Below are 63,937 nucleotides of genomic sequence, written 5' to 3'. Positions count from 1 at the left end.
CGGTGCAAAAAAGTGTAAAAAAATTGATAATAGTCCGTGGTTGGGAGCCAGAACCTCCAGCGCTGCCGGAAGCAGATACAGGTGGGTGCTGCATGCTATATTGCGGGGGTCCCCAGCAGCGGGACTCCCGCGATCAGACATCTTATCCCCTATGCTTTGGATAGGGGATAAGATGTTAGAACGGGTATAATGTGAGTTGAAGGTTTTAAATTTATATTGTTTTATATGTCACTTTTAAATGTCATTTCCGGTGAGGTAGGTTCGTTTGGAGTAGAAATAGGAGGATGGTCTTTTATTGTGTCATTCCCTGAGGAAGGAGGCAACTCCGCAACGCGACAGATGTATTGTATTATATTTATGTAATAAATGTACTTACCTTTTATAAGCATCAAGTCCCTGCTGATCCATGCTAAAAAGGCAGCCGAACGTCCAGGAAGATCCACAGCTGAAAAAAACTGGATCATTAAGAAATCGGAGGAACAAAAGTAGGAGACACAAGTTTGCTGGCACGAGGGGAACAGGACTGACTTCGGCTCCCCTTGGTGACCTTTGTCGGGGACCTTTGGAAGGAGGTTCTGGAGATGATGACAGCTATTTTACCGTGCCATGTCCCTCGCACACCTGCATTTTGTTTACTCAGTCATAGACCCACTAGAACGCCATTCCGTATATTTAAATTGGCCCAATATATTCTGTTAGCTACACGTATTTATATAGCTTCTCAATGGAAGCAAAACACCCTGTCCTTGTCTCCAGTCCTTCAAAGGATCAATGTTATAATGTTAGATGAGAAACTGTCGGCTATCAGAGAGGACGCTGTAGAGAGGTTTGAGATAGTATGGGAACCGTGGACTTCTTCTTACTGCCCATAAGGAGTGTCACCTTATTAGGCTTTACATTGATGCGATGAGTTATTGTACTAGACATTGTTTTTGCACCATCTTTTCTACGCTTGTACTTAATATGTGTCGCTTAGATACCACCTATATTGTTTCGTGATTATGGCGCAGACATGTGTGCTCAATTCTTGTTTTATTGTTGCCCATTTGGGCGCTACAATAATACTACTTAAGATTGTGTAAACATTGTACTGCAATTATTTTGCTTTCCTACAATAAAGCTTCTTTGCTTGACTTAAAAATATACATATAATGGTATTGTCTACATTATATAAAAAGTTTTCGTTGAGCGCAGGTTCACTTTAAAGAATCTTCTTTGATATTGCGTGCTGCTGTTGCAGAATTACATGTCCCATAAAGCTGCGTTCACTTTGAAAAAAAAAAAGGACAATAATGGATGCAAACGGATGTTATCCATTTGTATCGGGGAATTTAAAAATGCGGGGGGTCACATATATATACTGCGGGGGTATATATTTTTACGCTGGCGGGGGTTATATCTTTATAAATGCGCTAGGGGGCTAGATATATAGCGCTATATATCTTGCCCCCCACAGCGCTTTTAATATACATTGCCCATTTTAAAAACCCCGCAGGGAGCCCTGAATGGCTCCTCAGCACCGGCCATTCAGAGCTCCCCGCGGGGAATTTAAAGGGTAGCTCCCACCATCCATTTTTTTTTCTTTCTGTCCCTGCCTATTGCCCATCTCTCCCTAACCCCCTCCCTGCCTTTACATTTTTTTTTACTATATTAAAATCCCTTTTTGTCTGCCTGGTAGTGTGCTCACAACCAGGCAGACTTCCCCAGCAGGCACCACGTCACCGATGCCTGCTGGGGCCGGCACTTCCGCCCTTAGCTCACTATACAGGGTGCCTCCAGCTGTTTCACCACTACAACTCCCAGCTTGCCCTGACATCTACTGACTTTCAGGGCCTTCTGGGAGTTGTAGTGGTGAAACAGCTGGAGGCACCCTGTGGTGAAAACAATAACTTTGTTTAACCAGCGCAGCAGTGCTACTTCGGGAGCGGCGGCGGCGATCTCCCGAACCCCGCTCCCCACCCCCATACCTCTAGTGCTGAGCGGCGGCGCTCCCCCGAACCCCGCTTCCCCCACCCCATTCCTCCAGTGGTGAAGACTTACCGGAGGATCAATGAGCTGCCTCCGGACAGGGTAACGGCCTCCGGACAGGGTAACGGGGGCTGGCGGGCCCGCGCGCGAGGCCAGTGGAGCTGGCCAATGCGTGCAGCCCCAGCTATCAGCGTGCTCGCTCTCGCCTGTTTGATTGACAGGCGGGAGCGAGCACCGCAGTGACTGGATTTCGACTCATTGCCAGGCTGAAATGAGTCGAAATTCAGTAGTGACGTCACTGCAGAATGCATTCGGCCACTAGGAGGGCGACCCCTAGTTGCCGAATTTAAAAGTGATTTTAAACTTGTTTAAAATCACTTTTTTTAATTAAAGTATATTAGAGATATGTTGTAGTACTTAAGTACTACAACATATCAATTTTTAGATTTCATGACAGTGCCCATTTAAAAATGAAAGTAAAATACATCGGTGATCGCAGGGTTGCGGACCATGCCGCCCGCTCCCCTGCTTAATAACTTTTGATCGGATCTCAGAAGTGAGACCCGGTGTGATCAATCCCTCAGCCCCTGTACTACTACCCCCATCATGTAAGGGCTTGTTCACACGGCCGTCTTTACCTGTTTTTTTATCCCCATTTCAGTTCCGTTTTTGCAGACTGCAAACGGATTAAAAACGGTTTTTAAAAAATCCCATTCATGTCAATGTGCACCCGTCTGCACTCATTTCCGTTTTTTTCATGGAAGAAAAAAACGGCACATGCAGTATTTTTTCTTCCCTGAAAAAAATTGAAGAAAACACGGACATCATAATTTTAACATTGAAGTCTATGGCAAACGGATGAACTTTTAATGTCATCCTATGCATCCCGGTTTAAAGTATCCGTAATTACATCTGAGCATGCTCAGAAGAGGTGAAATCAGCAGACTCCTACAGTGTTGTGGGACTACTACTACTCTCATCATGGAAACAAGTCTGTTCCATGATGGGAGTAGTAATTCCCCGGCTGCGGGAGTCTGCCGGTGGCTGGGGGGGACTACATTAGTGTTTGTACTACTATCCCCATCATGGATCAGACTCTGTTACAACTCCCCTCAATCAGCATTACTGGCTGGTCCGGTTTTATTTATTTATTTATTTTTTTTCCCGCTTTGGTTCCGTTCTTGCAGGCTGTAAACGTATTAAAAACGGTTTAAAAAAAATCCCATTCATGTCAATGGGATTTTTTTTTTTTTTTTACAATCCGTTATTTTGCAACAGCTGGAGATCTGCAGGTTGGGAAGCACTGCCATAGAGAGTCATTGCAGAGGATTTTACCGCAATTGGCGGGTGAAGTCCTGTCAGAGCAGTAGGAATGAACATCTCCCCCATAAAAGTGTACGCCACATTACTAAAATCTTAAGCCGCTGTCAATAAAGTTTCTTGAAGGAAAAAAAAAACGTGGGAGAGTTGTAGAGGCTGCAGACTGACTGACGGGAAGCGCTGCACTGAGCGCAACAGGCGGCTGGGAGCGGCGGTGGCGGAAGCGACAAGTGGATGCCCGCCCGGTGGGTGCTGCCAGTTCCCTGCGCCGTAACAACACGGCCGGCTCGTGTATGGAGTTTCCGCTGCTTCGTGTCACCTATGTAGACGGTAAGTGACAGATGCCAGAAGTGCAGGTAAAGTTCCCTGGTTAGTTGGTAAGAGGAGAGCGTCCTCTAGAGGTGGAGTTTGTGACATGTGAATGTGGCAGCTGAGGGAACAGCAGGCTAGATAGTTGTTTACTATAGGAGACAGAACATTCCCTCTTGTGCAGTTGTCAGGTAGGCTGGAGGTTGTATTTACAGCGGGCTCGAGCTCCAGACCCCAATCGGGGGAAAGTTACACCTCCAGTCTATCATTGGATGATTACAGGTTGGAGAACACTGTGCAGTGTTTCCCAATCAGGGTGCCTTCAGCTGTTGCCAAACTACAACTCCCAGCATGCCTGGACAGCCTTTGGCTGTCCAGGCATGCTGGGAGTTGTAGTTTGGCAACAGCTGGAGGCACCCTGATTGGGAAACACTGTGCTAAGGTGTAAGGGTAAATACACACTAAGCAGATTTGCTTTGGATTTTCCACAAAGCAGATGCGTAGCATGAAAGTGTACCTCTTAAAAATAAAACAACTTTTTATATGACACTTGGCAAATATATACAGTAATATGTCAAACCTTTTGATCGGTCAGGGTCTCAGTTCTGAGATACCCACAGACCAGTAGAGCAAGCAGGAAAAAGCGAGTGGTACAATTGCTCTTGCTACTCCACTATAGGTCTATGGGGCAGCAATCGTGTGCTTATCCCTTTCTCGTTCTCCTGACCGGTGGGGGACTTTAGACATGTCCCAGCTGCAGCAGAGAAACTGGCAGTCAGCTTTCACTTGCAATGCTTTTAAAGGGGTTATCCAGGAATAGAAAAACGGAGCTAATTTCTTTTATTAAAAAAAAAAAAAAAGTCCATGTCTGTCTTCAGGTTGTAAGTGGTATTGCAACTTGGCTCCGTTCACTTAAAGGGGTTCTCCGGTGCTTACACATTTTATCCCCTATCCAAAGGATAGGGGATAAGATGCCTGATCGCGGGAGTCCCGCAGCTGGGGACGCCCGCGATCATGCACGCGGCACCCCGTTTGTAATCAGTCCCCCGGGCTTGTTCGCTCCGGGTCTGATTACGGGCAACTACAGGGCCGGCGGTGTGTGACATCACGCCTCCGCCCCCGTGTGACGTCACGCTCCGCCCCTCAATGCAAGCCTACGGGAGGGGGCGTGATAGCTATAGCTCCCGTCGGCTTGCATTGAGGGGCGAAGCGTGATGTCACACACCGCCGGCCCTGTAGTCGCCCGTAATCAGACCCGGAGTGAACACGCCCGGGGGACTGATTACAAACGGGTGCCGCGTGCATGATCGCGGGCGTCCCCAGCGGCGGGACCCCCGCGATCAGGCATCTTATCCCCTATCCTTTGGATAGGGGATAAAATGTGTAGGCACCGGAGAACCCCTTTAAGTGGAACTGAGCTGCAGAGCCACACCCAACCTGGAGGCAGACAGGGAGCAACTTTTGAAAGAAATTAGCTTTGTTTACTATACCTGGATAACCCCTTTAACACAGATTTATGTTAAAACCCTGCTACAAATGCTACATTTAAATAAACCCAGAAATAATAAGTAACTTGGCCTGAAACGCATATTCCATGTTTACTCTCAACACTTAAATGCAGATTGATATAATACCTGGCTACAAAGGCTATATGTTTGATTAAACCCTTATAATACAGGTAACTTGGCCTGAAATGCCTATTCTGAGTTTACTCTAAACACTTCTGGTGCAGATTTATGTTAAGACAGGTCAGCTGACTGCACAATGCTTTACTTATCTTGCCTTCATTTATAATGTGACAGCTTTCCATGGGCTCGTTCTGCAGTGACACTGCTGGGATTTGTAGTTCAGCAACTGGACACAATAATTCAGCCCGCTGCAGAATGCTTTGCAGTGTATTTGGGAAGGTTTTCTGGGCTTAGTAGTTCCACAGTGATTTTTATCACTCTCCTAAACCCGCCCTTGCGCTTTCTCCTAAATGGCCTCAGAGCTGTATGTAACATAATGCAACCAATGATTGACTGACCTGCGTTCATGTGATCTTGCTGCAAGGTATGCTGGGCTACCCTGATGTCATCTCCTTGTAATTTACTTTTCCTATCATTCATTCAGGTTCCAAAACGCTATGTATCCCTTATCCCTTCTTCTATAAGAGTACGTTCACACGAGCGGATCACCAGCACATATTACGCTGCAGATCCGTGGCTGAAGGACCGATGTATGCTGCCTTTACAGGTGCCTGCTCGGAGCGGCAATTCGCCGCTACGAGCAGACACACTGCCATATGCGAGTCGCTACGTGCATGCGCAGTATACTCGCACGTCGCGGCTGCTCTCGTCCTAGCTCAGGGAGCAGGGGGAGCGAGCCCGATATGTGCGAGTACAACGCGCATGCGCGGCAACTCGCACATCGCAGCAGTGTGTCTGCTCGTAGCGGCGTATTGTTGCTAGGCCTGCCTGGCAAAGTTTCAGTGCTTGGCGAGCTCCCTTTACCCCAAAGTTCTGATGAGACCGGGTTTGCAAGACTCCTAGCTCAACTCTAATCGACACTCTGGGACAGTCTCAAGTGGGGAGTTTGACTGGGGCAGTACACCTGTCAAACCGTAACGAAGGTGTCCTAAGGCGAGCTCAGGAAGGACAGAAACCTCCCGTGGAGCAGAAAGGCAAAACCCTGAGCTGCCTGTCTACATGAGCCACTATTTTACAATCTTAAAGGGGTATCCACCATGAGGTGATTTTACGTACCTGCCAGTAATGGAAATGCTTAGGAGGGATCCATGCTTGTCCTGGGGCTGAATGCGAGATTAAAGGAGCACTCTGGTGCAGAGTATTCCTGTTCCGTCCTGCCCGGGCTGCAAAATAAATGAAAATAAACAATCTCTCACCTTCCTGGGTTCCCGCGGAGCGCCACTACAGCTGATCGGTCCTCCGGTCCATCTCCTTCATACTTCCATGTGTAACGAAGCGTCACATGGCGCTCAGCCTATTATGGGCCGAGGCAGAACATCGCAGCAGCCGGCGATAGGCTGAGCGCCATGTGACGCTTCGTTCACACGGAAGTATGAAGAAGATGGACCGGAGGACCGATCAGCTGTAGTGGTGCTCCGCGGTAACCCAGGAAGGTGAGAGATGGTTTATTTTCATTTATTTTGTAGCCCGGGCAGGATGGAGCAGGAATACTCTGCTTGTCTCCCTCCCACAGACTAGCCACCCAACCCATTTGAACACACCTGTGCCCCCTTCAATGAAAAAGACCAGTGTTTTCTGACCAGGGTGCCTCCAGCTGTTGCAAAACTACAATTCTTGCAGAATGATCTCCCTCCCACCCAGCGGTTGCTCCACCCATTGAGTCAGACAGGCTACCTCTGAACACCTGACTAGTGATGTAATGTCTCGGGCCGCATTGCAACCTGGGAAAACATGAGACGACACAAATTTTGTATGCTGTTAAAAATTAACATTGGGGCCAAAGTAACAGAAGAATTGCAAGACCACCATCACACACAGGTACAGACACTATATTATGAATTACACTAACTGTACAGCCCCTGTAGCATAGTCAATTGAGGTCAGCTGCACATGCCTACTATTATTTTTTGTTTGGTTTGTCAGCATTAGTCACCTGTGATTCTAGGAGTTCAGGAGTTCCAATGTTAAAGTATCTGTGATAAATATGATGGATCTATTTTGTAGCAGATCCTATTGATCATGGGGGAAATTTATGAATGATCGACACCAGAAAAATGGTGTGGTAAAGTTGCAAAAGTAGCAACACGCAAATTTTTTTTTTTACGCAAAACATAAGAAAAGCTGCAAATTTTTGAACACTATTTGAACCTATCTGCTGAAAGATTTATAACATAAACCTCATTGATGATTCCACCATTTTTTTTGTTACTACTGGCCTAATAATGCATCTTTTAATACATTTCTCAATATAGTTTGTGCAAGTAATGTGTTAATGCCATCCCCTCATGTTCCTTGCAGAAGAATATGAACACAGTAAAGGCTCTTACTGCAGCCTCTGGGCATTCTGGATATGGTGCAGTGGAGCTCTGTAAAAAGACAACTCCAACCACTGGTACACTTTATTATGAAAATTCTAGTACAGTACAGTTTTTAGGCTATAACTTGCATGATATATATGGTTGGAACTCCATGTAATTATGTTTCTCATATTTTTTAGGTATTCTTATCTTGTTGTGTTTAGAAAATGAATGAACTGAAATATAAGTTTGAGAGTATAACACCAACCGCATTGCATATCCATGCAGAGATTACAACAGCAAGCTTTTATGCATGTACTGCAGAAGACTTAGATGCCAGGATGGCCAACCTGGTTGAAGTATTTTTGCTGGAGGTCTATAGGTGCAAACTATGCCAGTTTACCAGCAGCTTGAAAAATAAAATCTGCCATCATGTGTCGGATGTTCATCAGCTCGATCAAACACCTCTGATTCCAGGAAGCACTGAACACGAGGAAAGTGATTCTTATGGCATTGGGGAGGATATGGCCCAGGACAATAAAGAGAATGAGGAAAACTTAGAAAAAATCCCCTTCTTGTACAGAATGTTAAACACTCTGAGTCCAGGGTCGTGTGATATGAGTCTTGGGGACCAAAGTGGTAATAATAATATGGTCGGTGCCAGTGAAGTGAATTCATTATTTGAAGGAGAACAGTCAGAATTTCCCTTAGATGAATCTATGCCAAGTGACTCCATGCCACCTTCAAGCTCTGTGAATTCTCCCAAAAGTAAAGATGAAGATGACGCTCAATGTGAGCACCTCTTGTCTCTGGGTCTTTACCGCATTTCAAACCTGAGACCCCTTTCTTTACCAACTGAAGCAAAGGTTCCTAAAAGTAATTTGGTAGAAGAATCCGCAAGGAGCAGATGTAGAAAACTGGCAAATCCGCCCTCCTTGTCAGCTGACCACATCAAAAACAATGCTGACAAGAAACAAAGCTATAAGTGTTCTTCTTGTCAACTTGAATTTGAGACAAAGGACACGTACAAAGTACACGTGCAGTGCCACAAACATGGTGGTGGGTTCACCTGCTTGTATTGTGACTGCTTCATGAGTGAATGGGACCCAATGGAAAAACACATAAAAAGCCATCGTCTGGTAAGAAAGAGCTACCAATGTCAGGTATGTGAGAAACGGTTCATGACTCAGAGTGCATGGAAAAGCCACATGAGAGGCCATGACCAGAAGAGTGACGTGTTCTTGTGCACAAAATGCCCATTATCATTTGACAGTGAAAGTGTTAGAAACCTGCATGTGACCTGTCATAGCGAAGATGTCTTCAAGTGTTGTCAATGTGGACTTGTGGGTATGTCCTTCATTTTTTTTTTCTAAGGTAGCTTACATATTAGTTGCTCATTAACAATCCCATATTGGCCTGCATTTTTACTTGTATTCATGCTGTGCTTCCTCCTAAGCCCTCTACCAAATTTCACCAACTAATATACTTAAAGTGTAACTGTCATCTCTGTACGAGGTATGGAGCTAAAGACATCAGAACTTGGAGCATTAGGAGATAAGACTGATGAACTTACTGTGGCTGCAGTGTGTTAAATTATATTACGACTGTTTTCTAATCCAGCTGAACAGTCCGAGAGGCTTGCAAAGTCACAGCAACACACCTCCTTCTCCACATGGAGCCCCGCATGTTAATTGCAGGAAGAGGTTTGCCACTGCGACTCGGCCTGCCTAACTGACTGTTCAGATGGGTTATAAAACAACCTCAATGTAACTTTACAAACTGCACTGTAAGTAAAGGTACGGTCTTTCCAATCTCCCCATGCCCTAACTGCTGGTGTCTGCACCTCCATACCTCATACACTTTAACTTTGTCTCTTTTTCTTCTCTTGGGATCCAGAAAGAGAAGAGAAACGCATACATTATGGAGTATAAAATAGAGAAACTTTTATTATACTGATGGTTTTTGACTCTCTAAACAGGAGAAGGATGTTGATCCTAATCTTCTTGCTATCTAAGCAGCCCATGGACTGGAGCAACCTCCTTTGTGTTATTCCATAGCATCAATTGGGCTCCAGCTAGTATTCTCAGTTTTGTTCCCATGGCAGAAACAGTGTAAAAACTTTCATCCCTGTAAAGCAGGGTGCATCACAAAAAAAACAAAAAAAAAAAAAGATTTTCATTGTACAAACAGTTGGGTTGGCCTTAGGCTCTGCCTATACCTTTTTATTGTGATTTATTGTGATCCTGGGTTATGAGATAGCAAGAATACAGCAGCTGTAAACACAGGCGGAAGTGTGGATGTAAACAGACTCTTGAAATGATAGGCGATTGCCGTTTAGACTTATGTTGTCACTCAAACAACAATGAAAAAGGTTTGGCACAAAGCACCTACCAACAATCCTCGATGAAATTTTGGAGCAGAAATCCTCTGTGTTCCATGCTAAAATGAAGCAGGATTGGCACTTATTTGGCACTGTGTTTTCATTTACTCCCCCACTTTATGCCTTACTGCTTAGGCCAGGAGCATGGCATGTTGTAGCTTAAAGGGGTACTCCGCTGCTCAGCGTTTGAAACAAACTGTTCCAAATGCTGGAGCCGGCTCAGGGAGCTCGTGATGTCAAAGCCCCGCTCCCTCAATGCAAGTCTATGGGTGGGGGGGGCGTGACACTGCCACGCCCCCTCCCATAGACTTTCATTGAGGGAGTAGGATGTGACGTCATGGGGGGGGGAGACTATGAATCACGTCACGAGCTCCCGATTCCAGCTTTCAGAACAGTTTGTTACACTGAGCAGCGGAGTACCCCTTTTACTCTGGGGGGTGCTCCTTAAAGCCTTCCAGAGATAAACACAGATGCTGAATGCATCACTCCAAACTTTCCATGGGCCAGAGACACTCTAGTCCCAATACATTACATAATATACACTTCTTTGGTGGTATAAGGACAGTAACAACCTGTACAATAAATGAATAATCTTATTTAGGCTCCTTTGCAGATCAGTTCAGAGCCTTCATCACATATTCCATTTGATTTAAAGGAAATAGTACAACATGCAGAACTGTTCCTACAGGGAAGACAGTGGCCACTACAGCAGAGCCCATTATAAGTTACTGGAGTACCGCATGTCATGGATCGTTCACAACTTGGATTTCATTTTTTTGCTACTAAGAATAAACAGAAAATGGAATTCACTACACAGATATGAACAGAGCCTTTTTTGTGATCAGTGTATGTTTTTATGTAAAAAAAAAAAAAAATTATAATAAAAAAATTGTATTAAAACATGTCAGCTACATACAGCACAATTTCTGCAAAACCACAAAGTCTTATACTGCTTCACTGAAGAAAAAATGAATAGTAATGACTACAAAGACAAAGAATCAAAAATCTGTTCATGTCCAGCCCAGTCCTCAGAGATTAGGTATTGTGCTTACCACCTACATTGAACAAAATAGCTGCATAGGAACAAAAGTAGTTCAATGGCTGATACTCCACTAAGTACAGAACTGAATAACACAGAGGACTCTGGGTATAAGTTGAATTTTAGGTGAAACATTCTATTTTTTTCTACTATCTTCTATGATAAGATTGCGGTAGAACACATGATCCCCTTGGTCCTTCTTGAAGTTTACTGCTGCTTACAATTTCACACAGCAATCCTTCATAATTCTGAATAAAGATACCTATTATTATTTGTGCTGAAAGAGATGCGGTCACTGTATGGCCTGTTATCTTATTTAATTTCTATATAAAGTGTTAAAATGCACATCTAGAATAATTCCACAAGGGCTCTGTTTTTTACATTGCTGGATGACCAAGGAATGTGTCCTGAGTTGTCACCACAGCAGTAGTTTATTATCAATGTTCCTTTGTGTTCCCTGTTGCCATTGAACCAGACTGCATTAGTGGACTAAACAAAAAATGCACAGAACATCCGAGTGATTCCCCTCTTTATCCCCCTTTTTTCCTTTGACCCTGTTCTGTCTCCAATTTCAATTAAAACTCTGAAATCTTCTCTCTCATATGATCAGTCATATCTCCCCTCATCCTCTTTACTGTACTTTAGAGTTTATAGTGTACCTAATAGTTTACATAACTTCTTACCTGTTATAGAGACATCAAAAGTTGAGATTGTTGGGGGTCCGGACTCCAACTGATTGCTCGAACGAAGGGACATAATGCCTACCTCAGCAGCCAGACCTCACCATTCCCAACTTCTGACTTCTCTATGACTGTCAGAAGCTATGTGAACGTTTAGATACACTTTGCGATGACTGGCTAGGAAAGGAGCCTCCTTCCTCTACTTTGTGATCAGTAGGACATAAATATTGCTAAGCCCCTTAAAGAGGACCTGTAGTAAATTCCCCCCCCCCCCCCCAAATTTTTTATATATATATATATATATATATATATTTTTTTTTATATCACTTTGTAGATTTGGGTACCCTTATTCTAACAGTGTGTTTACTTTCTTGCTATGTGAACCACCCACCCTATTCTCACAATATAGGGGTATTACTATTTGGAAGACAATCTGTTGCAAAATGAAATAAAGTTTCCACCCATAGGACTATTCAATTAACCCCTTAACGACGCAGGACTTAAATGTACGTCCTGGTGAGCTGGTACTTAACGCACCAGGATGTACACTTACGTCCTATGCATAACCGCAATCATCGGAGCGATGCTTGCATAATGCGCGGCAGGTCCCGGCTGCTGATAGCAGCCAGGAACCCGCCTGTAATGGCGGACATCCGCGATGGCGTGGATGTTCGGCATTAACCCCTCAGATGCCGTGATCAATACAGATCACAGCATCTGCAGCATCGCGGTACTTTAAATGGATGATCGGATCGCCCGCAGCGCTGCCGCGGTGATCCGATCATCCAGCATGTCGGGCGGAGGTCCCCTCACCTTGCTCCGGCCGTCTCCCGGGGTTTTTCTGCTCTGGTCTGCGATCGAGCAGACCAAAGCAGAAGATGACCGATAATACTGATCAGTGCTATGTCCTATACATAGCACTGCACAGTATTAGCAATTGAATGATTGCTATAAATATTCCCCTATGGGAACTATTAATGTGTAAAAATAAAAGTAAAAAAAAATGAAAAACCCCCTCCCCCCAATAAAAACGTAAATTGTCCCATTTTCCTTATTTCACCCCCCAAAAAGTGTAAAAAATAAATAATTTTTATATACATATTTGGTATCGCCGCGTGCGTAAATATCCCAGCTATTAAAATAAAATGTTAATGATGCCGTACGGTGAACGTAAAAAAAAAAGTCAAAAATAGCTGTTTTTTTATAACATTTTATTCCCAAAAAATGTTATAAAAAAAGTATTAAGTTTTATATAAGCAAATATGATATCAATAAAAATTACAGATCATGGCGCAAAAAATTAGCCCTCATACCGCCACTTATACGGAAAAATGAAAAGTTATAGGTCTTCAAAACGTACTAATTTGGTTAAACAGTTTGCGATTTTTTTTTTAAGCGTAACAGTAATAGAAAAGTATATTATCATGGATATCATTTTAATCGTATTGACCCAAAGAATAAAGAACACATGTCATTTTTACCATAAATTGTACGGTGTGAAAACGAAACCTTCCAAAATTTGCTAAATTGGGGTTTTCTCTTTAATTTCCCCACACAAAAAGTATTTTTTTAGTTGTGCCATACATTTTATGGTAAAGTGGGTGATGCCATTACAACGGACAATTGGTCGCGCAAAAAACAAGCCTTCATATGGGTCTGTGGATGAAAATATAAAGGAGTTATGATTTTTTAGATGGCGAGGAGGAAAAAACGAAAACGTAAAAATAAAATTGTCTGAGTCCTTAAGGCCAAGATGGGCTGAATCCTTAAGTGGTTAAAAGTACACACAGTCCTTTAAATAGTTAAGTCCCTATACTTCAGAAACAGGGTGGAGCAAGAAAGTTAAAATGTAGTTGGAATTATGCTCTCGTGGCTACAAAGTAATGTAAAAACACTGAATATTTTTGTATTGACCACAGATCATTTATAACTAAGGGTCCTTCACAGAAGCCAATGAGAGGCAAGCAATAAGTGCCTATCTTACTGATCAGCACTTGTTTGCTGAGCCTTCACAAGGCCCAATCTATAATGCGGCCCAATAACTTCATTGCTATCGGCTGCACATCCCCTGTTTACGATGGAAAGATAAAGATGGAATCAGCAAGTGCTTGCTTGTAGGGCTGGGCGGTATACCGGTTCATACCGAATACCGATTATTTTTTCCCCTCACTATATAAATTTTGCCCATACCGCAATACCGGTTGGGCCCCTCCCCCCCTCGAATAAGTGAATTATCCGCCGCAGCGCACTGTCCCCACATCGGGGAACTAATCATATTTGACCCGCGAGCGCTATTCTGCTTACCCGCCCCCCCCCCCTGAATTGTCAGCGCAGATAATCTGTTCCCACATCATGTCACCCGCGTGCGCTCCTCTGCTCATCCTCATACGATTTGCGGGCCGCTAGCGCTAGAAATCTGTACTACAAATAACGCTGCAAAAATAAACAAAACAAACTTTAACTTACCTTCCGACGTGGTCCCTCCGCTGCGGTCCTGAGGATGGGAAAGTCACAGAGCCGTTAGCCTATCACCGGCCACAGCGATATCCCACCTCGGCCGCTGATAGGCTGAGCCCACTGTCATGTAAGGAGCATACATGACAGCGTGCTCAGCCTATCACCGGCCGCAGCGATGTCCCGCCCCGGCCGATGATAGGCTGGCTCTGTGACTTTCCCGTCCCAAGGTAACTGCAAGAGGACCACAGCGCAGGACAGTAAAGAGGGTAGCAGAGCAACGGGGGAATGTAGGCAGGTTAGTTAAAGTTTATTTATTTTGCAGCCCGGGAAACGTTATTTGTAGTCCAGATTTCTAGCGCTGGCGGCCCGCAACTCATAGCAGGATGAGCAGAGGAGCGCACACGGGTGACAAGATGTGGGGACAGCGCAGCTGATAATTGTGAGGGGGGGGAGGGTGTTGGGAGAGAAGCGGGGGGGGGGGGAATACCGTTAAATACCGTGAAACCGCCATTACTTAAAAAAATACCGTGACACATGTTTTTGCTCATACCGCCCAGCCCTACTTGCTTGTTTGTCAGCTGGTTGCTGGTCCTTGTACACAGGGCCATTATCAGGAATGCCTTCTATATTCCTCGGCTAATAGGGAACAAATCAGCTGGGAGATTAAATCCAAGATTGTTTGTTTCAGTGACACTGAAAATCCGGCAGATTGACAAACAATGTAGACAAGTTTATTTCCTGTAAATTTTGTATAATTTTATTCTAGGCTCAGTGTTCTGTGAAAAGCAACAGAAACCTTTTCCAGTATCTTCTGCCCTGGATTATTTTGTGGGGTAGCTTTCACATTGTAGTCTCTTTTAAGAGGATCTGTTCACTGAATAAAGTTTAAAATAAATGTAAAATATAATATTATGTTTTTTTTAATATGCAGAGCAAGAATGGAACAAAATATATGAGCATTTATGCACACATGACAGCAGTTTAAAGCCCTTCACGTGTAGCACATGCAGCAAAAGATTTTTCACAAAGTAAGTTGTTCATTGGCTTCCCAGATAATCGGGTATTTTGTTTTATTGCCGACAGAACATTTTCTGATATATACATTAGGTGGAAAGCAGCAGGTTATGTCAATTGTAAAAATTATACCATGAAGTGTAGGATTATAGGGGGGTTACTGTATTTACATTTATAGTAAAGTGCAGGACATTACCAAGCCTGAATGAAGCATGTGGCCCATTACATTTTTCACTGACGGCTGCATATCCCCTATTTATACAGGGCGATGTGCATCCAATAGTGATAAATTAAATGGGCGCATAAAAGATCTATTGAGCAACGAACATTTATAAGGGCAAGGGAGTGTACTTTACATTTTACTATCCTATACTGTAAACAGAAAGGTATACTGATGCATACTGGCAGGGGTGAGAGTTTGTGTGATGGATGCCTGTGGTGTAGCATGCTACTAAATAGTTTTGCTTCTAATAATCAAAAATACCAATTGCTAAGTCAGGTTAAGACACAAAAGATGGTTTTATTATGTAAAACTACAGCTCCCAGTGTGACTTAGACACTAATAAGAGTACCGTGGTAGTTTTAGGCTGCTTTCACACTGTAAAATTAATCCGTTAAAAGATCCATTATAAACGTCCGTTAGAAAAGCTTTAAAAAAGGATGTTAAACGTCCGTTAAAAAATCCTATAGACTTTAATGGGATTTTGTGATTATCCGTTATGACCCATTATGGCCTGTCATGAATAACGGACGTTAGTTGTGATGGAAGAATTAATGGAACATGCACTAATTTTTCTTCCGTCACAAGAAACAGATAAATTATTTATCGGATGAGCCTTTATGTCATCTGTTTGCAGCTGGTTTATAACATCCGTTATTACTTCTGAGCATGCTCAGAAGAGGTGACATCAGCAGACTCCTGCAGTGCTGAGGGACTACTACTACTCTCATCATGGAACAGACTTGTTTCCATGATGGGAGTAGTAATTCCCTGTCTCTGGGAATCTGCAGATAGCTGGGGAGGCTTCATTAGTGTTTGTACTACCACCCCCATCATGGAACAGTCCATTCCATGATGGGGGTTGTAGAACAGGGGCTGATGGATTGATCGCATTGGCTTTCACTTCTGAAACCCGATGCGATCCAAAGTTATTAAGCAGGGGAGCGGGCGTCAAGCTCCTCAACCCTGTGATGTATGGTGTGTTTTAAATTTCATTTTTGAATCCCCCGCGGGGAGCCCTGAATGGCCTGTACCTAGGAGCCATTCAGGGCTCTCAGCGGGGTTTTTAAAATGAACATTGTGAGTGGCAGCGGGGGCCATATGTATATTAAAAGTGCTGTGGGAGGCAAGATATATAGTGCTGCGGAGGGGGGGGCAGACATATAGCCTATATATCTAGCCCCCCAGCGCATTTATAATATGCCCCCTGCATCGCATTAATAAAGATATGACCCCCTGGCGGCGCATTAATAAATATATAGCCCCTGCCGGCGCATTAATAAATATATAGCCCCTGCCGGCGCATTAATAAATATATAGCCCCTGACGGCGCATTTATAAATATATAGCTCCTGCCGGCACATTAAAAAATATATACTCCCCCGCAACGCATGTATAATGTGCCCCCCGCAGCGCATGTGTAATGTACCCTCTGCAGCGCATGTATAATATACCATCCACAGCGCATCTATATACATATGCCACCGCACCACTATATGTGAAAAGCATTCTAGCGACCGCATCGGCCGGCTCGATGCTGCTGATAGAAATACTTTTCATACATAGTGATGCAGTGGCATATGTGGCGGCTATATGTCTGTCCCCCCCCCCCCCCCCCCCCCGCCCCCAGTGCATCTATATACATATACTCCTGCAGCGCTATGAATGAAAAGTATATGTATATAGATGCGCTGGGGGGGGGGCAGACATATAGTGTTATCTGCCCCCCACAGCGCATCTATATACATATGCTGCCGCAGCGCTATGTGTGAAAAGCATTTTAGCAGCAGCATCGACCGGCCCGATGCTGCTGATAGAAATACTTTTCACATCAGCAGCATCGGGCCGGTCGATGCTGCTGCTAAAATGCTTTTCACACATAGCGCTGCGGCAGCATACGTATATAGATGCGCTGTGGGGGGCAGATAACACTATATGTCTGCCCCCCCCCAGCGCATCTATATACATATACCCCTGCAGCGCTTTGAATGAATAGTATTTCTAATAGCAGTGCATAGTGCCACCAGCCGGCTGTGCACTGCTAATAGATATACCTCTGCAGCGCTATGAATGAATAGTATTTCTATTAGCAGTGCATAGTGCCACCAGCCGGCTGGTGGCTCTATGCACTGCTAATAGAAATACTATTCATTCATAGCGCTGCAGGGGTATATATATATATAGATGCGCTGGGGGGGGCAGACATATAGCGTTATCTGCCCCCCACAGCGCATCTATATACATATGCTGCCGCAGCGCTATATGTGAAAAGCATTTTAGCAGCAGCATCAACCGGCCCGATACCTTTCATACATAGCGCTGCGGCGGCATATGTATATAGATGCGCTGTGGTGGGCAGATAACGCTATATGTCTGCCCCCCAGCGCATCTATATACATATACCCCTGCAGCGCTATGAATGAAAAGTATACGTATATAGATGCTCTGGGGGGGGGGGGGGGGGGCAGACATATAGCGTTATCTGCCCGCCGCAGCGCTATGTATGAAAAGTATTTCTATCAGCAGCATCAGGCCGGCCGATGCTGCTTCTAGAATGCTTTTCACATATAGCGCTGTGGTGGCATATGTATATAGATGCGCTGCGTAGGGTATATTATACATGCGCTGCGGAAGATACATTATACATGCGCTGCGGGGGTATATATTTATTAATGCGCTATAGGCTAAATATCTTGCTCCCCACAGCACTTTTAATATACATATTCATTTTAAAAACCCCGCAGAGAGCCCTGAATGGCTCCTCAGTACCGGCCATTCAGAGCTCCCCGCGGGGGATTCAAAGATGAAAGTTAAAATACACCATACATCACAGGGTTGTGGAGATTGCCGCCCGCTCCCCTGCTTAATAACTTCTGATTGCATCAGGTCTAAGAAATGAGACCCGGTGTGATCAATCCCTCAGTCCCTGTACTACAACCCCAACCATGGAACAGACTCTGTTCCATGATGGGAGTAGTAGTACAAACACTAATGTAGCCTCCCCAGCTGTATGCAGACTCCCGCAGCCAGGGAATTACAACTCCCATCATGGAAACAAGTCTGTTCCATGATGGGTGTAGTAGTAGTCCTGGCTGTGGGAGTCTGTAGGCAGAGGTGTTACGGCCATACATGAGGGATGTTATAATGGGTCTTAACAGATGCATGTTTATTTAGCCGTTAGCACCCGTTATTTCATCCGTTATTATACATCCGTTTTCACACAGAAAACGGACGTTTAATAATGGATGAATGCTCATAGTGTGAAAGGAGCCTTACCCTTTATCAGTGCATACCATATAAGTGAACACAGTACTGATGGCACACAGTCAGGCAGATTACACAAAAACGTTCAATGACTTACAGATAAAGACTTCTGTAGTTCATTTTATTCTTTGTCTGGTGCAGATCACCATGACTTTTTTATTTTCATTTCTGCAGAGTTTGTCACCCAAAAATCTTTGGCTACTTACTTTTACAATAGATCCTCATTGTCTATACTAAGAAAAAAACTTCCTAACGTGCCACACGCTACACCCTCTTAATAGAACCCTGCCACATACTGAGCCCTGTATATTATGCTGTCACACACTGTGTCCCTGTATATACATTAATACTCACTGAAACATATGGGTAGGGTGAAATTTTGCACCTGAGTCTCCACAGATCCTCAGTAACAACTTAATGTAAAAAAATTGCACTCTTAAAACAAAGTTCATGTTCATAATATGAATACTTTACTTCATCTGTATGTTCTCATACAAAAACTTCAAAATACGGGAGCAGTGTAGTAGAACACGTTATATTCACCTAAGTGCTCATCTCTGATCAGGGTTGAGGCATTAAATCAAAGTCACTTGCTCCTGCCGGAGCTTCTCATGCCGAAGCTTCCAGGCTTGCCATTCACCCAATTTTCCTTGCAGACAGACAGAGCGAAAAGAGCTCAAACTTTTGTGAGCGCTACTCTACTCTACACAAAGGTGTGAGTTCTTTTCGCTCAGTCTGTCTGCAAGGAAAGTTGGGTGAATGGCAAGCCTGGAAGCTTCGGCATGAGAAGCTCCGGCAGGAGCAAGAAACTTTGATTTAATGCCGCAACCCTTATCAGAGACTAGCACTTAGGTGAATATAACGTGTTCTACTACACTGCTCCCGTATTTTAAAGTTTTTGTATGAGAACATACAGATGAAGTAAAGTATTCATATTATTAACATGAACTTTGCTGTACGTGTGCAATTTTTGTTGGATTATATACGTTAATACTGCCACACACTTTTTCCTTTTTATAGAATATAGCCACACACACTTTCCTCTATTTATTACTGCCATGTATGTGTGCCCTGTATATAATGCTACCACACACTGTGCCCCCAAAAATAATAGCTCCACACAGTGCAGCCTGGAATATACCACTGCTACACGCTATAGCTGTGCACCCATAATATACCACTGCCACATACAGTCATGGCCGTAAATGTTGGCACCCCTGAAATTTTTCAAGAAAATGAAGTATTTCTCACAGAAAAGGATTGCAGGAACACGTTTTGCTATACACATGTTTATTCCCTTTGTGTGTATTGGAACTAAACCAAAAAAGAAAGGAAAAAAAGCAAATTGGACATAATTAGAGATGAGCGAACTTACAGTAATTTGATTCGTCACGAACTTCTCAGCTCGGTGGTTGCTGACTTTAGCCTGCATAAATTAGTTCAGCTTTAAGGTGGGCTGGAAAAGGTGGATACAGTCCTAGGAGACTCTCTTTTATGCAGGCTAAAGTCAGCAACTGCCGAGCTGAGAAGTTTGTGACAAATCGAATTACTGTAAGTTCGCTCATCTCTAGACATAATGTCACACCAATCTCCAGAAATGGGCTGGACAAAATTATTGGCACCCTTTCAAAATTGTGGAAAAATAAGATTGTTTCAAGCATGTGATGCTCCTGGGGCAAGTAAAAGGTGTGGGCAATATAAAAATCACACTGGAAGGCAGATAAAAAGGAGAGAAGTTCACTTAGTCTTTGCATTGTGTGTCTGTGTGTGCCACACTAAGCATGGACAACAGAAAGAGGAGAACTGTCTGAGGACTTGAGAACCAAAATTGTGGAAAAATATCAACAATTTCAGGGTTACAAGTTCATCTCCAGAGATCTAGATTTGCCTTTGTCCACAGTGCACAACATTATCAAGAAGTTTGCAACCCATGGCACTTTAACTAATCTCCTTGGGCGTGGACGGAAGAGAAAAATTGATGAAAGGTGTCAACACAGGATAGTCCGGATGGTGGATAAGCAGCCCCAAACAAGTTCCAAAGATATTTAGGCTGTCCTGCAGGCTCAGGGAGCATCAGTGTCAGTGCGAATTATCCGTTGACATTTAAAATAAATAACGCTATGGCAGGAGACCCAGGAGAACCCACTGCTGACACAGAGACATAAAAAAGCAAGAATACATTTTGACAAAATGAACTTGAGTAAGCCAAAATCCTTCTAGGAAAACGTCTTGTGGACAGATGGAGCAAGATAGAGCTTTTTGGTGAAGCACATCATTATACTGTTTACCGAAAATGGAATGAGGCCTACAAAGAAAAGAACACAGTACCTACAGTGAAATATGGTGGAGGTTCAATTATGTTTTGGGGTTGTTTTGGTGCCTTGAATGTGTGCAATGCATCATGAAATCTGAAGATTACCAATGGATTTTGGGTCGCACTGTACAGCCCAGTGTCAGAAAGTTTGCGTCCGAGATCTTGGGTCTTCCAGCAGTACAATGACCCCAAACATACATCAAAAAGCACCCAGAAATGGATGGCAACAAACAGGCCCGTCGCTACAGGACAGGAAAACCAAGCAATTACTTGGGGCCCTGAGCTGGCTGGGGTGGCCCCTAGCAGAGACAGTGCTTGCCCGTCCTGTAGCGACGGGGCAATTCCCCCCATCACCCTGTGTCTCGAAAAATCTTTCCGGGACACAAGCATGCCCCAGTTACCTGTGTGTGGCCGCCGGCCCCGCGTTAACTTTAAAAACGCAGGGGCCGACGGGAAGTAGCGCACGCAGGGACGTCACTGACGTCCCGTGCGCCCTTGGCAGCAGAGCGGAGCGGTGAGGAGGACGCGCGCGCATGGTAGGTAAATGACCAGCGGGCTGCGGCACGTCATCTTCAGTATTCCGACCACCGCTCCGGGGTCACGATCATAGGCTATGGGCCAAAGCAGTAGATCGTGACCCCAGAGCGGTGGTCGGAATACTGAAGTGGGGCAGTAAACAGGCATACAGCCTCCAGCCATACACTGTATGGGGGGGAACTCTGCTGCACCCAATGTGGGGGGGGGGGAACTCTGCTGCACCCAATGTGGGGGGGGGGAACTCTGCTGCACCCAATGGGGGGGGGGAACTCTGCTGCACCCAATGTGGGGGGGGGGGAACTCTGCTGCACCCAATGTGGGGGGGGGGGGGAACTCTGCTGCACCCAATGTGGGGGGGGGGGAACTCTGCTGCACCCAATGTGGGGGGGGGGGGGAACTCTGCTGCACCCAATGTGGGGGGGGGGGGGAACTCTGCTGCACCCAATGTGGGGGGGGGGAACTCTGCTGCACCCAATGTGGGGGGGGGGGGAACTCTGCTGCACCCAATGTGGGGGGGGGGGAACTCTGCTGCACCTAATGTGGGGGGGGGGGAACTCTGCTGCACCTAATGTGGGGGGGGGGGGAACTCTGCTGCACCCGATGTGGGGGGGGGGAACTCTTCTGCACCCGATGTGGGGGGGGGAACTCTGCTGCACCCGATGTGGGGGGGGGGGAACTCTGCTGCACCCAATGTGGGGGGGGGGGGAACTCTGCTGCACCCAATGTGGTGGGGGGGGGGGAACTCTGCTGCACCCAATGTGGGGGGGGGGGAACTCTGCTGCACCCAATGTGGGGGGGGGGACTCTGCTGCACCCAATGGGGGGGGACTCTGCTGCACCCAATGTGGGGGGGGGGACTCTGGCGCACCCAATGTGGGGGGGGGGGGGACTCTGGCGCACCCAATGTGGGGGGGGGGAACTCTGGCGCACCCAATGTGGGGGGGGGAACTCTGCCGCACCCAATGTGGGGGGGGGGAACTCTGCCGCACCCAATGTGGGGGGGGGAACTCTGCCGCACCCAATGTGGGGGGGAACCCTGCCGCACCCAATGTGGGGGGGAACTCTGCCGCACCCAATGTGGGGGGGAACTCTGCCGCACCTAATGTGGGGGGGAACTCTGCCGCACCTAATGTGGGGGCCTCGTATCAACGTTCGCTTTTTCCTTCCTATTTAGGTAATAAAACATGTGTATAGCAAAACGTGTTACTGCAATCCTTTTCTGTGAGAAATACTTCATTTTCTAGAAAAATTTCAGGGGTTCCAACATTTACAGCCATGACTGTACTACATCTCTATACATTTGTGCCCATGAATATAGGTACTGGGGCACACTGTGCTTCCATAGATTTATTATAGCTATAATACATTATCTCAAACATGGAGGACCTCCAGCTGCTGAAAAAATTGAACTTGACCTTTCTTCACTAAGTGGTTAAAATATACACCAGTGGATACTAGTAAAAACCAAATCACTAAGCCCAGCGTGTTTCACATGAATGGGCCGTCTACAGTAAGCACACAATACTTATCTGGCTCCAGTCCTATGGGAACACAGACACTGATGTGTCTAGAGAGAAAAATCTGAATTCTAATTACATACTACTGTATTTTTAGCACTGTAATACAAGATTCAGCTGAGCGGGATTCATTTTATACTATATTATTATATATCATCATGTTATCAGCCATTTAGCTTCAGTTTAATTATAGTCTGATCTATATTACTTTAACTATATCTTAAACAGTTATTTATTTTTTAAAATATCTTACAATGTATTGATTTGATATTTTATGTTGATGACATATGGAATGTATTTGTGCCTTTTTGATGTAGATGATGGTTATAAACTGGTTATCCTTTTTTTTCTTTTTTTTAAACCAATTCTTTACTTTTCATGGTGCTTTTTTCCTCTTTGGCTCATGGAAGGGAGGGGGGGGGGGCATCAGTGGAGCACACTTTGACATCCATATGCATTAAGAGGCCTTATGTAAAGGGGTTGCCCTGATAGGTGAACGAGTGGTTCTTCTTTATTTTTTTTATTCATTTTTTTTACAGATCACAAATGAAAGCCCACTCCTCTAAGCATAAAAAGCACAAGGTTCTTGCTTGTTCATCCTGCAGTCTAACATTCAAAAACAGTCACCAAATGAACAAACACCAAAGGCATGATCATCTGAAACAGAGTAACAAAGACTGTAAGGAGAGTGCAAAGGAGAAAGTAGAGGACCAAAGTAGAGTCGATGTCCCTAAAGGTTCCTTCAATCTGCAGAGAATTGAAAAGCGAGAATTCATTTGTGAGATTTGCAACAGGTAAGAGTTACTTCTTTATACACTGTTAGGATCATGTGGTAATTTGTTTATGACCTAATATGACTTAAAGGCTATTCCGAGTTATATTTATTTGTTAATTCTTTGTTATTTTTTAAAACGGGCACTGAAAAAACTTTAAAAAAAAATGTAAATAATAACATTATGGAGTAGATTAATCAAAAGTTGTGTAGAGAAAGAGTGGTGCAGTTGCCCACAGGAACAAATCAGATTGCTTCTTTCATTTTTCACAGGCCTTTTCAAAAATGAAAAAAGCTATCTGGTTGATATGGGCAACTCAGCAACTTTTCCTCTGGACAGGTTTTGATCTTCCCTTATATGTATTTTTGTAATATACATATTTTTGGGTGAAAAAATGCTGTCTTGTCCCTCCAGCTATTGCCTGTGTGCCTTGGCTTGGCCAAAAAACAGGAAGTGTGGGTGGGACGAGCAGAGCTCTTGTCAATCAGCCTGCTCTGTGAGTCGGGGGCATGCCACTGAGCCTCAGGCTGCTTGTCACACCCACACTTCTTATATTTTGTCCCAGCCGAGAAACATAGGCAATAACTGCAGAGACAAGACTTTTTACACACATTTTTTTTAAACAATGTATATTGTATATTCATATAATGCTATTATCTAAAACATTTTTGCAAATGACAGTGCCCATTTAAATCTGCTCAGCCTAAGGGTAAACCTTAAAACTGGAGCTGGTCCCATTGCACAGCTTATTTGGGGTTAATGTGTGCACTACCCACTTAGACAATGAGTGACTTAGGAGGGACACTGCTGAGTGTGCTGTGCATGTGCTGACCTCAAACATAGCCAGAAATGTCCCACACTACCATCTATGGTAGAATGGTTGAGCGCAAGGAAGAGAAGTACGTTCCACCACATAAGTCCACCCTTCACATTTTTGTAAATGTTTCATTATATCTTTTCATGTGACAACACTGAAGAAATAACACTCTGCTACAATGTAAAGTAGTGAGTGCACAGCCTGTATAATATTGTGTCCCCTCAAAATAACTTAACAAACAGCCTTTTATGTCTAAACAAAAGTGAGTACACCCCTAAGTGGAAATGTCCAAATTGGACCCAAAGTGTCATTATTTATGTGTGGCCACCATTATTTTCCAGCACTGCCTTAAGCCACCTTGGCATGAAGTTTACTAGAGCTTCTTGTTCTTATTGGACCACAGGACATGGTTCCAGTAATCCATGTCCTTAGCCTGCATGTCTTCAGAAAAATGTGTGTGGGCTTTCTTGTGCATCATCTTCAGAGGAGTCCTCCTTCTGAGACAACAGCCATGCAGACCAATTTGATGCAGTATGGGGTGTATGTTCTGAGCACTGACAGGCTACCCCCACCCAACCCATTCAACCTCTACAGTAATGCAGGTAGTACTCATACATCCGTTTCCCAAAGACAACCTCTGAATATGACGCTAAGCGTGTGCACTCAACTCCCTTGGACAGCCATGGTGAGGCATGTTTTTAGTGGAACTTGTCCTGTAAAACTGCTGTGTGGTCTTCCTTGTTATGCTGCAGTTCACTTTAATGGTATTTCCAATCTTCTCATAGGCCAGGCCATCTTTGTGTAGAGCAACAATTCTTTTTTTCAGATCTTCAGAGAGTTCTTTGCCATTAGATGCCATGTTGAACTCCCAGTGACCTGTATTAGAGAGTACCACAACACCATTTTTAGGACGCCTGCTTCCCATTGACACGTTAGACCTTGTAACACTAAAAAGTCACATGACACCAGGGAGGAAAAATTACTAATTGGGCCCAATTTGGATATTTCCATTTTGAGGTGTACAAGGTTTAGACATTAATGGCTGTATGTTAAGTTTTTAAAGGGACACAACATTAAACACTGTTATACAGGCTGTGCACTCACTACATTGTTGCAGAGTGTCATTTCTTTAGTGTTGTCACATGAAAAGATAGAATAAAATGTTTACAAAAATTTGAGGGGTTGACTGACTTATGTGAGATACTGTATCTGGTTTTTATGTTTTACCCCAGACTTAGCACATTTATAAAAAAAAAAGCATTAAAAAAAACCCTTGAAATATCACTTTTAAGCTGGCCTTACACTTCACGTAAATGTCAGGTGACCACGTGGCTGATAACATACAAAGGCTCATCTGTACCAGGCGTGTGTATGAATTGTTTGGCCGGCAGCTATTTAAAGTGTATGGACAGCTTTTGGCACACTCAGTACACTCAGCCTTTAAAGAAACTGATGTTTTTCATGCATTACCCCCCTCCTCACAACAAATGCTAGTAGGCAGTTTGAAAAAAATCATCATTTTTTTGAGACAAACAAACAAAAAAATGCTTAATTTTACTGAATAGGAATTACCAATGTTTTTCTATTGAGTAAAATGGTATGCAATATTAATCATTATTATTATTATTGTTTGAAAGAACAGACCAAAATACTGTGTGTGAACAAAGCCGGAGGCTTTTTTTTTTTTTTTTCTTCTTCAATCTTTCATCCATTTACAACTTAAAAAATGTCCCAAAATAATGTGGGGGATCATAGCCTTGGAGTTTTGCAGTGGTGCAGTTTTTCCCTTCCCGCAGACTGCCTTATGTAAACGGCGGGTTATGCAGCTAGTTCCCGCATCCCGCCGTTTATATAAGGCATTCAGTTAACCCAGTGATGAGCGGTATCGCTTGTGTTAACCAGCAGAAGTCCTGCTTTTACCGACTGAAGACAACTTCTGCCTGACATCCCAGGACGCTCTGTGATTGGTCCTGGTCAGTGATCACTGTGATTGGTCCCTGTGGACCAATCAGTGTATCGGCTTCTTTGTTACAGTAACTCCGGCCCTGAAGCTCTCACTTCTGTCAGAGTAGCGATCGGAGCCGGAGTTAGTGTAACAGAAGAAGAAAGAAGATACAGTGTAGAAAAAGCTTTTATAAAAGCCGAAGAAAAAGTTGAAAAAGAGTTATAAAACAGTGTCCCTGCAGTGCCCCTTACCGCAGCTGCTGTCCTCCCCGTCTGAAGTCTGAAGCCTATGGGATCTGACAGGCTGCAGTGAAGATTAGCTTGTCTGTCACTGCATATAACAGTGACAACACAGTAATAAAAAGTGTCAGTGCCCAGCAGTGTCACAGTGCCCCGTACCCACAGAAGGCTGACCTCACTCTCTTCTTCCCATTAATTCACCAGCTGCTGTAGCCTGTTGTAGTGAACAGGCTACAGAAACCTAAGCCTGTCACCAGGGGCGTAGCTAGAAACTACAGGACCCCTATGCAAAAAATTGCTCAGGGCCCTCCTACCCCCCACTTCTCGGACAACCCCCCTACACGGCGTTGGCTATCACAAATCAGTGACTACAGCACTGATGGGACACAGCCAGTGCCAATACACAATGATAGGAGAAAGAGACAAAAAAATTCAAGGACAGCGCCTCGTGTAAAACTGTGGATCCAAGTGTCTGTCTGTGAGGGTCTGTGATGGGACTCTCACCTGGATGTAGCCTTGAGGTTAAGCATATCACCCCTGTAAATGGGTTATTCTGGGAGACTTGCAAGCCATCTGGCATTTGACCTATGCCAACTGCGTGGAACCGGTAAGGAGTATGCAGAGAAAGAAGGATAAAAGACTGTCCCCACTAGGCACTATCTCCAAATGAAGGAATAAAAAATGAGGAAAATCCTCTTACATCAATAAAAACTTTTTTTTATTTAATAAAGAGGATTCTCCTAATTTTTTTTATTCCTTCATTTGGAGATAGCGCCTAGTGGGGACAATCTTTTATCCTTCTTTCTCTGAATACACAATGATATCAGTGACTTACAGGTAGGGCCGGACTGGGACCAAAAATAGGCCCGGACATTTTAGAATAAGCAGCCTACCACACTGCGCCCTCTGAATATAATACTACCACACTACCCTCTGAATATAATACTATCTCACACTGCACCCTCTGAATATAGTACTACCACACACTGCGCTCTCTGAATATAATACTTCTACACAGTGTCCCCTAAATATAATACTAACACACACACACTGTGCCCTCAGAAAATACTACCACACTGCGCTCTGAATATAATATTACCATACACTGTACCCTCTATATAATACTACCACACACTCTACCCTCTGAATATAATACTACCACAATGCGCCCTCTGAATATCATACTACCACACACTGTACTCTCAATATAAAACTACCACACACTGTACACTCTAAATATAATACTACCACACACTGTGCCCATTGAATATAATACTACCACACATTGCCCATTCTGAATATAATACTATCACACACTGTGCCCTCTGAATATAATCCTACCACACCCAGTGCACACTGAATATAGTACTACGACACACCATGCCATCTGAGTACAATACTACCATATACTATGCCATGGGTTTGATGACCTCTATTGAGGCCTGGACTTGTGCCTGCAAACGGAAGACTAAATGCTCTTGAAATATGCTTTATATCTAAAGCGAGCCTTAGGGTACGTTCACACGGCCAAATTCTGTTCAGCTAATCTTCTGGGTGAATTTGTGCATAATTTTGGCTGAATTTCTTTGTTCTCAGAGCACAGGATTTTGCCGAAATTCAAGCCATATTGATTTTGATGGGATTCCGCTGTGGAATTCTGCAAAAATAAGACTGATCTTATATATTTGTGGAATGCAGAATTTCCGCAGAAATTCTGCTGTTTAAATGGGACAGCAGAATCCCACTAAAGTTTAAACTGCACTCCCATTACCACTTTATACACACACATGCGCTCCCATTACCACTTTATACACACACATGCACTCCCATTAACACAATGCACACATGCACTCCCATTACCACTTTATACACACACATGCACTCCCATTACCACTTTATACACACACATGCACTCTCATAAACACAATGCACACATGCACTCCCATTAACACTTTATGCACGCACATGCACTCTCATTAACACTTTCTACAGTCACATGCACTCCCATTAACACTTTATATACACAAACATGCACTCCCATTAACACTTTATATACACAAACATGCACTTTCATTAAAACATTATACACACACTTGCACTCTCATTACCACTTTATACACACACACTTATTTATTTATTATTTTATTTATTTATATAGCGCCTACAGATTCCACAGCGCTTACAATTATTGGGTACAAACAAAGACAAGTATCAGACATAATATTACACAATAACTATTCAAACAAGAGGTGTGGGGATATATTTAGGCCAATCAGAGAATGTTATAGGCCTTTCTGAAGAGATGTGTTTTTAGGCTACGTTCATGCACTCTCATTAACACTTTATACACAAGCATGCATTCTCATTTACACTTTATACACAAACATGCACTCTCATTAACACTTAATACACCCACACACATATGCACTCCCATTAACACTTAATACACGCCCTTTCATTAACACTGCAGTCATTCCCCTGACTTCCTCTTCATCCCTGGATGTTCATAGCAGATAACACAGCTGAGAGGAGGGGGCACAGAACAGGCACAGGCAGCGTGCAAGCACATGTTCCTATTCATGACCTGCTGTTTGGCCTCTTCAGGCTGCCGTACCATGAATCCCCTCCCCCCTCCTCCTCTAAGACCCGACGGCAGCAGGAATCTGAAGAGGAGAGATGTGCAGCCTGCAGAGTAATGGTACATGTCCTAGGAGGCTGGGCTCCCCTGACATTGCGGGCCCCAGCCATATTTAACGGGGGGACTGGAGGGGAAGGAGGAAAGGAGGTTTTCGGGGGACCGGGAGCCTACTCAAAGCAAATCAGCGAAGGGCAATGCTCAAGGGCCCAAACTGCGGGCCCCCTGGCTATTGGGTCCGGTCACATTGGCGACCTTTGCGATGTCTATAGCTACGCCACTGTCTGTCACTGACCATAACAGTGACAGTGAAGAACAAATAATAAAAATTACTGTCAGTGCCCCTGAAGTGTCTGTCACCCTTTTATCCCATCACCACCTCGTACACCTCAATACTACCCTTTTACCTAGTCCGTCACTAATTTGTGACAGCAGCGACAGTTCGCCGCTGTGTTTTTATCGCTGTTTTCAGTCTAGTTTTGCTTTTTGTTTGTTTTCAGTTAGTTACAAAAAAATATGAAAAAAAAATAAAATAAAAAATAAATATATGACATTACAGTGGTAGTGATTTGTCACTGATTTGTGATAGTAGTGACAGTTTGCTTCAGTTTTTTTGTTCCTATTAGTGGTACAGTTTGTGACATTTTTTTTCTATACCGGTCTCACCGTCAGCTTAGTTCTTGGGATTCAGGACAGCGGTGACAGTTCACCACTGCTTTGTTGTTTGTAGCGCGGTTACATTTTTTGTTGTTTTAAAAAAAAAAAAAAAAAATTCTAAAATAAAAAAAATATATATAGTTCTAGTGTTGGTACATCAGAGACACTTCGCCATTGTTTTTCGGAACTTAATAGTGTCATCCATTCTAAAATATATGTCATGGTGTCGCACGTACAACACTGAGGAGGCATATGCCTTCTTGACATCTTCCTCAGGTTCGGACAGTGAAGAGTTGCTATATTTTCCCTCTTCTTCTTGCTCCTCCTCCACCAATTCTGAGGAGGAACCTCCTCGCCACAGTCCAAGGCATAGTACTGAGCCAGGTCCTAGTACCAGTACTGAACCAGGTCCTAGAACCTCTACTGAACCAGTTTATACCTCATTTGCCTGAGTTTGTGGCCACTGCAGGCATTCGTGTTAACACCATGGGGCTAAAAGAAGCTGATTGTTTTTCAGCTCTTCTTTTCAGAAGAGTTGATTAACATGACCGTGGAGGAGACAAACAGGTATGGCGAGCAATTCATTGCGGCCTATCCACAGGCATATCATGCTAGGCCTTAGCAGTGAATGCCAACCACCAGATGCCACCGCAGCAGATCGGGTCACACGGCTCCTCTCACAGGCTTTCCACTGGGCGGGGTTACAAGGCTAGCATGGGGTGCACAGAGGTGACCGTCAGCAGTTTTGTGCACAGTGATGCGCTTCTTCCTGCCTTGGAGTACTTGGGATTACTTTTTACAAAGTAAATTACTTTAGATAACACTAAACGCACCCTTGGAATTACATTATTACTTATTAGTGAGTAATTTCCCTTTTTTCTCAATTACATTATTTCCAAAAATCTAATTGGCAAATCCCTAACAAAACAAAAAATTCCTATTATACCCCTAGAAGAATACTTTGGCCGGTGTAGTTTTATATTTTCACCACCTTGTTAGACCCCTAATAAAACTAAAAATTATTCTCATTATACCCCTAGATGAATACCTTGGCATGTGTAGTTTCATATTTGTGTGAAAGTGAAAAGAATTGATGCTAAAATTGCAACCAAATTTGAAATTTCATTTTCACTGCTTAGTTCTACAAACTTTCCTTAAACACCTGTAGGGTCAAAAAACTTGCTACACCCCTAAATGGATACTATATGGGGTGTAGTTTCTAAAATGGAGTGCAAAATGTGGGGTTCCCACTGTTCTGGCACCATGGGGGGCTTCCTAAATGCGACATGCCCCCAAAAACCATTTCATCAAAATTCTCTCTCCGTAAGCCAAATTTTGCTCCTTCCACTTCTGAGCCCTGTAGTTCGCCAGCAGAGCATTTTATGTCCGCATATGGGGTATTTCCTTACTCGAGAGAAATGGGGCTACAAATTTAGGGGTGATTTTTCTCCTATTACCCCTTGTGAAAATGCAAAATTTGGAGTCACACCTACAATTTAAAAAAAAAACTCAAAATTTAACGAAATGTTGTGAAACACCTGTGGGGAGTTAGGGCCCACTTTACCCCTTGTTGCATTCCTTGAGGAGTGTCATTTCCAAAATTGAGTGCCATGTGGGGGGTTCCCGCTGTTCTGGCACCATGGGGGGGCTTCCTAAATGCGACATGCCCCACCAAAACCATTTCAGCCTAATGTTGCTCCTTCCCTTCTGAACCATGTAGTTCACCCGCAGAGCACTTTACATCCACATATTAGGTATTTCCATACAAATTTTGTGGGGCTTTTTCTTTTGTTACCCCTTGTAAAAATGAAAAAAAAAATGGGGCTTTAATAACATGTTAGTGTAAAAAATTTAGATTTTGAGTTTTCTCCTCCACTTTGCTGCTATTCCTGTGAAACACCTAAAGGGTTAACAAACTTACTGAATGTCATTTTGAATAATTTGAGGTGTAAAGTTTTCATTATGGGTTAATTCATGGGGAATTTATAACTTAAAGAGGTACTCCAGTGGAAAACTTTTTTTTAAATGAACTGGTGCCAGAAACTTGTATTACTTATTAGCAGCTGTATGCTTATTGGCACCAGTTGATTTAAAAAAAAAAAAAAAATTTCCCCCGGAGTACCCTTTTTAAAGGCTCTCAAATTCACTTAAAAACTGAACTCTTCAGATTTTGAAATTTTCTTGAAAATTGCTGCTAAACTTCGAAACCCTCTAATGTCTTGCAGAAGTAAAAACATGTCCACTTTATTATGCCAACATATTGCACACTAAAAATAAAGGGAACACTTAGATAACACATCCTAGATCTGAATGAATCAACTATGTATAGATGAAAGTATTTCATACGATTAGTTCAATGTGCTGACAACAAAATCACGCAAAAATTATTTATGGAAATCAAATTTATCAACCCATGGAGGTCTGGATATGGAGTCGCACTCAAAATCAAAGTGGAAAACCACACTACAGGCTGATCCAGCTTTGATGTAATGTCCTTTAAAACAAGTCAAAATGACGCTCAGTAGAGTGAGGCTCATGGAGTCTGTTTCTGACCATTTGAGTGGACACATGCACATTTGTGGCCTGCTGGAGGTCATTTTTCAGGGCTCTGGCAGTGCTCCTCCTTGCACAAAGGTGGAGGTAGCGGTCCTGCTGCTGGGTTGTTGCCCTCCTGCGGCCTCCTCCACGTCTCCTGATGTACTGGCCTGTCTCCTGCTAGCACCTCCATGTTCTGGACACTACGCTCACAGACACAGCAAACCTTCTTGCCACAGCTCGCATTGATGTGCCATCCTGCATGAGCTGCACTACCTGAGCCACTTGTGTGGGTTGTAGACTCCATCTTATGCTACCACTAGAGTGAAAGCACTACCAGCATTCAAAAGTGACCAAAACCTCAGCCAGGAAGCATATAAACTGAGAAGTTGTCTGTGGTCACCACCTGCTGAACCACTCCTTTATTGGGGGTGTCTTGCTAATTGCCTATCATTTCCACCTGTTGTCTGTTCCATTCGCACAACAGCATGTGAAATTGATTGTCAATCAGTGTTGCTTCCTGAATGGACAGTGTGATTTCACAGAAGTGTGATTGACTTGGAGTTACATTGTGTTGTTCAAGTGTTCCCTTTATTTTTTTGAGCAGTGTATATGTGAATCAATTACATCATTTATTTGGCATGGCATTTTCCTTACAAGCAGACAGTTTCAAAGTTAGAAAAATGCAACATTTTCCAATTTTTCATGAAATTATGGAATATTTCACAAAGAAACAATGCAAGCATTGATGAAAATTTACCACCAACATAAAGTAGAATGTCACAAAAAACAGTCTCATAATCAGTATGATGCATAAAAGCATCCCAGAGTTATTAATGCATGAAGTGACACAGGTCACATTTGCAAAAATGACCTCAGTACTTAAGGGGTTAATATCTGTTGAGGACCAGGAGTTAACCTGAGAACTCAATGTGCCGGGACCTACATTACTTCGGCAATATTTCGTATTACTTGCAATATCATAGTAGTTGTAGTCATATAGCGGGAGATTTATTAACAGATTCAAAGGTTTTTTTTGCTTACAAAAGTCACACAAAAAGTCGCACGTGCGCCTAAGCAAATTTTTGTGCGACTTTTGGCTGTAAGCAAAAATGAACAGAAGAGCTTACCAAAGCAAATTTCAGTTTTAACTTTGCAGTGGTCAGGGATTTATCAAGTGCGAAAGTCGCTCAAAAAGTCGCAACTGCCTCCAAAGCAGCGTAAATGTAAGCCAGCCTGGACCTGGCTTACAAAACTTGCTTTGGAGATTGGTATTTCATATTTCCCGCTGAGAGCTGAGACCACGGCTCCGGCGGGAAATATGAATATGAAACCACAGCTGTACAAAGGAGCTGGGGCTGGCATCACTGTGCAGCCACCCGGGCTCAGTCTTACCCCCCACCCCACGATCATCTCCCACAACCCCCCCCCCCCCATTTATCTTTCCTCCTCCTCTGGTCCCCCCCCCCCCCCCCCCCAGCTCGTCTCCCCCCTGCCCGGTCATCTCCCGCAACCCCCTGCTTATCTTTCCTCCGCCCCTTATCTTTCCTCTGCCACTGGTCAGCTTCATCTTGCCGCCTGTACATCTCTCACCCCGCCAATTGCTGTTACAGGACTACAACTCCCAGCATATCCTTTCAGTGAGGACATGCTGGGAGTTGTAATTGCATCAGCCGTCTCCCTGGAATATGAAACTGAAGTGTAATCTCATACTTCCCGGTCTGAGCTGTCATTGGCTGGTCGGTGTCGGCCAATCACAGCTCAGACGTGAGATTACACTGTAGTTTCATATTGCAGGGAGCCGGCCGGCCTGCATCTACCACCGGCCCGCTCGCTGCTGCTACTACAACTCCCAGCATGCCCTCACTAAAAGGACATGCTGGGAGTTGTAGTCCTGAAAAAGCAAGCGGCAGGGTGGGAGATGTACAGGCGGCAAGATGACGCTGACCAGCGGCGCAGGAAAGATAAGCGGGGGGTTGCGGGAGATGATTGGGTAGCGGGGAGATGAGCTTGGGGGGGGGGCAATGAGAGATGAGCTATTTTATTTTTTTCAAAAATTTAAATAATTTTTAAAAAACTGCATAGAATTCCCTGTATATTCAGTATCAGCCAGGTACCAACCAAGCAGCAACAGCCTGACGTTACCAGGGTGGGTGAGGACCATTGTTACTCGTCCTCCCCAGCCTAAATAATGCCAGCCTGTTTCCGCCTAGGCCCAGGAGCGCCATTTTTGACGCTCGGGGCCTGTTGGCGGTGGGTACTGGGGTAATAATTGGGGGTTAGTGCTAACTGTTTTTGGGGCTAACGCTAAGCCCAGGCTTAGTAATGGATTCCGTCTATAAGACTGCTTCCACTACTAAGCCTGTAAAGTAAATAAAAAAAAACACAACAGATTAAAAAAAACTTTTATTCCAAAAAGCACTCCCCACAAGCCCTCATTAAACATTTTATAAATATTAAACCAAAAAAACGTGGTTCATCGTAGTCCGCCGAATCTGAAGAAGTCCACGGGATACACTGATCTGAAATGAGAAGAAGAAGAAAAAATGGGTTAGTACATTCAGGGGGAAAAAAGTTGTAAAAAAAAAAAAAATGTAATAAACACACAAATATATATATATATATATATATATATATATATATATATATATATATATATATATATATAATGTCGCACATTTTTTTTCACACCTGTGACTTGAGGTGGGGTGACAAAGTGCTGTTCTGAAGTCATTTATTGGTTTTTGCTTATGTGTGCTAAAAAATTGTATTCAAAAGTGATTTATTCTTTTTTGCTTATGTAAGCCAAATTTATCAACCCCCCCTGTGATAGTATGATAAATGTGTCACACACAAGCAAAACCAAAAGCAAGAAAAAATGCCTACAGAACTCTCTTACCAAAGCAACGATGATAAATCTCCCCGTTAGTCCCTGGCATGGAGCCTCCTCAAATTCTGTAGGGGATACTTATCAAAACCTGTGCAGAAGAAAAGTTGCCCATAGCCACCAATCAGATCGCTTCTTTCATTTTTGAAAGGGCCCTCTCAAAAACGAAATAAGCAATCTGATTGCTATGGACAACTGGGCAACTTTTCCTCTACACAGGTTTTGATAAATCTCCCCTGAGAAGTTTTGTTGTACTCTGAGACTTTCACATTACTGTTAATGCTAAACACTGCATTATTCCACCATCCAAAGTATCAGGAATATACTTATCTTAGAAGATCGGAAACTACTTTCTGTATCTCTAAACTCTTTAGATTATTGTAGTGCAAAAGAGATAATGTATAATACTTTTTAGTATTACATGCATCTTTCTACTTTCCCTTTGAACAATTTAAGAAGACTGGATAATACTTTGTAAAGTATTGACTGCTGTGCGGAATTTCTATTTGGGTGATCTTTAGGAATGCTTTGATGCTGAGTGTGCCTATTTTGTTTTGGGTTTTCATGTCAAGTATGTAAAAATGCTCTGTAATGAGAACAAGTTATACAGATTTTCCCCTAGGTGTCAGTAAAGATCAAGTGAAATTGTAGCTTGTGTCTTGTTGGTGTATGTCACATGTCCCATAATAAGTCGGCAGCTTCAAAACTATAGACAAACAGATCAGGTATTTTCTGAGGGCTCATTTACATATGCTTAAAGTTACACTGGGTGTGCTCCCATAACTAAGCTTGGCCACAATTAAGTTATCGAGTAGGTGTCAATACTAGGTATGCTAGACATAGCTGCCACTTACTATTCTTTTCAGGACCTTCCTCTATTGGGTACATTTCCACTTATTTTTTATTTTTTTTTCCACCTGAAAAACTGCTCCAGCTTTTTCTTGCGTTTGGCAGTTTTTCCAGCATTTTTGCTGATGTGTCAAAACAGACAATTTTGTACCTTGTGGCAGTTTCTAACTGCCTTCCAGGTACCACTCTGTGAGTCGGATGCAGGGTGCCACTACTTGCCTCCCCTGGCTGTATAGTATACAGCGGTTCATAGCTCAGCAATGTATACCATACAGGAGCCAGTGCTTGTGTTACTGCACTGACCAGAGTAGCTGGTCTAAGCTGTGCTTTCACAGCTGATGCTGAGCAGGAGATATACATCTTGAAGGAGATTTATCAAGCTCCGTAGTAAAAAAAAATTTGGCGTAAAGAAGTCGCATGTACTTGTGCACGTGCGACTTTTCTATACATGCTGCGGCTTTTTGATTTTTGCTTATTCCATAGCACATTTCTGAAATCTGTTCACGTAGTAATTTATTTTTTTACTTTGCAGTGGTCATGTATTTATCAAATGCGATAGTCGCTATTTATGAAGAAAAAAAGTTGCATATGTATTCCAGGTCCAACCTGTCTTACAGAAAGTGCATACGTCTGCAGAAAAGGAAATTAATACCCACTTTAACAACTGTTCTTATTCTGCATCATGATACAAAGCTACTACATTGTTAATTATAGAAAAAATGTATTATATAACTAATAGCTATTAATTTTAAGGTCTGAAATACACACTGCACACCTTGTTAATTTTATGACACGTACATGCTGGCGTACTCGCAAAATGTAAAAATGAATGTTGTGTTAAAATAGTATAAGGCACAAAATAATTGTGTAAGAATTTTTACAGACTATGTAAATAACCCATATGTGCCACAATAGTGAAGCCTTAAAAAAAAAAAAAAAAAAAAAACCATAGTAATACAGCTTCATGCACATTTTGGGGTGGGTAACATACCGAGCCTTTTTTTTTTTGAGGCTTCACTATTGTATATGTGCCTGTTGGTGCTGCGCTGTCTTCCTTCCTGACGTAAACTTCGGCCTCAGAGCAGCGATGCAAGACTCCGCCCACCAACATCACAAAATGCGGGCTCAAAATTAAACAAAAAAGCCTCCAGAGTACGGATATTCATGGTGCGGCATAGTATGTTTTTAATATTTTTTTATTTCTGAGGAGGGTGGATGTGTTGTTGCGGGATAGTAGAGTGCAGCTATTTAGTGCCAGGCCGGCCAGTCTGGGGGTCAACCGTCACTCTCTAGCAATGCTACTAGTAGTAAAGGGTAGATAAAAAACTTTGGCTATTAAAATAAAGGAAAACTTTTCTGCTTTAAAAAAATGCTTTTGTAAGCGGGTTCCCCGGGTTTTGCTTACGTGTGATTTATTTATCAAGGTCGTGCAACTATTTTTGATAATTAGGTCGCATCAAGAGGCCCGCAACATAAAAAATGGGGCCTGTTGTTACCGGCTCTTCCCGATGCCCCTCTGGCGGTAGGTAAAAGTGTAATAATTGGGGCTTAGTGCTAGCTGTTTTTGTGCCTAACGCTAAGCCCCGGCTTAGTTATGGACTACTTCCACTAGTATGCCTGAAAATAACATTTAAAAAAAACATGGAAAAAAAATTATTACACAAACACTCCCCCACAGTCCTTGTTAACCCTTTTATTAAAAGGAAAAAAAAAAAGCTAGTCATCGAAGTAGTCCACAGGATATACGGATCTGAAACAAGAAGGAAGAAAAGAAACCGAAAAATGGGTTAGTACATTTATGGAACTCTTCCCCCAGTGTGTTCCAAAACAGGGAGCCTCCAGCTAAAGGCTGTCTGGGAATGATGGGGGTTGTATTTTAGCAACACCTGGAGGCTCCCTGTTTGGTAAGACTCTGCCAGAAAGGGTCTGTTCACATTATGCAATGCCCATCTTTACTAAGGGCGGAGCTACACTTGACTAGGCTGGGACAGGAGCCAGGGTGGTGAGTGATTGTCTGCCTATAGATGGCTAGATATTGTTACGCCTAGCGCTCCGGGTCCCCGCTCCTCCCCGGAGCGCATACGGCGCCTCTCTCTCCGCAGCGCCCCGGTCGGTCCCGCTGACCGGGAGCGCTGCACTGTCATGGCCGTCGGGGATGCGATTCGCACAGCGGGACGCGCCCGCTCGCGAATCGCATCCCAGGTCACTTACCCGTTCCCGTCCCCTGCTGTCATGTGCTGGCGCGCGCGGCTCCGCTCTCTAGGGCGCGCGCGCGCCAGCTCCCTGGGACTTAAAGGGCCAGTGCACCAATGATTGGTGCCTGGCCCAATTAGCTTAATTGGCTTCCATCTGCTCCCTGCCTTTATCTGACCTCCTCCCATGCACTCCCTTGCCGGATCTTGTTGCCATTGTGCCAGTGAAAGCGTTTTGTGTGTCCTAAGCCTGTGTACCAGTTCTTCTGCTATCCACCCTGACTACGAACCTTGCCGCCTGCCCCCGACCTTCTGCTACGTCCGACCTTGCTTCTGTCTACTCCCTTGTACCGCGCCTATCTTCAGCAGCCAGAGAGGTTGAGCCGTTGCTAGTGGATACGACCTGGTCACTACCGCCGCAGCAAGTCCATCCCGCTTTGCGGCGGGCTCTGGTGAAAACCAGTAGTGACTTAGAACCGATCCACTAGCACGGTCCACGCCAATCCCTCTCTGGCACAGAGGATCCACTACCTGCCAGCCGGCATCGTGACAGATATACTGTACACCCCACAAAGAGTTAACCAACTCGGCTCTTCCTTTTCTAAGCTGGCACATAGCGCTCAGCCCAGCAAGGGCTTACAGTAAAACAGCAATCTATACCGATCACTGTTTTTACTGTAAAATTCTAGCTGAGCAAGAAACATACAATGTATATCTACTTCTCAGCATCAGTTGTGCTCGAGGGCTGACAGCAGGGACAGTTTCCAGTGCAGTGCTATGCTGCGCTGGAAACTGAACAGCGGCGGAGCAAATGATAGTAATGATATCACTACTTCCCTCCGAGGATTCAGAAACGATGACCTATTTGCTTTAAAAAACACTCTCGGCGCATGCTGTAATTGCCAAAACTGCCAAATCGCAGCAAAACGCCTGGGTCAGGGGAAAAACCGCCAAACCCCTAACGCCAAGTGGGTTTTGTATTATGCGTTTCCCTATTGACTCTCTACTAACATCTCCAAAAAAAACGACACTGGGGGGGCAGTTTTTTGGGGGTGTATTTGCCCCCAAAAATTTAGGAACTAAGCCTTAGAGAAAGAAGACAATGCGAAGAGCAGATTGTAATAATGCTCCTTACTTATATAGCACCAACAAATCGTGCATCTGTTAACAATACAGAGGTAAAGTGTACACCTGAAATTAGACAATACTTAGTAGTAAACCAATTCAAGCAAAAGGGTTTAGGCCTTACAACCTTTGAGAAAAAAGAGTGATGAGAAAGGTAAAGTTATCATTCTGTACAATGGTACAGCCTTATTTTATGACATTTTTTTGCAATTTTATGTATATAATGCTTATAAAAACGCTGTGTATATAAAAAAAAAAATCACAGCTTTCCATTACATTTCTTAGCTTTCTTATACCCTTAGTTCTTTACCATTTCAAGATTATATTCAGACTGTAAATCCATACATTGCGTTCAGATTTGAGGCAATGCTTTCTAAATCAAATGCATCAGCAGCAGCTGTACAGATATCTGTATAACACATCCAAGTTCTTCTAAAAGTTGTTGGTGTTAAGGTATGGTTCACACTAGCTAGTGTTTCTAGAAGAACAGATTTGACAATGACTGACTAGGCTTTGTGTGCCTTTAATGGGTAAAGCATATTTCAAACCCACACTCCCAATCCCATCCTCTTACAAAAGCACTCAGATGATTATTATTATTATTATTATTATTATTCCTTTCTATCCGAAAATTCATGTAATTATTTTCTTCTGTTGGTTCATGTGATCTCATGGTGATCTACATATGTTTCTTTGCTTTCAATGGGATAACAAGCTAAACTAGTAAAACCTCCCGTTTGCAGAAACTGCTTTGACTAGTACACACAAGTTCTCCATGGAAGGTTACACACTCCTATTGCAGTTGCTGCTGATTGTACAGCTCCTATCACACAGTTATAATGGAGAAGATGACAGCCTCCCTGACTGTGTACCAGTGACACAGTAATGTCACAGTACAGCCTGTGCTGTCACTGTGCATCTTATACCAAAATTGTGACATCATTTTTGAGCATTATTTTTGCATTATGTGAGGGGACATACTCCCTCACATACCACCTAAGCTGCAGCCAGGTGGGGAGGACTGGATAAGCTTAATTGAGATTGTGTGTGTGTGTGTATATATACACTTGAAAATGGTGACATGAGGTCACTGAAACGTACAGATTTTTGCACCATGAAATAAACTCCATTTTTTTGGGGCCATTTTTGCCAACTGGTGTGCTGCATTTATCTATATACAGTCATGGCTGTAAATGTTGGAACCCCTGAAATTTTTCAAGAAAATGAAGCATTTCTCACAGAAAATGATTGCAGTGACACATGTTTTGCTATACACATGTTTATTCCCTCTGTGTGTATTGGAACTAAACCAAAAAAGGGAGGAAAAAAGCAAATTGGACATGATGTCACACCAACCTCCAAAAATGGGCTGGACAAAATTATTGGCACCCTTTCAAAATTGTGGATAAATAAGATTGTTTCAAGCATGTGATGCTCCTTTAACCCCTTAAGGACACATGACGTTCTCATACGTCTCCATTTCCGAGTCCTTAAGGACACATGACGTATGAGAACGTCATGTGTTTTACCGGCCCCCCGCAACCATCTGGAGCGGAGCCGGTCCCCGATGCCTGCTGAAATCGTTCAGCAGGCATCGGGGCATATCGCCCAGGGGGGTCATTATGACCCCCCATGTCGGCGATGGCCGCAGATCGCTGGACAATTCAGTCCAGCGATCTGCGGCGGATTCCGGGTCAATCGGGTCTCCAGTGACCCGGTGACCCGGAATTACAGGCTGTTCGGGGCCGTCTCCGACGGCCCCGAACAGCCAGAGCCAGCAGGGGTGAGGTGGCACTGGTGCCACCTCACGATCGCCCTGATTTGTCGGCCGGATTACCGGCCGACCAATCAGGGCGCCTGCTGCGGGTGTCACTCCCGCAACCCGCTCCGCCCCTCTTCCGGAGGACGTGAGCGGGTGCGGGACGTGCACCCCGGGTGCTGGGGACCCTGATCCCCGGCGCCCCTGTTGGGATCGGGGCCCCAGGAGCAGCGGCGGCGGCGGAGACGACGAGGGACTGACCTGTGCGGCGAGGATCGTTGGAGGTGAGTGACAGCCTCCTGCTGTTGCTTAGCAACAACTCCCAGCATGCAAAAAGGGCATGCTGGGAGCTGTAGTTATGCAACAGCAGGAGGCAGACCACCACAACTCCCAGCATGCCCTTATGGGCATGCTGGGACTTGTAGTTTTGCAACAGCTGGAGGCACATTCTTTCTATGGAAAAGTGTACCTTCAGCTGTTGTGTAACTACAACTCCCAGCTTGCACAATCAGCTAAAGTGCATGCTGGGAGTTGTAGTGGTGCATCTGGTGGTTGCATAACTACAACTCCCAGCATGCCCGTTGGCTGTCGGTGACTGCTGAGAGTTGTAGTTTTGCAACAGCTGAAGGCACACTGAGTTAAGTAGCAAACCAGTGTGTCTCCAGCTGTTGCATAACTACAATCCCCAGCATCCCCAGCCAAAGTAGTATGCCTCCAGCTGTTGCATAACTACAACACCCAGCATGCCCTTCCGCTGTCCGTACATGCTGGGGGTTGTAGCTTTTGCAACAGCTGAAGGCACACTGGTTGCAAAACACTGAGTTTGTTACCAAACTCGGTGTTTCACAACCAGTGTGCCTCCAACTGTTGCAAAACTACAACTCCCAGCATGCAATGATAGACCGTACATGCTGGGAGTTGTAGTTTTGCAACAGCTGGATGTTCCCCCCCCCAATGTGAACGTACAGGGTACACTCACATGGGCGGAGGATTACAGTAAGTATCCGGCTGCAAGTTTGAGGTGCGGCAAAATTTCTGCCGCAGCTCAAACTGCCAGCGAGAAACTACTGTGAACCCCCCGCCCGTGTGACTGTACCCTAAAAACACTACACTAACACACAATAAAATAAAAAGTAAAAAACACTACATATACACATACCCCTACACAGCCCCCCTCCCCAATAAAAATGAAAAACGTCTGGTACGCCACTGTTTCCAAAACGGAGCTTCCAGCGGTTGCAAAACTACAACTCCCAGCATGCACTGATAGACCGTACATGCTGGGAGTTGTAGTTTTGCACTGATCCCCCCCCCCCCAATGTGAACGTACAGGGTACACTCACATGGGCAGAGGATTACAGTAAGTATCCGGCTGCAAGTTTGAGCTGCGTCAAATTTTCTGCCGTAGCTCAAACTGCCAGCGAGAAACTACTGTGAACCCCCCGCCCGTGCGACTGTACCCTAAAAACACTACACTACACTAACACAAAATAAAATAAAAAGTAAAAAACACTACATATACACATACCCCTATACAACCCCCCTCCCCAATAAAAATGAAAAACGTCTGGTACGCCACTGTTTCCAAAACGGAGCCTCCAGCTGTTGCAAAACAACTACTCCAAGTATTGCCAGATAGCCGTTGACTGTCCAGGCATGCTGGGAGTTTTACAACAGCTGGAGGCACCCTGTTTGGGAATCACTGGCGTAGAATACCCCTATGTCCACCCCTATGCAAGTCCCTAATTTAGGCCTCAAATGCGCATGGCGCTCTCACTTTGGAGCCCTGTCGTATTTCAAGGCAACAGTTTAGGGCCACATATGGGGTATCGCCGTACTCGGGAGAAATTGGGCTTCAAATTTTGGGGGGTATTTTCTGCTATTACCCTTTTAAAAAATGTAAAATTTTTGGGAAAACAAGCATTTTAGGTAAAAAAAATATATATTTTTTTACATATGCAAAAGTCGTGAAACACCTGTAGGGTATTAAGGTTCAAATTACCCCTTGTTACGTTCCCCGAGGGGTCTAGTTTCCAAAATAGTATGCCATGTGTTTTTTTTTTTGCTGTCCTGGCACCATAGGGGCTTCCTAAATGCGGCATGCCCCCAGAGCAAAATTCGCTTTCAAAAAGCCAAATGTGACTCCTTCTCTTCTGAGACCTGTAGTGCGCCAGCAGAGCACTTTTCACACCCATATGGGGTGTTTTCTGAATCGGGAGAAATTGGGCTTCAAATTTTGGGGGGTATTTTCTGCTATTACCCTTTTTAAAATTGTAAAAATTTTGGGAAACCAAGCATTTTAGGTAAAAAAAATATATATTTTTTTACATATGCAAAAGTCGTGAAACACCTGTAGGGCATTAAGGTTCACGTTACCCCTTGTTACGTTCCCTGAGGGGTTTAGTTTCCAAAATGGTATGCCATGTGTTTTTTTTTTGCTGTTCTGGCACCATAGGGGCTTCCTAAATGCGGCATGCCCCCAGAGCAAAATTTGCTTTCAAAAAGCCAAATGTGACTCCTTCTCTTCTGAGACCTGTAGTGCGCCAGCAGAGCACTTTTCACCCCCATGCGAGGTGTTTTCTGTATCGGGAGAAATTGGGCTTCAAATTTTGGGGGGTATTTTCTGCTATTACCCTTTTTAAAAATGTAAAATTTTTGGGAAACCAAGCATTTTAGGTAAAAAAAATATATATTTTTTTTACATATGCAAAAGTCGTGAATCACCTGTAGGGTATTAAGGTTCACTTTACCCCTTGTTACGTTCCCTGAGGGGTCTAGTTTCCAAAATGGTATGCCATGTGGTTTTTTTTTGCTGTCCTGGCACCATAGGGGCTTCCTAAATGCGGCATGCCCCCCAAAAACCATTTGTCGCTCCTTCCCTTCTGAGCCCTCTACTGCGCCCACCGAACAATTAACATAGACATATGAGGTATGTGCTTACTCGAGAGAAATTGGGTTTCAAATACAAGTAAAAATTTTCTCCTTTTTATCCCTTGCAAAAATTAAAAAATTGGGTCTACAAGAACATGCGAGTGTAAAAAATGAAGATTTTGAATTTTCTCCTTCACTTTGCTGCTATTCCTGTGAAACACCTAAAGGGTTAATACACTTACTGAATGTTTTTTTGAATACTTTAGGGGGTGTAGTTTTTATAATGGGGTCTTTTATGGGGTATTTCTAATATGAAGACCCTTCAAATCCACTTCAAAACTGAACTGGTCCCTGAAAAATAGTGAGTTTGAAAATTTTGTGAAAAATTTCAAAATTGCTACTGAACTTTGAAGCCCTATGGTGTCTTCCAAAAGTAAAAACTCATAAATTTTATGATGCAAACATAAAGTAGACATATTGTATATGTGAACCCAAAAAAAAAATATTTTGAATATCCATTTTCCTTACAAGCAGAGAGCTTCAAAGTTAGAAAAAATGCAAAATTTTAATTTTTTTCATCAAATTTTGGGATTTTTCACCAAGAAAGGATGCAAGTTACCATAAAATTTTACCACTAAGTTAAAGTAGAATATGTCACGAAAAAACAATCTCGGAATCAGAATGATAACTAAAAGCATTCCAGAGTTATTAATGTTTAAAGTGACAGTGGTCAGAATTGCAAAAAACGCTCCGGTCCTTAAGGTATAAAATGGCCTGGTCCTTAAGGGGTTAAACTCACCTGGGGCGAGTAACAGATGTGGGCAATATAAAAATCACACCTGAAAGCAGATAAAAAGGAGAGAAGTTCATTTAGTCTTTGCATTGTATGTCTGTGTGTGCCACACTAAGCATTGACAACAGAAAGAGGAGAAGAGAACTGTCTGAGGCCTTGAGAACCAAAATTGTGGAAAAATATCAACAATCTCAAGGTTACAAGTCCATCTCCAGAGATCTAGATTTGCCTTTGTCCACACTGCGCAACATTCTCAAGAAGCTTGCAACCCATGGCACTGTAGCTGATCTCCCTGGACGTGGACAGAAGAGAAAAAGTGATGAAAGGTGTCAACTCAGGATAGTCCGAATGGTGGATATGCAGCCCCAATCAAATTCCAAAGATATTCAAGCTGTCCTGCAGGCTCAGGGAGCATCAGTGTCAGCACAAACTATCCGTCCACATTTAAATGAAATTAAATGCTATGGAAGGAGACCCAGGAGGACCTCACTGCTGACACAGAGACATAAAAAAAAGCAAAATGAACTTGAGTAAGCCAAAATCCTTCTGGGAAATGTCTTGTGGACATATGAGACCAAGATAGAGCTTTTTAGTAAAGCACATCATTCTACTGTTAACTGAAAATGGAATGAGGCCTACAAAGAAGAGCACACTACCTACAGTGAAATATGGTGGATGTTCAATTATGTTTTGGGTTGTCTTGCTGCCTCTGGCACTAAGTGCCTTGAATGTGTACAAGGCATCATGAAATCTGAGGATTACCAACGGATTTTGGGTCGCACTTTACAGCCCAGTGTCAGAAAGCTGGGTTTGTGTCCAAGATCTTGGGTCTTCCAGCAGGACAATGACCCCAAACATACGTCAAAAAGCACCCAGAAATGGATGGCAACAAAGCGCTGGAGAGTTCTGAAGTGGCCAGCAACAAGTCCAGATCTAAATCCCATTGAACACCTGTGGAGAGATCTTATAATTGCTGTTGGGAAAAAGTGCCCTTCCAATAAGAGAGACCTGGAGCAGTTGGCAAAGGAAGAGTGGTCCAACATTCCGGCTGAGAGGTGTTAGAAGCTTATTGATGGATATAGGAAGCCACTGATTTCAGTTATTTTTTACAAAGGGTGTGCAACCAAATATTAAAGGGGTAATCTGGTGGAAAACTTTTTTTTTAAATGAACTGGTGCCAGAAAGTTAAACAGATTTGTAAATTACTTCTATTAAAAAAATCTTAATCCTTTTTAGTACTTTTTAGCAGCTGTATGCTACAGAGGAAATTCTTCACTTCTTGAATTTCTTTTTTGTGTTGTCCACAGTGCTTTCTGCTGACACCCCTGTCCGTGTCAGGAACTGTACAGGGCAGGAGAGGTTTGCTATGGGGATTTTCTCCTGCTTTGGACAGTTCCTGAGACGAACATCAGGTGTCAGCAGAGAGCACTGTGGACAACACCAAAAAGAAACTACAAAAATAGATTTTCCTCTGTAACAAACAGCTGCTAAAAAGTACTGACAGGATTAAGATTTTTTAAAAGAAGTAATTTACATCTCTGTTTTAACTTTCTAGCACCAGTTAATAAAAAAAATTAAAAAAAAAGTTTTCCACCAGAGTACCCCTTTAAGTTAAGGGTGCCAATAATTTTGTCTAGCCCAAACACAGTTTGATGTGACATTATGTCCAATTTGCCTTTTTTTCCTCTCTTTTTTTGGTTTAGTTCCAAAACACACAAAGGGAATAAACATGTGTATAGCAAAACACATGTTACTGTAATCCTTTGCTGTGAAAAATACTTCATAGTTTAGAAAAATTTTCAGGGGTGCCAAATACATATAATATATATAGCGTATAGAAAAAAGAAGCAGCACTCTTGGTCAAAAAATGGAGGCTCTTACCGCACTTTTTGATCAAATATATAAAGTAGTAGGGTATGGCAATGGCCAGGGCATGCTGCAGAGCAGTGGAAGCTGGAGCTCGGACAAACGGTGTACAGAAGTGTGACAACTTAGTGCCAGTTTAGAGTCATTATCTGTGTTCCTCTTTGGCAGGCAACCGTGGGCAGGGCAGAGACATCATCTAGCAGACGTGCCTTTGTGTGGCATGTCTGCTACCAGCAGCCACTTCTCTTAAAGAGACAGAAGGCTGATATATATGTGACAGGACCAGCACGGAGCCTGTGGCTTCTCATGTAATAGCCCATTCTGCACTTTATAAGTAAAAAGTTATAATAATTCCCTGCTTCTTAACCCCTGCATGTATGCATACGTCCTAGCAATCTCCTGCTCTGTGCTGCAGGAGATCGCCAGCGGGACCCAGCTGTCAATCACAGCCGAGGTGCTGTCGTAGCTGCCGGGGGCCGTGATCGCACCGTTCCCGGCAGCATTAACCCCATAGATACCGTGATCAATCCTGATCACGGCATCTATGGTGTTGACAGGGGGAGGGCGTTCCCCATGTTCACCAACAGTGGCGCCGCCGCCATGCGATCGCAGGTCGCTGTTGGTTGCTAAGGCAGCAGGATGTCAGATGATGACCTTCTGAATGCCAGCTACGGAAGCCTGTGAGATCCAGTCAGAGGCTGGATCGTACAGGCTGTAGTGTGTGCAGCTCATCAGGTTATACTGTGCTGAAGTACAAATGTATTGCAGCATAGTATAACCTGTAGAAAGTGAAAAATAAAATAAAAAGTTCTTCAATAAAAGTACAAAGTGTAAAAAATTATTTTAATAAATGCCCCTTTCCCAATAAAAGCCCTGTATTATAAAAAAAAAAAAATCACATACATACTAGGTATTGCCATGTCCGTAATTACGTGTACTATAAAGCTATAATGTTCATTATACCACACGGTGAACGCCATAAAAAAAAAAAACGCAAAATTCAACAATTTTGGTGCAAATAGTGGAATAAAAAAGATCAAAAGTACAGCATGTCCCACAAAAAATAAGCCCTCACTCAATGGCGTTGGACGACAAATAAAAAAGTTACGGAATCAGAAAATAACACAAAAAAGGGAAAAATAAATTATATTCTGAATCGCTCCGCTCAGAAAAAGCATTCTAAAGTTATTACCATTTACAAAAAACAAACAAAAAAAAAAGGCATGGTCATTGAGGTATAAAAATGGGTCCATTCTTAAGGGGTTAAATGTCACTTTATCCTGAACCACATATTTTTGTGTTTTGGTACCAGCTGCCTGTGTAACTGCAGCTCTTTATCATATGACATTTCCTTTTCTTTTAGTTATTCCATACTTACTAGACTTCCCTAAGTAAACTAGATTATACAATGAGTGTAACACCCTGAATTCCTTCTGCTCATTTTAAGGACTTGTCTCTTTGAATTTCCATAATGTGCTGGTAAATTAGGCTACAGCTTTAATTCATGTCTGAGAGAGCAGTCACTGTGCGCTGAGTCAGATTACACGGTTAGCCACCCTGAATGAGATCATATTTGGCTCATTCTTTCCCATCTCTCTTGTGTAGCCACGAGTACAGCTTTCATGAGATACAGAGAAGTGCTAGCAGGGAAAGTACTGGGAATGTTTTCTTAACCGCAGTGCACAGGATTTCATCTGTTCAATTTCTAAATGAAAAACATTGACCGTGATAAATACAAGGTTGATACATCTTCACTGCTATATGTTTGTTTTGTTAATTATTGCTTAAAGAGTAGCTCCCACCATCCTATTTTTTTTCTGTCCCTGCCTATTGCCAATCTATCCCTAACCCCCTCCCTGCTTTTAATTTTTATTTTTACTATAATAAAAATGCCTTTTGTCTGCCTAGCAGTGTGCTCACTACCAGGCAGACTTCCCCAGCAGGCCCCACGTCACTGATGCCTGCTAGGGGGGGACTTCTGCCCTTAGTTCATCTACACAGGGTGCCTCCAGCTGTTTCACCACTACAACTCCCAGCTTGGCCGGACATCTATTGGCTGTCAGGGCATGCTGGGAGTTGTAGTATTGAAACAGTTGGAGGCACCCCGTGTAGATAAACTATTAGTTTATCTCCCTCCCCCCGCGCCATACCCCATTCCCTCCATCACAACCCCCCCCCCCCCCACGCATACCCCATTTCCTCATTCACAAACCCCCCTCCCGCATACCCCTTTCCCTCATTACACTTACTGCAGAGTCCGGCAGCGGGCGTGCAGGGACAGCGGCGGCGATGTGCGGGAGGAGTGGCCTCCCAGCCAGTGGCCGGGGAGCCAATGCGCTTGCTCCCTGCCTGTCTGATTGACAGGCAGGGAGCGAGCGCAGGCTGAATGAAAAAGGACCGATGCCCGGCCACATCAGTCCTTTTTCAGGCGTGACGTCACGCCAGGCTGCAGCCGGCCACTAGGAGGCCGGTTTTCAAATGTAAATTAAACCATTTTAATAAAAAAAATAATAATAAAATGATATTAGAGATATGTTGTAGTACATAAGTACTACAACATATCAAAAAATAAAGTTGGTGACAGTGCCCATTTAAGTGTTTACCTTTCTAGCATTTTCTTGTTAGTGGATTACATCACCTGATGTTTCAATAAGTTTTGCACCTTTAAAGTGTGGTATTGCTGTGTAAGGCTGCATTGCCACTTGTTAGTTTAGGTTTTTCAGCAAAACCTAATAGCGGATTAATAAGAAACGGGAAGTATAAGTCCTTCTTTTATATTTCCCATTCCCTTTAAATACACTTCTGCCTTTGGCTCAAAAACTGAAGTGGCATTTTCCAAAAAAAAAAAAAGAAACATGCCAAGTGGAAATGCAACCTGGGGGCCAGTTGAAGCCGCAGTTAGCTGCGAAACTGTCTCTGTCCCGTCCTTCCGCCATCACTCCCGGTGTCTGTATATTCCCATTAATCAATAAAGAAGCACAAGTGTTCCAGCAGTCCGAGTGCCATGGTTTCTCATCTCTATTGTAAGTGAAGACTGTTTACCAGACTGTTTTCCACTAAGCACCATATAGCTGGAGAATGGTTAGCTGAAGCCAATTCATGGACAGATCTCCAAATGCACGTGTGTGTTTGTTGTAACAGTGCCGACCGAGTCTTCTACTAGACTGTGTTATTAATAAACCCTACCCTACTAAATATATTGCTGCCATAGCCACACACAGCAGCGGTATAGGGTGTTGGTCATTGGTTGTTAGGCTTCTGACCAAAATGCAAATGCTCTTTATGAATTGAGAGTTCAGACAAAATGAGTAATGGACTAAAACTTGAAAATATTTTTCTCTATGGCACTATAAGATATGTCCTGTTCTTTCCAGTACTTATAAAGGACTCTCTCAATTATCTCATCTGCTGGAGTTTATTGTCATTGAGTTGTATTTTTTCCCTCTAGGAAGTGTTCATCAAAACTGGCCTTACAGAGACACATGGGAGTACATGCTGGAGATAAGCCATTTCATTGCTCACACTGCGAATATAAAACCAGACTTAAAGCTTCTCTCACACAGCATATGAGGGTGCATACAGGTAAGTGTTATCTGCACATTTACTAGTATATAACTACCAAGTATTATTCTAGTGGTGTAATGAAAACATCATATACTTGCTTCTGCTCTTCAATCCAGCCTTTATCACCGGTCAGTGTCTGTCCTTCTTGAAAAGATAAAGTGTCCCGTGTCTTTTCACCTCTACATTTGTGGTTTTGCTGGTCTGGTGTCAGCAGAGAGCACTGTGGTCAGGCAGAAAGGAAATTCGAAAAGAAAAGAACTTCCTATGGATCATAACAGCAGCTGATAAGTACTGGAAGGATTAAGATTTTTTTAATAGAAGTGATTTGCAAATCTGTTTAACTTTCTGGCACCAGTTTTTTTTTTCCAGTGGAGTACCCCTTTAACTTAGTGGTTCGGCCCCTACTTAAAAGAAGTGTCCACAGGTATCAGTGTATCCAATTGAGAAGAGTTCAATGGGGATAAAAGATTTAAAAAAAAATAAATAAATGACCAGACCACCACAACCACAAATGCAGAGGTGAAAAGACACAGGGGACAGTTTATCTTTCCAAGTGCTCTCAGCAGAGGTGTCAGCAGAGAGCACTGTGGTCAGGCAGAAAGGAAATTCAAAAAGAAAAAACTTCCTATGGATCATAACAGCAGCTGATAAGTGCAAAGGATAAGGGATAAGATGTCTGATCACGGGGGGCCCGCTTCGGAGACCCCCTGCAACCTCCCTGCAGCACCCGCATTCTATGCGGGTGCTGAATCTCCAGTTTCGGAAACCTCCGGGTTTTTTGGGACTGGGGACGTGACGTCACGCCACGCCCCCTCCATTCATGTCTATGGGAGGGGGCGTGATGTCTCAGCAGCGGGCCCCCCGTGATCAGACATCATATCCCCTATCCTTTGGAAAATCCCTTTAAGATTTTTTTAACAGAAGTGATTTGCAAATCTGTTTAACTTTCTGGCACCAGTTGATAAAAAAAAAAAAAGTTTTCCACCGGAGTACCCCTTAAGTGATATAGTATAGTTAAAATGACTGGTTACTGTATGTGTCATCATAATAGTTGCTGGTAATTTAAAAAAAAATATCTCCTAGCAGCCTGTTAGCTTAGATAAACTTTATTGTAAGTATTGAGCATGTTTTCTAATAACAGTAATGGTACGTGTTATTCTGTCAAAGAAAATGTGGTACTGTGCATCTCCTGCTTTGGTGTTCCCTATTATTTTTGTTCTTAGCTTTTGCCATCCTCAGTTACTGCTGTCCAGTAGTTTGTCATCAATCTGACTATTCCTTAGGTTTTAAAGGGGTACTCCGCCCCTAGACATCTTATCCCCTATCCAAAGAATAGAGGATAAGATGTCAGATCGCCGTGGTCCCGCTGCTGGGGACCCCCGGGATTGCCGCTGCGGCACCCCGCTATCATTACAGCACAGAGCGAGTTCGCCCTGTGCATAATGACGGGCGATACAGGGGCCGGAGCATCGTTACGTCACGGCCCGCCCCCCTCAATACGAGTCTATGGGAGGGGGCGTGGCGGTCATCACACCCCTGCCATAGACTTGTATTAAGGGGACGGGCCGTGATGTCACGAGGGGCGGAGCCATGACGTCACGCTGCTCCGTCCCCTGTATCGCCCGTCATTACGCACAGAGCGAACTCGCTCTGTGCAGTAATGACAGCAGGGTGCCGCAGCGGCGATCCCGGGGGTCCCCAGCAACGAGACCGCGGCAATCTGACATCTTATCCCCTATGCTTTGGATAGGGGATAAGATGTCTAGGGGCGGAGTACCCCTTTAATGTCACACTTTTGTAGCCGATATGATTAGATTGTCATGAGGCCATCCAAAGAGTTTTGAAACCATGCATTCATGCTTGCATACTGTACCCATAGGTGAACCTGGTGTTCACTTATTACTGAATAGAAAATAAAAGTAACAGATTGTAATGTCTCCAGGTGATATTTCTCAGTGACCTAAAACTTGCAGTAAAGGTAATCTGCATGGTGCTTATTTATTTACAGTTTAGAGTCCACCTTCCATGTGCAAATTTATATATATAATATTCCACAGGTACATGAATCATTCAGAGCAGTTGCTATTCACGTCTTCTGTCAGTATTTTTTAGCATTTATAGTCCATAGCATGAGTAAGTCTGATGCTATGATGTTCCCGTCTGCTGCTCATTGACAGATTAATGCAGTTATTAGTAAAGTACCAGCAGTATACAGCATTCAGTATATACACATATAGTATGAACGCATTTGTAGCCGTAAGTCCTAATTTACCAATTGTGACACTTGTGTGAACAGTTCTTAAAGGGGTACTCCACTAGAAAACATTTGTTTTTTTTAAATCAACTGGTGCCAGAAAGTTAAACAGATTTGTAAATCACTTATATTAAAAAAATCTTAATCCTTCCAGTACTTATCAGCTGCTGTATGCTCCACAGGAAGGTCTTTTCTTTTTGAATTTCCTTTCTGCCTGACCACACTGCTCTCTGCTGATACCTTTTGTACATTTTAGGAACTGTCCAGAGCAGGATAGGTCTTCTATGGGGATTTTCTCCTTCTCTAGACAGTTCCTAAAATGGACAGAGGTGTCAGCAGAGATCAATGTGGTCAGGCCTAAAGGAATTTAAAAAATAAAATGTTTTCCAATGGAGTACCCCTTTTAATAAGGTTTCTTGTATCCTCTTAGCATAAGATATTACCATACACTGAATGTCAGAGACCTGCTCATACAAGCAGGGAGATTTAAAGTGCAAGCAACATGTAAGATCAATGAGCGTGCATGTGTTAACTGGTTATCAATAATCATACTTTTTGGGAAAGCACTAATCCATCAGATGTAACATAATAGTTAATGCCATTATTATGGATATTTATGCTAAGGTCATGTAGAAAAATATTCAGGAGTATCAAACATTAAATTCTATAGATTCAGGCCCCACTGCAGCAGTAATAACATTTTTGCAATTGTAAAGGGATTAACTCAGGATCGCAATCCCTTGGGTAGGATGAAGCTCTTTTGGCACACAAGAACAGTCCACTCCAGCCAAATATGGTGCAACTGGCTGAAACAAGTTTTATTTCTCTAAAAAGCAGGAAAATAAGCGAATGGTACAAAAGGAAACCTAGGTTGTCTGGCCCCTATACATAAGCAGAGCTGGGTCTAGTACACATTTCCGAAACAAATGCAACAATTTCTTTACACAACGCGTGTAGCTTTTCTCACAAGAAAAGAGCCATCTCCTTGTGAGCTGTCTGCCCATTTATAATTCAACTTAGTATTGTTGGTGATTAGCCACAATCAACCCAAACACCGGGAGCAGGTAAGTGTAACAGCGACCCTTGGGTCTCCTTACTCCAAGCAACAGACTGATCTGCTGCAAGTTTCCCCCTGCGGGTTTAGCCAATGTGAATTTTGTTCAGCAGAAAATCCCATTGAAGTCAATGAAATCTGCTGTGGAAATACTGCTGCAGAAAATCTGCCACAGCTAAACCCACACTGGAAAACTCACAAAATATATGCCTGTGTGAATGTACCCTTACTCAGGTTTTAGCCAAAACCTTAAAGCAGGAGAATACACTTTTCTATATTGAAATTCCCTGGCTGCTCTTTAGAATGTGTAAGAGGGAACCTGGGTGAATTGTATACTCCTTTCAACACTTAAAGGGGTACTCCGCTGCTCAGAGTTTGGAACAAACTGTTCCGAACGCTGGAGCTGGGAGCTTGTGACATCATAGCCCCACCCCCTCACAATGTCACACCCCGCCTCCTCAATGTAAGTCTATGGGAGGGGGCGGGATGGATATCACGCCCCCTCCTATAGACTTGCATTGTGGGGGCGGGGTGTGACATCATGAGGGGGCGGGGCAATGACATCACGAGCTCCCGCCTCCAGCATTCGGAAGAGTTTGTTCCAAACGCTGAGCAGCGGAGTACCCCTTTAACCCCCCGGTTCTGCCACACCATATAGTAGTACCCACGGCTCATATTATTGGTAGTAATTTAGTTTCAGATGTATTTCAGACATATTGGGGGATATTTATCAAAGTTGTCTATGTCCCGCATCAATATAGACCAAACTACAGAGGGTTAGTCTGGTCTATTGTGCACCTAATTTATCAAATGGCGCAAGGCTCTTGATAAATTCTGTGCACAGACTGCATGATCTATGCTTTAGTCTATATTTAAACCTGCTCCAACATGGTCTGACATTTCGGCGCACTTTCAGCCTATGCGACTTGTCGCTGAAAAGTCGCTTTTGATAAATTCAGCACCAATGCATTTTTCAATGCATTTCAGTCTAGAATAGACTTGCATGCATCATGTTCTAAAAATCCTCTAGAGCAAAAGTCGCAGAAAAGTTGCACAGATTTAGACTGCGACTTTCTGTGCGACAAATTTAGACAAGAAAAACCAGTCTAAATCCTTTGATAAATCTCCCCCATTGTCTTGAGCTTTATTTTCTGTTTATTTTTTATATTAATGTCATTGCCAACAGCTTTTATAATTGTATTCTTTATTCTTGTAGGTGAGAAGCCTTTTAAATGTCAACTCTGTTCCTATGCGTCAATAGATGCCAGTTCTCTCCGTCGGCACATGAGAACTCACACCAGTGAGAAGCCGTACAAGTGTCAACGCTGTTCCTACAGCTGGTGAGTTCAGTTATTTCCTGTCAGAGCCAAGTATCTGACAACTTATTTAAACAGTATTATTTCATCATATTATATAATGGCTGATCAGTCGCGTTCCTTTTTATTATTTTCCTTCACCTATAAATTTAGAAAAGTGCATAATCGTAAAGTTTCTGTGACTGAGGATGATGGACACTTGGAATAATGCCTTTATAAAGAAGAAAGCAGAGGCGGCAGACTTTGTCTGTGTGATTTAATATGCCTTCAAGGATTAATGCTTTACGCTTTTTTTTCCCTTCTTGCTATTAGTGCAGCTGGTGAATTCTCATTTTGCTGAATGCAGAAAAATTCAAGGAAAAGTAACAATGTAACTGTACAATGAAAATTAAAAGATCCATTATCCTTTTGTTGAAAACTATGTAGTAAATGAAGGCTTGCATAGCTCCATAATACTGTTCTGTGAGGGAAACCTATTTTGGTTCTTGCTCTTTTCTTCACCACCATAAAATCCAATTAGAGGAGCCAATACAGATTGTTTACAGCACATGTGTTTTGGTAACTGACTCTATATGCTAAAACCCTGTAGGTTGATCCTAATAGTAAATCATTACTATTACATTCTACACGTGATTTACCTTTTTGATATGGTATTGCTCTTTTAGCCACAAAATTGCTCCTAGTGACATAAGAAGGCAGAGGATGGGTTTAAATGAATTAAACATATGATCCATTTATTATGTAGGAAATGTAACCTCTTTAATGCAGGGGGACCAGGACTAGGTACTTCATAAGTTCTGGCTGCGTTTAAATAGCTTTTTACATGAAAATACATAATCAAATAGGAAGCCATATCTCTTTAAGATCACCATTTTAGATGGGGCACCTGACACATCTGCTTTCATGCCATAAGTGAAAATAACGTGCATTATCTATACTTGTATGATATTCGTACACTGGTTGATTCACTTTTAAGAATAGGAATGTTTGTGATATCTTTCAAATAAGCCAAACATTTGCCAGAAAGAAACTGCTTTACATACACAACCCTTCAACGTTGGTAACCTGTAAAACTACTTTTGCTTTTAGTATTCAAAAGAAAAGTCTCGATCTGCACATACGACGTCACCACACTGGAGAGGTGTTCAAATGCAGCCTCTGCCAGTATTCCACCCCAGACAAGCAACTTCTGCACAAACATACCAAGAAGCATCATACCAATGAGGATCCCCAACAATCCAGCGAGGAACCTACCAGCTGACAAATATCCACAACAGCAGCCATCACGTGAACATGAAACATTTTTAAATGTTATCTTGAAGCATTGAAACTGTTTGGTAACATTTTTTTTAATAGTTTATACATTTTATTACAGAAAAAGTGTGGATGTATTTGCATTATTGTGTTTGGAGCCTGAGCACAAGACTCAGGCTTTGTGCAGCAAGAAGGACTTTGTCATGTTGAATCAGTTGTTCTAATGAGACAACATTGTGTTCTTGGTAATCTTGCAAATGAAATTAAGGATTAGGAGCCTTCTGTTGTCTCAATCTGTCCATACCACACCTCTTTCTTACTAATATGGACACCTCCAAAGGGTCATTGTTTAACTGCTCAGGTACAAAAAAGTATGAGAGAAAAAAAATCTTAAGCATACAAAAAATCTTCCTAGCCATGTTCCAGTTTGCATTAACTACTTTCGTAAAGTGAACCAGCAAACATACCGGTTTTTCAGAACACCATTTAGTTTTAAAGTAGACTTATCATTGTTCACTCACTGTCCTCCCTGAATCATATCAACTTGAAGTGTTTAATCATATAAAATGCATAAAGCACTGTTCTAGAAAAAAAAAAAAAAGGATAATAATGTCCCTTGTAGAGGACAGCATGTGAGCCCTGACAAATCCACTTTACGCTGGTGAGTTATCACAAAACCGATGTTAAATATAATGCCAAAGTGCTAAGATTTGCCTGCCCCACACAAATGTTCATGCATGAGTGCTCCAATAATTGTCTCTAATAATTTAACTTTTCATCTTGTCTGCTAATTTATTCCTCATCCTTCCCAAATCACCCTTCAGTGTTTAAGCCTTGCACATCTGAATAGCAATACCTGCAGACTTTGATCTTGCAGACTATCCTGATAAAACCAGGATTCATACCAATATCAACAACAGTAGAAACTAACACAAAGCTTGTGCAGATTATTGTACAGAAATTATCTATATTTATTTATAGCAGATGCAGGATTAACAGTAAGCTACTGATGAACATTACATGTAATATTATACTTGACTGTGATTTTTATTTTATAATTTAACTTTTCAAGATTTTAATACTTTAAGTATTTAAAGTAATGCTTTAAGTATGTTTTTTTTTTCCGTTTTATAAAATGTTTACGTAAAAAACTTTCAATCATATATATCAGTATAAAGTATTCATTTACATTTGTTCTCACCGCACTGGGACTGACAAAGCAGCTCAAAAAAACTCACAGCAAATGAAGTCCTGACTAATAGTTGATGTCATTGTGTCACCATAATAATTAGGCAAAGAGGTGCACAGCATAAACCAACCAAATACACTAACAAACAGACTGTTAGGAAATCTAACCCTTATAAATAGGGACTTCTAGGTATAATATGAACATGGTGGTCTGGAAGGATTTCAGAAGGCTTCTTGCTGCAATGACGATGATAATTATTCCGCTGTTGCACAGTAACCAGCATGTAACTGCCTATACAGTTGCTATTGACCACAGCATCTGGGGGTTAAAGAGGGAATGAAGTCTGATACAGTACATGGATGATGGGTGATGGATATCTACAGCCAAAAGTTACTATGTATGGCATGGGCTCAACCCCTGAGCCAGCTCCCCGTCCAAGACCCGGCAATGGATGTACATGTACATTCAGAGTTGCAAGGGGGTTATTCATGTATAAAAAGTCTCAAGGCTATTAACTGTTCAAATAATAAACTACTGTGCTTTATTTCCACCCATAAAATATTAAGTTTTTATTTCTTTTTAGCAACACTGCTTATCTGGGATATTTAGGACAGGCTGCTAGACTGTGTCACATGACCCATATTCTAGCTACAACACTTGAAGGAGTTATCCAGGAATAGTAAACATAGCTAATCTCTTCCAAAAACTGCACCACTTTTGTCCACAGATTGTATGTGGTATTACAACTTCACTCCATTCAATGGAACGGAGCAGCAATATCACACACAACGTAAGGACAAGTGTGTGTTGTTTTTTTTTTTTTTTTATAAAGAAATTGGCTCTGTCTCTCTAATCCTGGATAACCCCTTTAAAAATTTGTATATGCTCTCTGTATATCTATATGTATTTCGTTACAACATGCTACACATCATCACAGTTTAGTAGAGATAGCTTTTAATAGTCTCCAGGAACTTTCATTGCTAAGGCCCTTTTAACGCAGGTTGGGCCCAATTTGGACAATTCTACCTTGTGGTGGAATTACTTTTGTTGCCAAGGTTTAGACATTAATGGCTGTGTTTTGTTATTTTAGGGGACACAACATTAAACACTGTTATACAGGCTGTGCACTCACTTCTTTAAATTGTACCGGAATGTAATTTCTTCAGAGTGGTTAAATAAAAAGATATAATAAAATATTTATAAAAAATGCAAGGGGTGGCCTCACTTATATGAGATACTGTATAAAAAAACACTGATATATACCTCTTTTTGACTGGAGCTTTGCTTTAAGAATTGCTCAAATAAGTAATTTACCATAAGTTTATACCAAGTTGACTATTCAGCCTTTTGTTGTAAACAATAATTCACATCTAATGTTGTTTGGTTTTACATGTTTTATTTCTTTTTTACGCCTCTCCTTATCTTTAGTAATCTGAGCCAAATAAAAAGTGCCTTATTTTTCTAGATAGCTTCAAGACTAGCTCTCCCAGCTCGAGCTATTGTTTCAACTGCACTTGGAGTCTCACGGCACAGTCACCCCCTGTATACTCCCTCATAATTAATAGTTCCCCCTGTTAGTCTCCTTTCCCATCAGTCATAAATATAGTCCCTAATAAGTTCCCATTGCATATTGTTAAATAATTATTGTACCATGGAGTCCAGGGCTTGCTAACAAGTCAATCCTCAGACATCTTCCCAGCCTTGCTGTGTATTAACGTACTACTGCACAGGCTCCGGTCCTTTCCCAAAACACACTGTAGGAGTAATTTCTATAGGCTGCTGTGCAGTAACCAGATGATCTGGCAGTAAGGAGTGTGATTGAGCAAGTGTGTTCCCTAGCACTCGGCTCAGTAGGTGGACGTACACACACTGCTTTAAACAGCAGATGGAAGCACACTATGTAAGAAAAAGTAATAGCTTTTCATGTTCAGTACAGTAAATAAAACATTTACTAGTGGGACAATCTCACAAGAGTACTGATGCTCCCTGTAAATCAAGTTGCCTTATTGCCTTTTTCATGATTAAGATGTCCGTAACTTTACATTTCTTACCCTGAAAACTTAGCTTTTTCTGTTCCTCATTTTCTTTTCTGTCTGTTTTTAAAAGACTGGTTTCCTGTTTTCAGTTTCAGCATGATTCTAAGGAAAACCAGCTTATTTGGACACTGAAATATTTCAAGATATTTTTGTAATTCTTTCCAGATGACGAAGACCATAAGAATTAAAATTTTGTGTGTGTAGACAATGTTTTCGGCTGCAGTTCACTCTGTGCATACAATTGAATATTTCAGGGGTATGCATGTTTATACATAAACGATAATCTATTTTCATGAATAGACATACAAACATGTAAATATAGCCCATGCCATTGGATGTAAAAAAAAGAGGCACTAAATCTAGCTAAACATTCATTTGCGATCCATGTAAGTTTGCAGCATTGGCGATAAAGTTATTGTCATGACTGACAGTTTTACAATCTGTGCTCAGTTGAAAAGGTTGCCATCTTTTACCTAATTTCCTATTTAAAAATCAGAAGTCTGTACAGTTAATCTCAGATGAACCTCCGCCTGGATTTGTTCTGTTGCAGCCACTGTCCAGGCCCTGTTCCCACAGTCCATGATCATATTTTTTTTAACAAGTATTTATTTAAGTTTTATAATGAAAGTAATAAACACCACTCACAGTGGTACAAAATACAACAATACAATAAACTCTGGGGGACCCAGAGATCAGATCCAGTAGAAAACATATGGGAAATTGCTTAGAAAAACAGAAGGGTACAGCTGAGTCCCAGCCGGAAAGTCCATGATCATATTATTGAGTCTTGATGCTGAAAAACTTTTGAGTCAGTCTCTTGGCCATTCTTGTGGTGTTTCTAAGTCAAGGATTTGGAGACAATCTTTCCTACTGACCTTTCTGTTTGCAACACTCATCCCATTGACATCCAGAGTGGAACAAGACTGGTGCTTTTCTATTTCCTTTAATATCAGGAAATTACCTCATCCTCGTCCCAAATTATCCACATTTGCGGGCAACATACTTTCAATCATCTCTAACCCCCAAACATACTTTCAGGTTCATTGTCAGGGTTCACAATCAATAATAAATTCGATGCTCTTGAATGAACAGTCTTGGAAATGGCCTATAATATTCACTTAAACACTGAATCCCCTTTTTGGATTTTCAGTTACCAGAAAACCCTTCTATTTTTATAAATGCAATGTACTGCCTTTTTACAAATGTTAAGTAATTTCTTCTATGGATACTGTAATGTAGGTCGGTCGGCACATCCGTTATAGGTGGTGCACGAGGATAAGTAGATATAGTAGTGAAGAAAGAGTCCCAGCACTCACCAATATTTCAAGCTTGCATGGTATTTTATTGTAAACCCTTCTGACAGGACGCGTTTTGGCCCTTAGCCTTCCTCTGCTGTCTAACTGTCCCGCTTGCAGGTGCCAGTTAAAAGTACAAGGAGGTGCCCATAAGTGACGTCACGTATCAGTCGGCACACCAGGCGTGACACGCAAGTAGTTAGTAACAATATAAACATAGTCATGTGACAAAACATGTAATTGAAATTTAAGCAAACAAGTGAATGAATCAACGATGCTGCGTCCCTGCTCCCCCTGGCAAGGGGAGTTAGCCTGATGGGTCCGGTGTGCTCCAGCCGGAGCTCACTGTAGAAGTCCTTCTGCGCAGGTAATATTCGGCACATAACTGTAGGCATAAAAGATGTTCGGCGTATATCAATATATTGCGATCGGCTCCCATAGTATACTACTTCATGTAGCGTCTTGAACTGTATCCCCAGCCGCAAGGCTATAGTGGGCAGAGTCCCATAAGCAGAGCATATTAAAAAGAGTCCATGGTATCGAAAATGGGTAGAAGAAAAAGGACAGTGGATATTTGCTGAAGTCAAATGTGAGGTTTCCTCTAGGATACATGTCATACACTCCCGATAGCGCAGGCATCTAATAGAGTGTTAAGGCATCTAATAGTGAAGTCAAGGTATGCTACAGAAACACTTTACACAAATTTGTTATAAGAGTACCTGTCACCACACTAAACTTTTAATATATTGTTCCTTATGAAATGAGTAGGAGTAGTTAGGGAATATAATCTGAGTTGGTTTAGAAAATATGGTTTGATGATAGGTACTGTCCCCTGTGTGCCTCCGTTCACCAAGGCAAACCATGTGAAGAACAGCGCGACACCGCCGTGCCCTGCACACATGGTATGCTGAAGGGCCACTGAGACTTGTCTGGAGAGTAGAGGCTGAGGACACGGTGGAGGATGAGGAGGCGGAGTGCACACTGTCACAGGAGCAACGGCCTGAGAACGTGGAGAAGAAAGCGGCGTGACCTGTCCAAGTTGGTGTTGTGGCTTTGCATTAACCACATTCACCCTGGTACAAACACTCTGGTACACACAGACAGGCTCAAGGACTGGCCCACCTTCTTTTCCACAAAATTGTGCAGGGCTGCTACTGCCTTTTTCGCAAAGAAATTTCGGCTTGGCACTCCCCACCTTGGCTCGGCACAAGCCATCAGTTATCTGAAAGGTGCAGTGTCCACAACTTGAAAAGGGAGGGACTGCAGCACCAGCAACTTGGACAGGAGCACATTCAGCTTCTGCGCCATTGGATGAGTGGGCACATACTGTTGGCTCTTGGACATGGCTTCGCCTATGGATTGTTGGTGGAAAGGCCGACTAAAAAAGGAGGAGCAGGAGCATCTGGAGCGACAGAAGGAGGGTATGACACACAGCTCCCTTCGGCTGAGGTGGTGGAGCCTTCACTGGCTGAAATAGGGAGTGGCGTGCCACTGGGTGATGTAGCAGGCTGGACCACTACATCGGAACCACGGTTCTCCCAGGCCGCTTTATGATGGCGAAGCATATGTTGACGCAGGGCCGTGGTGCCAACATTGGTACCCTGGCCACGCTTCACCTTCTGCAGACATATCTTGCATGTGGCTATGTGAACCTCCTCCGGATGCTTGATGAAAAACTGCCACACCACCAAGTAGCTGATTTTCCCACCAACAGTCCGCACTAATTGACTGCTACTGCCACCATCTCCAGGAACCCCTGTTCCACTACCTCCCAGGAAGGTAGGCTGCCACGAAGCAGGTGGTCTCCCCAGGCATGTTTGGCTCCAGAATTTCCACTTCTGCCACCATGCTGACTGCAATCCATGCTGCCACCTTGCGGGCTCAACTGCTGCCTCACAGGCAACCTGCAACCCTCTACTCCTGATGATGATGAAGCCCCTTCTGCACCCGGGCTCCCAATTGCGATCAGCTTCATCATCAACAAAAAGTGTCTGCACATCACTGATGTCCTCCTCAGGTTCCTCAACAGTGTCTGCTTCAGGACCCTGAACCCTGGCAACACCGCCTCCCATGTCACTCTCCTCATCACTACTTGCCTGCCTAGCGGGGGAAGCGGCAAATGTCTTCTCCACTTATTGGTTGGGCAGTAGCTGCTGACTGTCCTCTATAAGATCATCCTCACTGAATAGTTGAGCTAAATCTACAGCATAAGATACTTCTTTAGGGGAGGGAACAGCATAGGACAGAGGCAATGGGAGGACAGGGACTGCTCCTGGGCCATGCCAACTGAGGGTTGTGTCTGAGGAACCCACCGACTGTTGACTGGGGGTATCAGATGTCACTTGTGATGAAGTGGATGACCGTGTTAACCAATCGATGACAACAGATGGGTTGCTGGTCGAGTCACGTCCTCTGGCTGATAACGGGAGCTCAGGCCTCTCGCTACGACTCCTGCTGCCACTCACCCTTAATCTACTTCGACATCTGCCTGATGAATTTAGGCCTCTGACACTCCTCTGTGCACGTCCTGGCACTTCTCTGCCTGACATACTTAGTGCGTATAGGAGGGGAGTACAATACGCTCCACTACGCTTAAAACAGTATTTGTCCTGAAAAGCAGCAGGTGTGTACTTTTCACTGTCCTTTCACAGTCCTTTCTAGGCCCTTGATAGATTAACAGGTACAAAATAGTTCACTACTTAGATGTACGTATGTGGTATGCACTTATGAGGGCAAAAAAATGTGGTACAGTACACTTAAAAAAGTATCTGAGTACAACACCAGCCAGTGAGTACTTTTGCCTGGACTTTCACAGTATCTAGGCCCTTGACAGATTAACAGGTACAAAATAGTACACTACTTAGATGTAGGTATGTGGTATGCACTTATGAGGGCAGAAAAATGTGCTACTGTACACTTATAAAAGTATCTGAGTACAACACCAGCCGGTGAGTACTTTTGCCTGGACTTTCACAGAATCCTTGACAGATTAACAGGTTTAAAATATTACACTACTTATATTTAGGTAT

At 43.1% G+C, this 63,937-nt stretch overlaps 1 protein-coding gene across 3 annotated transcripts; it reads left to right on the top strand.

Moving 5' to 3' along the window:
• Positions 1–3,307: 3,307 nt before the first annotated feature.
• LOC130273766 (oocyte zinc finger protein XlCOF6-like) lies at positions 3,308–58,802 on the top strand. 3 transcript variants are annotated; one of them, XM_056521069.1, is made up of 7 exons: positions 3,308–3,618; positions 7,783–8,929; positions 15,070–15,166; positions 23,543–23,797; positions 50,395–50,528; positions 55,035–55,158; positions 56,224–58,802. In XM_056521069.1, the coding sequence occupies exons 2-7, from the start codon at positions 7,810–7,812 to the stop codon at positions 56,393–56,395; spliced, it is 1,902 nt and encodes a 633-aa protein (XP_056377044.1). In that variant the 5' UTR covers positions 3,308–3,618; positions 7,783–7,809; the 3' UTR covers positions 56,396–58,802. The 3 variants fall into 3 exon arrangements, with proteins under 3 accessions (XP_056377044.1, XP_056377045.1, XP_056377046.1); XM_056521070.1 differs by having other exon boundaries at positions 3,308–3,644; XM_056521071.1 differs by lacking the exon at positions 3,308–3,618 and adding an exon at positions 3,655–3,733.
• The last annotated feature ends 5,135 nt before the right edge of the window (positions 58,803–63,937 follow it).

This window comes from Hyla sarda, chromosome 5, assembly GCF_029499605.1.
Source record: "Hyla sarda isolate aHylSar1 chromosome 5, aHylSar1.hap1, whole genome shotgun sequence".
Lineage (NCBI taxonomy): Eukaryota > Metazoa > Chordata > Amphibia > Anura > Hylidae > Hyla > Hyla sarda.
Note: the sequence above shows the minus strand (reverse complement) of the source record. Positions and strands in the feature narration are given on the sequence as shown.

What these genes read in the sequence shown, in the direction of transcription:
- LOC130273766 (XM_056521069.1), top strand. Translation starts at nt 7,810, where the DNA reads ATGAATGAACTGAAATATAAGTTTGAGAGTATAACACCAACCGCATTG. An exon ending in TTGTCAATGTGGACTTGTGG is followed by an intron (nt 8,930 to 15,069) that starts GTATGTCCTTCA and finishes TTTAATATGCAG; the next exon opens with AGCAAGAATGGAACAAAATA. An exon ending in GCATATGAGGGTGCATACAG is followed by an intron (nt 50,529 to 55,034) that starts GTAAGTGTTATC and finishes TTATTCTTGTAG; the next exon opens with GTGAGAAGCCTTTTAAATGT.